The sequence below is a fragment of the Scatophagus argus genome, chromosome 11 (genome assembly GCF_020382885.2).
Source record: "Scatophagus argus isolate fScaArg1 chromosome 11, fScaArg1.pri, whole genome shotgun sequence".
Lineage (NCBI taxonomy): Eukaryota > Metazoa > Chordata > Actinopteri > Scatophagidae > Scatophagus > Scatophagus argus.
The window spans coordinates 17998735-18070823 of record NC_058503.1 but is presented as its reverse complement, the minus strand read 5'-3'; the positions used below and the strand labels follow the sequence as shown (position 1 = coordinate 18070823).

Here is a 72089-nt window from a genome sequence, read left to right as displayed (position 1 = left end):
TTTATTTTACACATGTCAGTATCCGACCCACCTGCCCCGCCATGAAAAATCAGTTTAGGTGTAAATGAAAATCCACCCTGAATTTCAACTCTTTAACAACAACGCGATCTGTTTGAGTGTCTTAACAAAGGTTTCATTCCATCAAGGGTCTAATCTGTCCATAAATTACTGTAAATGCAAACAAATTATGACAGTGTCAGTGAATAGGAAACTGGCTTAGCGGCTCATTTGATATTCAAGCTTTTCTACACAAATGTAATCTCATTTTTGTTTAGTACTAAATATTGATGTAATATGGCTCAATGCAAGTAAAAGCATCACTATAAACGGGACATAATTATCCACAAAGACCCTTTCTCACTCATTTTCCTTTGATGACATAGTACAGCAGAGTCTTGTGTAAACTTTAACAGGCCAAATACCTGTAATTAAAAGCTGCTCCTTTGGCTTACTGTTATTGATGATATCTAAAAAGCTTATTCTTTCCACCCAGCCCTTAAAACTTTAATTGCGTTACAATTATTTAGACTAGCTGAGTCAAAGTGGACTCCACCACCACCTGAAGTCAAGCCATCATACATCAGCTGCTCCTCTGCAGTGACGTCTCAGTGTATTAAAACCGAATTCATTTTAGCTGGCAGCTGCACAAGGACTGCTATAAAAGACTAGGTGTCTGATGTATATCCCACCTGTGCATAAAATCTATTTTAGGGTGGAATTTCCCTTTAGGCGGGAGCTATCAGTCATGTGCTGTTGAGGTATCCCCCTTGATCCTCTGTTGTGGTTTCTCTGGGTGAGATGAAGGCTATTGCTGTGACACTGGGAGGTAGGCGAACTCTTAAATTCTCCCTCTCTGTGTCTGATCTCTTGGTACCCCACGCACTGACTCGCGTGCACATGAATGGAAATACACCAGTGAGTAAATGCAAGTACCTGCAAGCACACACACACACACACACACACAGTGTCAACCACACACTCATGAACACACACACTGTTTGTTGATCCCTGTAAGAGTATACCCTTTATGTCATAACCCCAATAAAAGCACAGCCCTCCAGATGTCTGGTGTGTGTATCATTGTATTGGGCAGATCATGTCAGATGAATGCCCACTCACTACATCAGACAGAATCAGTTGCCTCTCTCCCTCCCTCTCTCTCTCTCTCTCACACACACACACACACACACACACACACACACCATCCAGCCAGAAGGTGTGATCATCATTGGTAGAGAGGTGGTGATGTACTTGCAGTGGTTGCCTCATACAAGAAGGAATGCTGTTCATAAGACATCTGGTGCAGGTAAGGATGTAACGTGGTCAAATATTATGTCATCATGCGCAGGTGTTGGCGATGAACACTCCTCGTGCTTCACACTCAATGCACAATGACATAGATTGTGTCATCGCCTTTGATATACAAACACAAGCATTACATGGATTGTTTTTACGCATGATATTTCAATAATACGATTCCAAAAAATAATCTAAAATCCATTATGATGAGTCAAAAAAAATGTACTACCAGAACATCTGAGACATGTCCATCAAGTCCGTCAGTTTTATTAATAGAGCTCAAAATCACAAATTACAGTGCCTCAGTGGGCTTTACAGTCAGTGTATGATACCTTCTGTCCACAGAATACAAAATCTCCAGATAAGAATACCGTCAATTCATTATTATCAATACAAATGTATAATTCTTGTGAATGTTATGATCATTTGTCATCCATACCTTGTTTACATTATGGCCATAGATAAGTAATTTTACACTTTATATTCAATATCTTAACAACTACCAAGTTCTGGACAGATGTTCATGCTTCCCAGATGATTTATCTAAATGACTGCATTGATCACCAGACTTTAGTCTAGCATGACCATCAGGTTAAAATTCAACACTTTAGTTAATGACTAAATACTTCAGAAACTAGTAACATTCCCATCAGCCTCAGCTGTGCTTGCTAACATGCTAAACTAAGACACCGAACATGATCCACACTATACCTGCCTATGCTTTGTTAAGTCAAGCGTGTTAGCATGCTGATGTGCTCTCCAAGCACCTCTGTGCATAAATAAAGCCTCACAGAACAGCATAGCTGTAAACTCCAACCAACTTATGTTGGTATATAGCCCCTGGAGCTATACTGCCATTTAAAGTGAGGAGTCACAGTTTGGGTCCACAATAAGATTAGTATTTCTTCTTCACGGCACCCTTTTTGTGAATATATTAAGTCTTCATCTTCAAAAAGCTTTGTTTTTCCTCTCCCCACTACAGTCTGACACAAACTGGAAATAAAATTGGTTTAGTGGGTATGTAAGGTCCACGTTAGTCATATTACCGACCATCATTAATTCCCACTCCAATCAAGACAAAGACTTTGGTTTTGGAAGTCGCTACTTGTTGCTCAGGTGTCATCCGCTGGGAGGTCCCTGGTCTGCAGAGATACATTCTTGAAAAAGACTGTATATGCGTGTACATGCACATATACTATACGTGTACACTCACACGCCCTCCTTCAGCATGGGGCAGGTTTGAACACTTTGGTAGAAGTGAAGCTTTGGCACTCCCCATCTGACATGTTCAAATCTGTCCTCATCACTGATTTTCCATTTCATCTGCACCTGATCACCTCTCTCTCTGTCACATCAAAAGGAGAAAGGAGGAGTGGCATCCTGTGTGTCCTGCATAGAGGTCAATAAACCTTTGAGTTCAGCTTGAAGAGCAGGGAACTGCATCTGAAAGTTTAAATGGAGGTGGTGGTGGTGGGTGTGTTGTTGTGGTGGGGACATATTGTGGGCTCCAGTCACACCTGTACGAAGCAGAAGGTGAAAGTTTGAAGCTACATTCCTTACACTCTTCCCTTTAGTTAAACATGTGGAATGTAATGTATATGTTGAATGTATGCAAAAGAGAAACTGTGTGTGTGTGTGTGTGTGTGTGTGTGTGCGCATGTTTTTCAGAGGTAGCAATTAGGGGCACAGAGGAATACAGTGCAGCCAACAGAACATGTCTGTTTCTGTTGGAAAAAACAAAAGTGATAGCAAAAAGTGCACTATACATAAAGTTCTGTATAAGTAGAACTGATGCATGTTTGTTTGTGTGGGAGAGCTGGAGGGTTTAAGAATATAGCAAGTAACATAAGGCAGGTGATCCAGCTTGTTCCCGACATATCTGCCCACGTTGTACCACAGTCTGCAGACAGGGTTGCCCTGCGGGATCATGGGAGAGAAAAACGAGGGATGGACAGGAGGGAACTGAGGAGGGAAGAATGTGAGGAATGAAGGGTGAGCTCAGTCTGGCAGGTCTGTGCAGAGATGGCATGCGCAGTGAACTTTGTGTAAGGTGCTAGTAATGGCCTAAGGACACATCTTTGCTGCTGTCTCTGAACAAAGAAATTGCTACTGATTAACCTACATCTAATCAGCTCCTCCACCCAGTCGTCAACACTGTCTTCCTCCATTGCTCTCTGATTTTAACTGATGGGGTACATTAATGTGCACCCCATTTAAAGCATCAGCTGCACCGGGTCGTCTAGCACTGGCCATGAAACGGGCTTGAAGATTATCCAAATAGACTGTATGAAGTGTTGAATATTCATTAAGTTTATTTACTGTTTGATTGAAAACCCTACTGAAGAACAGATATTCCACGTTATCTGCACAACAAAATAAAGATTTTCCAACAGAAAAGTAGTGGAGAGCTGTTAACCTTGATCTTCAGTGTTACTGATCTGTTTCACTTTTTTGGTGAAGTGAGTGCTGAAGGCAGACGCAGCACAGAGATTTGGATCCAAATGTAAGACTCAAAACATGGGTCTCAATTACAGGCAAGGGTTCAGTACACAGGTGAGCAGTCCGATAAGGCTAACAAATCCAGAGGAGCAGGCAACAGTTCAAAAGACCAGGAGATCAAAACGAGAAGAAATGCTGGTACAAACGACACTAGGTTTCATTACAAACTGGTGACATACACTGGGAAAGCAGAGGTACATATACAAGGGAGGTGACAAGGCGCAGGTGAAACAAATCAGGGCGGGCCAAGCAATCACAGTGGTGGGAAACAGACAAAGACATTAAAATTTGAGGATAATAGAACAATAACACTTGAATCACAGGATAAAGCAAACTTGAGTGTGTGTCAAGTGCACAGTTCCACAACCTCCAAAAAGAACCTTACAGTCAAGCCAATACTGCTTATTATCATTTAATTTTTATCATATTTTTCCAGAACACTGACATGACCGGGAGTGTTACTGTGGCCCACCTCTAACTTCTCACACACAGAAGAGCCAATTTTAGTGTTAAAAAGCTTCTAGAACTGGAGAACAAAGATGTATTGTAGCTTAACTCAAGACTGACATGCCCATTAATTCTTAAGGATTTTAGTGAATACAAGCCCTGATGTTTACCAACCATCCAGCCTCTAGCCACATACACACACAATCGAACACCCAATGCATACCACAGACTGGCACTAAGTGCACTTTACTTACTTTACTTTGTGTTTTATATTTTCTTATATTTTTCTTAAGTGTTCATTTACATTTTATTTGTGCTATTTATACATGTGCCTTTAAGCTGAGAGTCTAAATTTCGTTATGCTCGCATAATGACAATAAAGACTCTTGATTCTTGATTCTATGAGGAAAGAAAACTCAAAACTTCTTTTAAGCTCAGATCAAGGCTACGTCTACAGCTGAGAACAGTTTTGGTAATGACCATGATTAAAGTGAAGGCCATGAAGTCGATGATAACGATTTTGACCTCTGACTGGAATTCCTCTGCTGTGTTGAATCTCCAGAAAAACTGCACCCGAATGTCTATATGACATGTCTGTTCTAAAAATGATCATTTGGTGACTTGCTGAACAATACCTGTATCCTAATGGGGATATGAATTTGTAAAAATTAAGGGTTTCAGTGTACTACAGTGGAATGAAAGTCTGCATAAACACCTATATGTATTGTCTATTTGCATTGTTTATGATAGGATGATGAAGGCTACACACATGTAACAGCCATGAGCACAGGCAACTCACTAACTCAAGCTAAACAGTGTAAACTTTGCAATTTTCCCTATCAGCCAATCAGTCCAGACCACCAACTGTGCAGACACCATTCCACCGAATGACTCCAACTCCTCTGTTGATCCTCAGAGTTCATTATAATCCTTTGATGCTCTACAGGTCACAAGAGAATATCTAAGGCATTACAAGACTACAAATGAGTAATTACGCACAAAAGCATTCATTTGGCTAACCGCTAGTTTCAGATCTGTCTATAGAACCATACACACCCTCTCTCTGAGGCTTAAAGTCTGGTGTGGTGGAAGACCGTGGGTTGCAGTCTAGCATGGGTCACAAGAAGTAAAGAAGAAGGTAGGAGGTGGAAAGAAGAAGGGACATAAAACAACCCTCTGAAAAGTTTAAGATTAAAGGCTACCACTGCTTGTCCCTCATTGCAGTATTAATGCCGAAATTACTAATGCTTCAGATGTTTTAAAGACTTGGTTGATGATATAGCAATTTCACTTGCTTGGAACAGATAACCAATCAAAGCGGGATACCAGCCTGGGTTGAAAAGGGGAAGGCTGAGGTCCAAACAACTATAAGCAGAGAAATAGAGAGAAGAAGCTAGAAGAGAGAAGAAAGATGGTCTCCTGTAAAGTTTTTTGCTCTGTATGAGATGGTTAAAGCGGGGTAAAGCTGCTGATATTTCAGTTGATTATACAAGATTTAACTGCCTCGTTTATGCCTCGTTGTCTGCAGGAAACTGAATATAAAAGCTCAATCAAGTTTTTTTAAGCCACATAAATGAAACACTACTGTCTTTGGAGCTACATCTAAAGAAAAATCGGTGAAAGTTAATTTTAACTGTGGCAGATGTGCCTAGCTGGAAGGAGATTCCAATATGTCACAACCTGAAAATTAACTGTGGCCATTCTGACTAATGGATCACGCTACCTTTGTACTCATCAAAACAACATGCACGAAAGCAAGCAGCAAAACCCACTTAAAGCTTTCCAAAGAATTTCAGCTTGACACAAGTTATCACAAAATTTGATTGGATAAGCTTTTGTAGCTAACTGCATTGGAATCTACCTTCAGGGCAACTTGCAGGCTAGTCAAGCGAGCTGCGCATTCATCTGCAGTAATAGCAAAGACTTGCTACTCATTATTTCACATGCTATTTCAAGAGAGAAAACATTACAAAAAGCCCTGAAAGGAATTACCAGCATTTATATAGTGTGGTTGACTCATTGACTCATTGTCAGAATGGCCATGCTTGTGGGATTAAGAACTAAGTTTAAAAATATTTTGATTTAATTTAACTGGCTAAGTTTAGATGTAATTCTATAGATGTAATTGTGCTGTATGATATATCTGTCTATCTGTCAGCAGTGTGGGTAGATAGAGGGTGACTTTACCTGCTGAGTCACAATTTCTAAAACATCCAACCTTCATGATGGGCATAGAATGAATAGTATAAGAGTAGTACAGCTATGTCAGTTCCACGTAACTTAAATAATATCAAAAAACACTGCAGATACATAAAAACAGTAGATGGATGTTGATGAGGACTTTGATGATGGCTGGATAGGGTTCCCAGCAATTCAAGAGAACACATGACAGATGAGGAAAGAATGCAGGGTTACAAGAGCCAACATTAATGACCAAACATTAAGTACATTCCTTTGTTTGTGGGCAGTAATGAAGATATCAGCCATCATATGAGATACAATCATCGGCACTGGACAAGGAGACGCAGGATTTGGCTCAACAGCAGCAGTTTTTTTTGGGTAGATCACCACCCACAGAACATTTCGTTCAACCAGACCAGCCAGCCAGACCAACTTCTCGCCCTGGGAGGATAGGAAAGCTATTCAGGATTGGAGCAATGCTAGCCCCGCTTTGAGTTACAACTGCTCCTGGCTAATGTCCGGTTGCACTAAAATGAAATGGATGAAGAGGAACTCAGGCTGGGCAAGAGGCAGAAAATCAGAGACTGTCGTGCCCACATCTTTATAGATACCTCAAATGAATTACCTCAATCCTTTATCCTTGAACTGTCTTGCCTTAATTAGATGTATCAAACATGGCCCATTTATATCTTAGCTGCTCCTGTAGGTCTGCTTTTGCTTGTAAAAGGGGTTGACAGTGAGAAACTTTGTAGTGGAACTGGCTCTCATAGCTGGACTAGGCAGAAATATGCTTTTCTAAAACTGCATTCTTGTCTGTCCTTTTGTTCTGGGATACATATGAAACATCATCAGTCACTGCCTAAGCATTGTTGTGATTTGGAGTCTGCATTTTGCTGAGAACAGCCAGGTTTTGCTGTCTTCAACTTTGAAGTGCAATATATCAGTTCTAGGTGAACTGGGGGAGCTAAGGGTTTCTCCTGGGGAAAACCACTGGACCAGAGAGGCAAGCGCTCTTCCATATATAGCAGTTCTTATGAGGAAATGTTTGACCCTCGCTGATCAATATTTTAGGAAATTGCTCCTTGTGTCAGTCCCCATCTCCCACGCTGACAAGGACATATTGCAGTATGTGTGTTTGTGTGTGTGTATGAGGCTTGAGTTAAAGTGAATCCGTCAGCAGGGCCATAGCATTTCTCTCCACCATCTCATTCCTTGTCAGGCTTCAAGAAAGTGGAACTGAAATCCAGTTGAGCAAGTGTCAGCTTAGGTCGAGTGGAACATGTTGCAAATGGTGTTAAAAGCATGTACTCGTTGGCCTCAGTTCTCAATAATTAATGAGAGAAGGCCCTCAAAAAATGATCCCTGTTTCCTCTTCGATACTTCCCTGGTGAAAGAGTGCATGAATTAGTAATACAGATCAAACTGAAGTGTTAGCGCAGATCAAGTATTTGTAAAGAAGCTGAAAGGACTTTATACAAGAGGGGTCCTATGAGACAATGTGGATGTGCTTTGCCTGTTCCCTGTTCCTGTCACATTGAATTTTAATTTGAATGGAGCAATTCTACTAGGTATAAGAATGATAAATTAATTATTAAAAAGACAAGACCTATCTTTATCTCTTGAAAAAGTCTTTTCTAAGACTGTTTTCCTGAAGTTCAAACTAAAATCTTTGCAACCAGAAAACAGAAAGAAATTGGTTTTCTGGAGAATGCAGATTAATTTTTATAGTCCATGAAGAAATCCCTCAATAGCAGACAACTTCGACTTATTTAACCTCTGAGCATTGGGCTGTTTCAGCTAACTGGATTAAACTATGCACTTCAGTGGTCATCTCTGGTCTCGCCTCAAAAAGGCCATCAGTGCTGGTGTGGTATGTCCAAAATGACAGCCAGGAACTGCAGTGCTTCCAAACTTTACCATAACATGCATTTTGAGCAGTCCCTACTGAATTTGGAGTGACTGGTCACAAGCAATCTATTATGTCATGCAACAGACAGCTAATATTGCGCTGCTTCGTCCCTCCATCTTTTGATAGCTCTCTGGGCGGCTTGACTAGTTTTCTTGAAAGCATTTGATGATTCAGCTGACGGCCTTAGGAAAAAGTGACAGAATTTACAGATAAAAACATCATTGTTGCTCTCTGGGCAAAAACAGGCATTTATTTGTGGTTTAAAGTGAATAGAAAGGTTTCAAATTCCAATCCAGCATAACATTCACAGAGCTGTATGCTGCATTTCATTTATCTCAAAGGCTGGAAGTCAGAGCTGGGAATAACGTCAGACCCAGTATCACTGCATTGCAGTACAAGGGAGTCCATAACATTTCTAGCTTGATCTGTAGATGTTATGTCATGGACTCAAAGTGAGCACTCACTTTTGATTTTTCTTGGGCAAATACAATTGCTCCAATTTCTTCTGTGTTCAGTTAGTAGAAAATTCTGGCATATGCCCTCATTGATTTGCTCAGCGTGCTTGCTCAGGAAATATAACACACTGTGGTCATATGGTGACACTGTTAGGCAGAGTTGTATGTCATCTGCAGGATGCTGAAGTCATTCATTCCATCAATGGTCAGCTGACCTTAGGCTGATCAGTCACACATGATGTCATCTGAAGCTCATACTGCTGATCATCAAAACATCTGCAGTTGTTGCATGACTTTCTGTTTGCTGCACATGGCATGCGCCTACAGCATGTGTGGATTACTGTTATAATGCAGTATTCAGTGTTCTTTCTTCTGAGTTTACTTGTAGGGACTGGTCCCTCACATTTGTTCTTTTCAATCCACCCTTGAGGGAAAAAGCAAAGAGAACATTTATGCCCCATCAAGCTTGTAGCAGCTAGCTGCCAGCCTGTCTCCTTATCTTCAGCTTCCTACATGTCTTTCTTTCCACCTTCACATTTTTCTGCTCAGACTGCAGCTGCCTGACCATCTCTCCTGTCTCTGCACCTTGGACTTAGGACAGCTAGACTTCTTACCAAAAAGAGCTTAGCCTTACTTCGCCACACTAATGCACCCACTTAGTTTTTTGGGTGGTTTCTGGCTAAACTAACATTATAGCCTGTGATTGGGTATCCAGCGGCACAGCTCGGGGTCTTGTGGTTTAAAAAGGACAGATAACAGGCACTACATCTGAAAATACTATTTGCGAAAAGGCACGCACAGACTCAAACAAATGCACACATGCCTATAAATGATGTATAAACACTTTCATGCACAAATGCTCATACACAAGCACACAATATGCTAGAAAGACAAAGGTATGCTCTTTCCTGCTATCTCTTGCACACATATTTTATGCACACACACACACATGCATACACACACACACACACACACACGCCAAGCAGTTGCAAAAACACTTATTACAGTTTGCATGCTGTGGTCTTGTTGCTTGTAGGAATATGCAAAATTTATGCCTTTAATTAGTTTGTTTACTGTGAGGATAATTAAATAATTAAATGTTTTTAATAGTTCTCACAGAAAACAACAATAACAATTAAGTAATTAAGGTTAGGATTAGTGAATATACTTGTTGACAGTTTGGTATGCAGTGCCAGAGGACCAAACAAGTCAGTGTCCTGGGAAAACCTTTTGTTATCAGAACTGAGGGAAAGTGTGTCTATTTCTTTTGTCAGATTTATAAATTTCAACTGATATTACAAAGCAGTGGTTTTACATTCGCTCATCACAGTGAAGACACACACATCGCCACATGTTATTTACATGCATGGTGAGTGTCCAATTAGGCATCATAGCAAAACAACCCAACCTTGTCCTTGAAAACATTAAAGATTGTTTAACAAGTGACGAAGACCTGCTAGTTCATGCCAAGGGATCATAACATAATAAATCTCACTCAGCAGCATAATGTTGTTTCAGCCCAAATCTGCAGTCACTTTGAGACCTGCTCTCTATCAAAATAACAGCCACTGTTTAAATAAACTCAACACACAAGCCCAGGCCTGGCGTTTCTTCACAGGCAAAACCTATTCTCATGAAGAATAATGTTTGTTTTTTTTCTTTCAAGTAATCTGATATTAAAGAAGTATTTATCAAGGATTATAATATCTGTTCAGGCTCTGAATAGTTGTGTGATCATTTTGTATTTTTTTCCACGCAAGATGAAATCATTACAGCAGAAAAAAAGGCAACAATGAGCTTTTTGATTAATTTTTGTACAATTATTTATTATTAACAATAGAGGATGAGGTGAACTTTGATTTGACTGCATTTGAAGCTGACTGGTGGAAGAACCCAGCAGGGATCTCAGCAGTCTCCTCCGTGTTTGCATCAGGTCGTCGTCAACGCACACACACACACACACACACACACACACACACACACACACACACACAGCGTGCCACTCGAAAGCATTCATTCTGCAAAAAAAAAAACAAAAAAAAAAAACACACACACACAAAAAACACCCATGGTTGCATAAACAAACACACACATGCAATTTGCACATGGTGTTGTCACCACAAGAACACATCCACACATAAACTATTTATACGTGTGGAGAGGGAGATGAAGAGTGTATTCACTTAAATCAGTGCGCTAAAAGATTCACTATCCTGGCTAAAGTCAACATACAGATGGTGCACCAGGGACGAGAGAGAGAGAGAGAGAGAGAGAGAGAGAGAGAGAGAGAGAGAGAGAGAGAGAGAGAGAGAGAGAGAGAGAGAGAGAGGGAGGCAGGAGCGGCAAAGGAAGCTTTCTTTTTTCATCCTGAATGTGAGCAGCATGTTTGGATAAGAATAGAACCACAGAACTCTGAAATAGCACCTTTCCAGTGCACATCTGTTTACTTTGAAAGTGTATCTCTTGTATTCTTACACTTGACTTGGTGACTTCATCACTTCCCTCGGGGCACAGAATATATAGATGAGTCAGATGCTCAACAGGATTTCTCTCTGCACGCAAGCAGCAACTGGTAAGGGAGGATCTACACTTGACCACAGGCTTGTGGTCTTATCTAGTCTGGCTATGTCTTGCTAACAATACATTCAGCCTATGTACAGTCAAATGTAATCACTGTAATTACAATATGGATGTCAACTATCCCAGTGATGGATCTTTTCTATAGGTTTTCTCAGTCAGCGTGAAAGAATAAAAACTTCTGGACATATTCTCCACAACACATTTGTCATTTATTAGCTTAGGTTTCAGTGAAAGATCTTTTGAAAGTATGAGAAACACTAAGATCCAGCCTATGAATAGTATATCCTCCCAAAGGGTGTAAGTCACTTCTAAACTCGTGTCAAGATTTAGATTATAATCATAAATCATCAATCATAAATATGGAAAATAAGGAAGGAAATGAAAAGATCTACTTTTTACAGACAAAATTAAAAAAAAAATACATAAGATAATAAGCACATAGTGTATGCAGTTTAGCCTTAAAGGGACTATTTTTCACATCAAGTTTAGTTTACTTGCCACAGAGCGTTATTCAGTCCAGGAAAACAGGTCTATAATGTCTTCTTTGGCTCGAAATTGGCTCCCAAATGTCTAAATAAACTGTAACTCTGTTGATGTCATAAGGGCTGTCTCAGCTTGGGCTTGGAAACTACAAAGAGAGACAGAAAGACTGTATTAAAAAGTAAAAGTGTGGAGTTTCAGATTATGAACATTTACTTGGTAGGTACGGTCTAACAACACTGTATTGTGGGAAATGTAAGCCCCAGTGTTCTGGGGGCTTCAGGCATAGAGAGACAAAGTTCAGCCAGAACTTCTAACTTCTAAGAAATATGAAAACTCACATGCTGTCTTCTCAGCTCGTCTCATACCACAGCTTTGTCACACCCTTGTGATTCTCATCCAGATGCACAAGGTGCCCTTTGGTGTCTGTGGCCGGCAAGAAACACGAAACGGCACTTTGGTTAAATTTAGGCCCAAGGACTAAGTGGTCAGGTTCAGGAAAACATCGATGATGCGTGTTCGCTCTCACATGGGAATCGAACTCTGGTCTCCTGAGTGAAAGTCGTGTGTGTGTGACTGTGTAAATGTCATGGCTCAACATAAGTCCGTGAGTAAGATGAGGACTCGTGGCTCTGCTCTGACAGAGAAGATCAGATAATTTTTTTTTAGACAGCAGAACTTTCTTCAACAAAAAAGTTGAAAAGATGACCTGAGAAGGGATTGTTGGTGGGTTTAAACCAAGTGATGATGACATAATATGTGCTTTGCCCCACTTGTAGGGTTTCGTTGAAGCTACAGTTTTTTTTCTGCATTCACAAAGTATTTCTTGTTTAGTGTTTTTGAAGTTATGAAGTTTTCATTTTCCAGTACCAACTGCTGTAGAGGATGGCAGTTTGCCTTTGTAAATTGCAATGAGATGCAGAAGCTTGCAGAAAGGAGGCTGGCCCAGATATGACGTCACGCTTTCAGCTTTCTGAAAGGCAGGATAAAATCTCACACTCAGCTGCTGCAAATCTGACAATTCATTGTTTATCTTGTGAGTTTGATAAATTTATCCAAATCCAGAACTAAAATCTCCAAAGTGGACCTTCTAAACACATGAGAAAGAAGCAAGAAAGTCATTTTTTTAAGGACTTAGCCCAGTAACCAGTGCAGCAGATGTGATGTTTCTGATTCCTTTGTGACTAAAAGATCAGCTAATGAATGTACATCCTGCAATGGCAAAACTGTGAGAAAGCTGTTGTTCTTCTCTCCATACAAACTAGTCTTGATACATAATACTAAGTGATAATAATAATAACTGAAATATGTGTTCTCCCATGCGATGGAAACGAATGACCTCTGGAATAACCAAACCATCTTCTTGTCATCATCGTTAGCATGCTGTTGTGACAAAATAAACATCAAACTGTTCTCTTACCAAATACACTGCTTTCATGTATTTTATTATTCATCACATTAAAGCCCCTACTTTATGGAAATATCGTGGCCTTTCCTTATTGTCTTACAAATATTAAGTTATCCACAAAAATAAAAAATAACTTAGATAACAAGCATATTAAAACATAAAAATACATACATACATTACATTTATGACATGAAAAATAATGCATATTGCTGATATCTCCCAGAGTTTTCCTGGACACAGTTCTGTATGTGCAAACCACTTATCAGACTCAAAAAAATCAAAAAGCGCTTTAAACACATACAACATATTTGCTTGAAATAAATTACACTGTCTGATAAGGAGCCTCACTCATACAAGTTTTTTGAGACCAGATATGATCTTCAAAATGTGCGCAGGCAGAAATCCATATCAACCTTGTTATTTATATATTTTGAAGTTGACATTGGATTATCCCCATTTGCACCTATGGAAGAAGTGTGAAGATGGTGAGCACAGATATATCACAAGAAACCTACAGTGTTGCACACAGTACATTTCATCACAAAACAGGAGGACTGATGACAGCTTGGGATGGTTGTAGTGCAAGGAACTGAGTTTCCCCATGTGCACTCAGTTTCCTGAGGCTCTTTAGATTTAGTGATGGTATTTGTGCAGCATTATGCAGTTTCTTTCTTTTTTTTCTAACAGTGCTGTTGAGGTCATGCTGAAGATGAAAGCTGTACTTAAATAAAGGTCTACCATGCACCGCACCTCCGACAGTCCTCTTACATTACATACCACACACAACAGAGACGGCACATGGGATATTTTGGACAACGTAGCTCAGGACAATCTACTGCATCTGTGCTGTGTTTTAGAGAAGAAGAAAAACATCTCTACAAGCTCTACATTTCAAACAGCGATTTTCATATGGATTCAGATATCAACTTCATAGTGTAAGGAGCAACGTGTCTGGGGCTGCTTTGTTGGAAATTCATTTGTGTGTATTTTATTTCAACATCCTCTATTGGAAGCAAGGAAATGGACTAATGTGAGGAATTCCAGGAAGCCGCACCAACAATTAGACCTTTCCATCAGTCGTTGATTGACTTCTTCTGCTTGAACTTCTGAGTCATCATTGCCGTAATCTCCTCATCTGCAGTGGCAGCCATTTATTACTTACAATTACTATTTATCTACACATTTCAATTTACACAGCCCAGCTTTCTTTTCCTCAACATGAGTGAATGTATTAATGGAGGGGTGTCATCAACTATAAGCAGGATTACACACGATGGAGTGTCAGCTGAGCCACACAGTCCTCTGATGTATATTTAAGTGTAACATGATAGCTGCTACAAACACGGAAACTTCTGAACTGCCCTTGCAGGAGGCACTAAATCCTTAAGTACTCCAGGTGTATTGTGCCGTGTCAAATCCTGTGCATTGTGAAACCTGATGTGTGAAAACAGTTATAATTTGTCCCTGTATGTAGTACATAGAAGAAAAGATCATCAGAACCCCCCCACCCCGCCCTTCTTTTAAGTTTCATGGGATGCAGAGCTCACCCTTTCCACCTTATATATTGCTGGTGCTATAAAGCAATGTTATTTTCTTTCTGCATGCAATCTACTGTTTATTCTCAACATCCTCCTCTTTAAATCTCATGGAGCTGTAGGTCAGTCAACACGCTGACGAAATGACAAGAATTTGTTGCTTTCAGAGCTCACATTTCAAATTTGGAGCTTTCAGATTTTACTGTCCATTTACCTCAAAAGGAAAGCAGTGAACGTCCATGCTTTCTGAGTTGTGACAGCTTTAAACAAATGCTGCATGCGCACACTCTTTACACAACATGCACACGGATCTTCTTGCTGGCTCAACTGCTTCACACTTGGTCCTTGCTCTTCTTGAAAACAGCAGTCCACAGCAAAAAAAAGGTATGGGGCGCATATATTACAGTCATACTGCCCTTTCAGATGAATAGTCCTGATTTTCAAATTGTCTCTTTTTCTTTGTTTTCTTAATTGTGTACAGTCTTTAGTGCGTTTCTTCATTTACAGACACTGACCCACTCTGTTATTCTGCACTCTTCACACACCACGTAGCAGCACCAGTGAAACTTGCAGTTGCAGCGTTCGCTCCGAGTCTGCTGCAGGATGTTGTGGCCTCTCCCGCAGCACAGACTCTCACAGTTGTCCATGCCAGGGCTGGTCTTGTTGCAGATCCGGCCCTGCGTGCCCGCTGAGTCCGACCCCAAGTCGCGCTCACAGAAATCTGGAGACTTTTCAAAATAGACCAGCTCGTTGATGCTTGGCCGTCGCCGATGTGTGTGGTGGTGATTGTGGTGGTTGTTTTGATGATGGTGATGGTGGTTGTGATGGTTATGGTGGTTGTGGTGGTTGTTGTGGTGGGAGTGGTCGAGCTGCCCAGTGTTTCGGTTGTGAGCCTTGATAAGCGTGGCGATGTGGAAGCGTTCTTTGAGGATTGAACCCACCAGCCGGAACTCTGGGGTGACCTGCCAGCAGGTCTTCAGCTGGCAGCTCCCCGACGTCCCATGGCACTTACATTTCCTTCTCATGTGGTCGAGCACCACCTGTGAAAAACGCAGATGCAGACAGACAAAAAGAGAGAGTGGGATGGAGTGAGGAAGTGAGGGGAGGGGACGTTGGGAGAAAATGAGAAGGATTAATGACTTTCTTGATCACTGGTTACTTTTGAAGTTTAATATATACAGTTACAGGATGTTCCAGACTGCAAGTCATATTTCATACTGCAGCTTTGCTTCTATTTGTTTGTTCTTCTAAGCAAGCCACCATTTCACTGTACAGCGAATGACACATATTGCCCTGGAGGAATACTGGCCCCGCATTTAAAAAGCCAGGTGGTCTGACCCTGCTGTCAAACATTCTGATATCAAATTTCACACATGGATGCAGGCATTACCCAAACAGTAGAGTCATTATTCATCTTTTGGTATCAAGTAATGACTCCAAGCATGACACACATGTAGCGGCACATAAAGTATTTACATACTTTCACTTTAATGGTTTAATACCAATGGGAGCACATGGATATCAGCAACCGCCGTTCATAGCCCATGATATAGCAATGTGCAACATAAAGCTCATGGAGGACATTCTTGATGTCTATATGTACGTATGCATAAATAAGCAAAACACAAAACAGTACCTACTGCAAGACCCACTCATTCAGCCCACACACACACACACAGAGGTACATCCCACATGGCATAAACCATGTCCATCTCAGTAATATTTCCTCGAGGCTGCGTGTATGCATGTGTGTGTGTATTTACATATGCGTGTGTGCATGTGTTTATCAGTCATCACCTGGTCTAAACTTTAAGATCTAATTACCAACTGGAACACCAGGCCACCCAGAGTACTGACAGATGCTGCTGCTGTTGCCGCCCCTATCTACACACACACACAGACACATGCTGGACACTTGCACATTTACACATTCCACACATGTGCTAGCATAAATGCTGATCTCTACACACACACACAGGCAGTCTGTCACCCACACACTCTGTGTTATTCACACAAAATAAGACAGAAATGGCAAACTACGGCTATCAGGTTATGTGTATGTTTGTTTGTGTACATAAGCACGTGTGCTATATATTCATGCTTGTGAGTCAATGGTGGCACTGTGGCTGTGGATGGACGTCTGTGTGTTTCTGCATAGGAATGATCTTGCTTTGCTTCAGAACATGAAGTGCTGGATGGATTATTGGATTATTTTTTTAAGAAATTACAGACTCAAACCTCCTCCATTATAAACAGAAGGATAGACGGAAAAAACAGAGATGGAAGAGCACTACACTATACAGTTAGCCACGTCTCCAAAATCAAGGCCGACTTGGACCAATGCCAACAATCAGGTGGTTCACTCTTCCTATTTCATAGTTTGATCATAATTTTCTCAGAGGGAATGAGAACAAGTTGCTGAAGTACGTACAGTAAAGGATTTAATTTGCATGTTGTAAGGTCTCTTTTCATGCAGTTGGAGTTTCCCAGCTAAGCAAACCATGCAGCGAGTAAAGAAGGAAAGAACAACAACACACGTTTCCTTGTTCTGAATCATGAATGAGCAGAGAGTGAAATAATGATGAATGGAGATACTTGACTCATCTGTTTGGAATGAAGAAGTGAAAAAGAGTATAATAAAACACCACGGGGCCAAAGTCAATAGTGATCAGTCACAGTCTAAAAAAAGCAGCAAAATCAAATACAAGCATCAGGTGACTTTTGCACAACCTGCAGAGCAGAGGAGGTTATGGTGTTTCCATCTAGAGCTGCAACAGATTCCCAAAGTTGACACTGTTTTGGTCAAACTTAAAGGCAATGTAAATGTGTTCATAGAGTTAGGGTTAGATTATGTAAATACTGGTGTCTCACTTATTTAGACAAATGTATACAATCTTTGTAAGTATGGGTTTGCAAAGATATTATGTTACTACCACTCATCAAACCCGTCAAATGTTAGGAACAGTGATGCTGCAGCTTCAAATCATCTGATGCTGTATTATAACAAATACACCAAACAGTGTAAAATATTTTCAATCCTTGAATCAGTGCATGTTTTGCATAACAGAAAGTGACAAAGAAGTATGGGTTTTGGATAAACATGGTTCCACTGTTGTTGAGAGTGTTGAAAACAAAGTTGAAAGAAGCTGTGATCAGTGGTGAGGAGATGCTAGAGGCTGTAAGACTTTATAGTAAACAACATTATAATAGCTCAAACAGCACTTGCACTGAGTTAAGATTGCAGTGTTTGGTTCAGTTTGTAGGGGCAGAGGCAACCCCAGAATCACAAACGTGCTGGCCTTAAACTCACAGCGGAGTCTGTAATCATAAAACTCTCCAACCCACTTAAACCTTAAAGAGACAAACTGGCCTGGGAGTTGTAATTGCATCCACATTGCTACTGTTTGAAGGTACATTCACAGCAGGACAGAGGCTTCAAAGGACAGTAAAACAGTAGAAAAGTGTTATTTCTGATGATATTTAGGCATATTTATTGAGGGGGGAAAAATCCAGAGGCAAACTCTTCTGGGAGACTTTGAACCGCAGTGTGTCCCAAACTCTTTTTAAGTGTATCACAGTAGTGTAGTTTACATAAGATTTTCCCGAGGCAGGAGCAGCATATGGAGATGATCTCACAAAAACCGTCAGGCCTTAAAAAAATGATTTCCAGTAGTACAGCATGTCTGGCATCCATACCTAAAGTTCAGAAAGCGGCAAAAAGCAATTGACCATTTGGGGATCCGAACCCCCCAACAGCGATTGCCCAATAATAGCTTGGCAACTGTGCATGGCAGGCTTCTCAAGCTATGGATTTTTCCACAAATACCAAAGCAGTGTGTCATACAGGACTGCAGTGAGGTTAAACCTCTTCATTTAAAGAATTTATAAGGTGCCGTTTTTGTTTTAACTTTTCCAAAACCCAAAATGCATGAGCAAAAGTGTAAGGAAAGGATACAGCAGCCTCAAGTGCATATTTAAAAAACCTTTTATAAGATTCTCAGTTTGAAAAGACTCCGCCCCGACTCTGTGCTAATGTTAGCTTAGTTAGCTAGCCATCTAAAGCTGCGAAGTTTGCCAATCCAAACAGCAAAATGCACCTGCTTTTATCTGAAACCAGAGATGCCCTGTTTCAATAGGAATAAAGAATTTTAAGTGGTAGGTGTACTATGCAAGAACAGAAAGTTTGATAGGTGTAACTGTAAGAGGTTACAGTTACTGTAAGAGGTTACAGTTACAGCAGTCAGGAATTTGGTGAAAAGCCGCAGAAATCTTTCCCATTCCCCTGTTTTTACAGTTACAGAGGTAAGCAAAACTTTGGTTTCTAACGCATTGATTTATGTGTCACCACAAATGGAAATGCAGTCTTCTATGCATTTGATTTATTTTGTCAGACACAGCTTGTTGCTAGACTCAGTTCAACCTGACCAAAAAACAGAGGGACCTGCAACGGCTTTTTATATTCAAATAAGAGTACACCGTTCTGAAAAAATTAACACGTGTGCCTAGTGAACATCAGAGGAATCACATCTGTGAGGTTGTTACCAGAGTTGATTTATCCAGACGTCCTAAACAGACGAGGCTGCTACACACCCTCCGCTCTAACTGGGCAGAGCTTAAAAGAAGTTTGCAGGCTCCCAAAACCTCAACAAAAGACCATAACTCCAGCTGATGCGTACTTTGTGTCTGGGGGAAATGTCAAATAATCTTTTGACGTGCAGTTGAAAGGCAAACAGATAAAATGCGGTCCTTGGGCAGGTAATAGGAAATAGGGAATCTGTCTGCTCTTGCCGTGTGAGTGTCAATCCAAATGACAAAGCAGCTGGGGGAAACGTTAGATGAGTACATTCTGTACAGAGTCAATGAAAAAAAAATGTACAAATGAGCACATGGTTTGCACTTAATTTAAATAAAATTAAAAATATGTTTTCTTGTTAATGTTCCCAAGCAAGGTGGATTTAGATAAAGTAAAGTAAAAAAAGCGAAAAAAAGTAAAAAGATTTTAGTCTTTAAGCTTTTTAATCATCACTGCTTAAACATAATGCACTTCGATTTTCTCTTTAGAACATGTTGACTCTATTTTTCCAGATCCAGACTGATTAATTGATAATTAGATGAAAGGTTGGGATTTTCTTGTTTCTTCCTGTTCTTTTTAATCAGTACCTGGGGCTATGGCTGCTGTATGTACCAAAGTCAAGAGAGAAAGAGAGAGAGGGCGGGAGAGAGACAACACCAAAAAATGTTGTGTGTCTGTCTGTGTGTATTATATCTGACATGACTACTGTGGAAAGAGAGAAGAAAACTGATGCAGTGATTTATTTTTGCCTTATTGTGGATCTTAACCCCTAAGGACAAGCAGGGCCAATAACTGCAGCTGTGAGAGGAGAGAAAAGGAGCGAGGAAAAGAGGATGACAGGAGGTGCAGATGATCTTTGGGTTATCTCTTTGCTGTCCCTACACCGCTTGATACACAAAGGCTGTTTGTGGACATGTGTGGGTGTTAATACAAATCACCTGTCCATCTAACCGATATTCTATCTAGGCTCAGCTATCATGTCCCGCTGCTATTAGGCATATCGCAGAGGAGACTGTAATTAGAAATCCTATCAAACCTGTCATCAGCTGTGATATTTGACAATGTGAGTCGGGTGATATACAAATGTTGTGCATCTCACACAACTTGAGTCACTTCAGGCAAGCTATAAAAAGCTTGCTTGAAAAGAACAATTTGCATAACAAGCTTACTGTCAGCTACAGTGGTGCATGTGAATGTGTCTCAGAGTTTCAGCAGTCCGGCCTTGAGAAGAGAAAAATGGGATAAAAGAGATAAAAGATGGAAACTTGCTAATATATGATACTCCATTGCTTACACATTGGCTTATTTTGCGCAGACACATGAGAGATGTAATTGCTTCAAAGTCAATGGTGGACCACAGATAGAAACAAACATCTGGCAAGTTTTAATTGGTTTTGAGAGCAAGACAGAGGCGTCTGTAAAACAACCCCAGACAGAGATCAAATACAACATGTTGGTGACAGATTAGGACTGCAGGCTACATAATAGAGTAGACTGGGAAAAGTACAGCATACTGAAGTGCAGCAAAACAGACTACTGTAATGAAGAGACATGGATGGGGTAAACTAAAGATCAGAGCTGGTGCCTGGCCTTGTTAAAACCATGTCATGTTGAACATGGGTCAGAGAGTGTAGTAATTAGGTGCAGGTAAAAGAGTATTTTGCCTTCACTGGAGAACAAACAGCACACAGAAATCAAAAAACCGCCAGTGAAGAAAGGTTGACGACATGTGACCCAGTTCTCCCAGTAGAAGTGCAGAAATTGCTATTATGTATGTGTGTTCATGCACGTTTGTTGTTTATCGTATGACCTGATGAAGTCAGTGGTTGACAGGTTGTTAAGGATTTAACACCTTGTCGTCAGCTGTTTTGTCTTCTTTATAGCAACAGCCAATAAACATGATAATCGTGATCATTTTCTAGAACATATAAACTTAAACAGGGAGTTTTTTATTCACAGCATGCAACTGCCTGTTGCAGCCTCGTCATAAAATAATCTTTAAAGTGGTGAAGTTTAGCGGGAGGGATGGCTGCAGCATCCGCAAAAGCATTTTAACTGGCAGTGGAAATCGAATATCACTAATCTACATTCAACTGTTATGATACTTATGACTTGTTGCTGGGTATGGCAAACAAGTCGTTCAGTACAGGTTTTTTTTTTTTCCCAAAGCTGTAGCCAAACTTTCAACTGTTGATGTTTAAAGTCCTTAATAAAACCTACACTCCATAATTCCAGTATGCCAAAGCTTAAGTGTTAGCACACTCCTGTTAACTGTTGTCATCTGAACTGAACGTCAAGATTGGGCTAATTTAACAATTTGGAGTTGATACTGACTCAGTAATAATTATGGATTTGATGATGACCTATGGCATATCTTTTTTGTCCTCAGGCATGATACCACCAATCTGTGACGGAGAGAAGCAACAGCCAGTGAAGAATCGAATTTTTAGCTGCACTTGAAATGACATTAATGAGGAATCCAATGGCAGAAATATTAGGCATTACATTGTGCTCCTTGTTGTCAAATATGTGGTCCTGGCTGTGTACATGTACACAAGCAAGATGTCTTGAAGTCTGTACTAATTTGTTATTTGCCGTTAAATGGTTTCGATGCCAATCCACATTAATAATCAACACCTTGCAATATGAGACTAATACAGGAAATGTTCCCCGTGTGGTGGTACGGTCGCTGAATCATAACCAGCTACACCGTACCAGTACATGTATAATTTATGCCTTACTCACTGCACACAGACAAACGTCAGACTCATTGAATTTAATCATTTAATCACCAGCTCCTTTGTCATCACCACTAACCACATTTGGGAAAATCCTAATCTGAATGTCTCTACGCCCCACAATCGACCCTTCTTGTTGATAGACAGCAGACAAGTCTGCTTGCTGCCTTGAGTTTGTCAGTTCAAAGGAAATCTACTAAAGGTCCTTTAAAGCCAAGCAGAAAGCCAAGGCAATATCAAAGCACACAAACAAATCCCACAGCAGCACATTAAGCCCAGACATCACTTTAAACAAATCAAACGCCTTGCTTCAAAAGAACAGTTAAGCGCACACAGACAAATACACTACGCACACAATACACACACATGCAAACACAATGACATGCAATTACTGAGCAAATCTACAGCATGCAGTGAAAACTGCATTATAATGGATGTTTGTTTGTTTGTGTGTGTGTCTGTGTACTATTCACTCACTGTAAATTGCACACAGTGTCCACAGCTTTCATTTAGAGACTCTAATAAAATGTTATTACCAGCATAAGCACTTCCACCTGCTGAGCTTTTACTATGAAACATTTGCCTCTGTGTCTGTAAAAGAGAATGTACGAGTCTATGTCTGTGCACATAATGCACACGCATGTGTGCGTGTACAGTATGCGGTGGGTCAAATCAAATGCTCTGCCTCTGTACTGTCAGGACTGTGGAATGGCCTCTGGGGAGCGCAGGACTCACCACGCACTAATGTTGCTATTTTTGATCAAACACACTTTGCTTTTTGAGTGAGTTCTGAGTCAATTAAGTTACTTGAATGGCCTCTCCAGAGCATTTTACCATCGCTGAAGGGTTAAATTAGGCATAAAAGGGTCCCAGGAGTCCCACTAATGCTGGTTTGGATCAAACTAAAGGAGGTGCTGCTCTAGATGCATTTTGGTAATCACTGGTGAAGCAATGTCACGCCTTAACACACACACACACACAAAATAGGCCTTCAGTTGCCTGAAAACATCAGCTTTACAAGAGTTTTTCAGTTCGTGGCATCCCACTTCACTTCACGGTTGAGCTAATTTCACTTTTGCATCAATCACATCACCAGTCCTTTCCTTTGCCACTGAGTGTTACATACAGTTCATTATCAGTTGGTGCAGTAGGGGCTGGCATCAGGTACGAAAGAATCCACTTTTTACCAAGAGGAGGCTGATGATCTTGTGCAATACGTGCAGAATAACCACGAATTAAGATCAAAATCAAGATCAAAATTCTGGGACAGTGTTCTGGCAGAGCAACGTCATAGTTCTCATCTCTATATCTCTAATCTATCTCTGCTACATCTATATCTCTTTCAGTGACAATCAGAGTTCAAAGATTTTATTTAAATTCCTCATGTTACCACACTCTGGTCAAATAGCCCAAAATGGTCAAAAATACATTACAAGTCATAAAGATGCTTTAACTAATGTACTGTTGGGTCATCACAGGCAAAATCCCTGCTGCACTTCCTCTCCCACTTATGCACTGTGAAGAGTTAACAAGATGCCAAAGACACAAGTGCCATCGTGAACACAGCCTTCGAAAATGACTGGGAGTCAGGGCAAAGGTCTCAGATGTTCAAAATCAGTTACCAGAACTTAACAGGGAACTATGAAATCTATATTCTCCTTCCTGAAAAGGGGGATACCATCTCTCCTTACTATCCTTGAGTCATACCCTGATGGTAAAGTGTAATTTCTAGAAGATGCCTGCCAGTAACATGGAAGTCTGTTGCAGAGCCAGCACTGTCACCACCTGCCTAATGAACAGACAGGATTCAACAGAACCTCGGCATGGCTCTAAGCTCTGCAACATGAACACAGGAAGGAGAGCCAAGCATTTGTTTTGAAGTGTGATCTAAATGATTGAGAGGAACGCTCAAAAAAAAAAAAAAAAAAAAAAAAAAATCACTCTGCAGCAAAGCAGCTTTCACATAATAAAGCTATTAGGCTATGAAAATTATTGGGAGAGTACTTGTCACAATATCAAGGCTTGAAATTAGTATTTTTTAAAACTTAATTATCAGTTAATTCTTTTCAAAACAAGCAGCAGGTACAGCTTTAACTTCACCTTCGGCATAAGTGATATGCTAACATCATATGTAAATAAACCTGGCCTCCCGTGCAGAGTATTATTTATGTAATCAGTCCTGCTGGAGAGAAGTTGGAGGAGGCAGACCAGGAGAGGGGTAAGAAGGGAGGGAAGGAAGGGCGAATCTCTTTCTACTTTCCGCCCCGGTGTTTGAAGTCTAAAATCTTTTGCAGGGTTTTAAACATCTGTTTCCAAACTGCCAGCAGCCACTAATTAGGGCTAAAAACAAGACGGGACGTCGTGAGAACCCTGGGGTGGGCATGAGGCGACATGCACACCCGCTAAAAAACCACCGCATTCCTCTGCTTAAAGACTACTTCTCTGAAGGAGCTGGGGGGGGGGGGGTTTAGGGGGGCAGGGGGTGGAGGGGAGGAGCAGGGCGAAGGGAGGTGAGATGGTAGTAGGTGGGAGGAAAGAGATATGGGAGGGGTAGGCATTATTTTGAGGCCCCACCTGTCAGTGTTTTCTGTTTGATTCTCGGGGTCGGGGCTGTGTGTGTGTGTGTGTGTGTGTGTGTGTGTGTATGTGTGTGTGTGTCTTTCAAGGTCTTAAAGGGGGTTTGTTGTGGCTTTCTATACCATTTGAAGTCATTAAGATGCGTGGTTTTTTACAGTATAACAACTCTGCAATGACCGACACAAAGTTTGTCGTCTGTCTCTCCATTCACTGCCTCGTCTCTGTTTCCTTTACTCTCTTTCTCTCTGTCTGTTTCTCTTTTTCTGTATTCCCTATTTCTCTCCAGCCAGGAACTGCCTCTGTACGTTACAATTCAAACTCTGCTCTTCCTTCTGTGGTGAGCTGTAACAAGTCAGCCAGACCCCTCTAAGCATCACCATGTAAATAATGGTTTAGTATTTTAGTGAAAGCTCACACAGCTCCTTTTTTTTTTTACTTTTCTTTTTTAATTTTGATTTTGTATAAACAGTTTAATCAGATAAACAAATGGCTTCAAACCCTATCAAGGTCACCAGGGGTAATCAAACTAGAAATACAAGAGCTAGAAGCCAGGAGCAGTGGATGTCATTTAGTCATCGCAGGTTGCAAATGAAACCTTTTCCCAAAGCGAGGTAACATGTCTTTGATGCTGATGACTTTGAGTCGAAGTTTCTCTTGTTTGATTCATGCTTCAGCGTGCTTGGCTGGACATTTGCAGCCTGGCACACTGAAAACAGAATTTATTGTGAGGATTCTGAGAGTCAATATTTAGCCTTTCTGAATATCCTTCTGGAAAGATCAAACTGTAAATTAAAATAAAGCTGAGTTGTGATGGTTTTGGTTTGTTTTCTTTGAGCTACTGTTGTTCTTCTAAAGGTCTACAGCATGTTATTACATATTGGGATTTTGAAAGATTTTCTTCAGGGCGCATCACCTGCCAAGTGATAGAACTGGACCGAGTTGATAAGCTTGTTTGTAATACATATAATCTGTAAAATCATATAATTTGTTAACATTATTTACTTTATACAGTTTGCCTTTGAAATTTAGCCTCCCATGCAACACACCCTCATAAACTTGTTCTGGCAGTTGTGTCTGGTCACATGTGAAGTTGGTTTCCAAAATCTTGCCCAGCAAATTCATAGCACATTCCACTGTCTATTGTATTTTTTTATCACACACATCAAGCAATTATACTGCAAGAGCCAAAACAGAAGAGAAGCATGAGCTTGATTAACGATTTGTCAGTTACGTGAGCAGCGACGCCTTTCTTTGCCAACGTTTTGCCAACCCGATCTCTGTCTAAGAGATTAGGCCGATAGTATAATAAACGCGATACTTAAATATGATGCTAATAGGCTAATCAAAGCACAGCAAAGGCGTATTATGTCAGTTGTCAAAATGCCATTGTTAAATTAAGGTTGCATGTTCTGAGGGAAGAATAAGCAGCAAGTCCAAGTTGGTAATTATTTCAACAGCTATTTATTCTTTACTGTACGTTTACACGTTTCCCTTCCTGTTTCTACTTTTCATTACATATTGTTTAGCTTTTGTTGTGCATTAGAGACTCCACACCTACTCATACATAGAAATGTATCAGTGTCTTGTCAGTGTCCAAACTACCAATTAAAGACAAAACTGGACTGAACCTGGTGTGTATTGGATGCATGACAATATGTATGTCATTCGTTATTATTATTCTGAAAGACGTAGCCTCTAGAGGCTACAGTACTGTGACCCTGCTATCTTGACCATTTCTCATAAGCTTACTACATCCAGACAAAAAGAGAAGGAGCCAAGAGACAAATTATTCTCTTCCCTAGGCTCATGAACTCATTACTAGTTCTGTCACATCGGCTCCCACCCAAAGTTTATAAGTCCACAGCACTGATTGGAATTTATGTCACCAGTTCTACATCTGTGACTACTGCTACTATTACAGCTACTGCAAGGCCAGCTGTTGTTGAGTTTAGCTGACGTGCTCCACATTTGTGTTTTGTCTGCATAATCAAGGAAACCAGAAGTAAACTGATGGAAAGATAAAGGCCCAAATTGCTTAGGAGGAAACAGGGAACAATGAGCAATTTATGGTCGCTTCTTGTCTCTGTTCCACCACAGCACTGGATATCTCCAAAGGCTTATCACTGTCATTTGCATCTTTCTCTCTCATTGCCCAAGGCAGAAACCTCTTTATTAACATATTAGCCAAAGAAAATAACGCTATGATCTTAAATTAAATCATTGGCTCAAATGATTAATTGTTACAGTAACATACAATTTAGATTCAGATTAGTGGTTGATCCCAAAATACTTCATTTGACCCTATACCTAAACCAAATAAATAAATGAATAAATAATAAGGCTTCGATGATGGCTATTTATAATCTCATAAGTTTCTTGGAAATGTCAGTGTACCTATGTGGGAGCTAAGCTTCCGAGTATTCAGTACATCTACTTGAGCATCATCACTGATCTGACACTCCAGTGACTGACAGATCACAGAGGGCACACGACCACCATCATAACAGAGACGAGTTCATCCAAACTGCTGACTTCCTCAGTCTGTCAATCAGAGACGGAGTGTTTTATAAATGTTTTAAATCCGGAGACTTGGATAAATGAATGGATTTCCCTGAAGAAACAACAAAACCATACAGCCTATTAAAGTGATGTCAACAGAGCCAAGCCATAAAAATATGCAACCCAGTGTTACTAAATGAAAAGTCATTCACTGCAGCTTCTGAAAAAGCCAGTTAATAACGCTTGAATTTATATCAAACTTCTTTTGCCTATGAAAAGAAGCAACCAGTGGAGCAACCTCACACTCTGTCTCTACCCCATTAATCCAACTGTTTTTCAACTATTTCCTCTTTCAGAAACACAACTTCAGCCACAAACAGTGTGCGATGGAACCTCCACAGCATCGGGACATAATAAAACCATTGCTGTGATAACTTATTCACATTTTAAACCCATTTCAATTGATTTTTTTAGATAAATATCCTATCTTATCAAATAAATTTCTTTTTTGCTAGCATCTGTGTGTACCTGTCCAGGGACTGAACATGAAAATCTGGTACATCTGCCCTTGTGTTAGATGTTTTGGTACAAATAAATGTAATAAAGTAACTAAACTAATATTTTTTGGAACCAATACTGTGAGTGCAGCTCAGGAAAACCCCTACACACACTCACACACACACACACACACAGAGTCTCCGCCAGCAGAAATAAACAGCAGTTTAACAATAACAGGTCACTGCTGACCTATCAAATAAAACCAGATTGTGTTGCGGACTGTAGCGTTATTATTGGCCCAGTAGCACTTGACCCACCCATTCTCCACCTGTTGTATTGTACAATGTTTTCTTGTAGAAATTATGTGAAAGATAATGTAATAATAGCAGAGGAAGATAATGTACTGAATTAAGCTCAGTCAGTTCCAAGTGTATGTAGAAACTACACTGATATATGGTAATATAGTAGTAATAGCAGAGTACTGTTTTTGCACAAAGAAATTGTTTTAATTTCGAAGGGGCACCTCAGTTTATGGTTCACCTTTAATAAAGAAGCAGCAGAAGCCTGACCTTTAGTGCCATTTACGGGTCAAGCACCAAGACTTGTGTTTAGTGTGAGTAGTACTCCAAAATCTTTCTCTCAGAGAAAATGTTGTAATGCTTCATGTTGAAAGTTGATAGAAACTTAAAGAACCATGCACTGAAACCATGTCACCTCCAATCCCTTCTCCACTCACCTGTCTCCCAACTCTGTTATTATGCAGCCTCATACGGGCGTGGATATCTTTGTAGGTTTCGCGGGCGTCCAAGAAGTCCCTTGAGAACTTCTCTCCGAATTCCACATCGGGACTGCAGCCGCCCCACTCCCAGGAGTCCTGGGGTCCCGGCAGGTCAGCGGGGAAATGCTCCATGACTCCGTGTACCATACCCTTCCCCCGGTGGATGGCCTCCAGTTGCAAACGGTGCAGTTTGATGCGAAAGGCTTCCTCGTCCCCACGCCGTTTCTCGTCACAGCTGCACGCCTTCAGTTTGCCCATGGAGCAGGCATTGGCAACTGCATGCACTACACCTGCTGCTGCAATGGCATAGGCAAAGGCACTCTCTCTGAAACCTGTGGGGGAAAAGGAAGGAGAGTGGTGTTGTTCTGTTGCCTAGTGCGCAAGCGGAAGGTTTTAAGAAGTATGACAATCAGGAAACAGTTTGGAGTTTGGAATGTAAAGTCTCTAAAGTGTCACTGTGCTTCTGTGCCACTGTGAAATTGGAGGATTACTGGGTGGATGGATAGACGGAGGATAGAAGATAACATCTGCAAGATTCAAATTACTGTCACTAAGCTGCTGTTTATAAAGTGTTTTCCTGGTTGTGATGCATTTTTTTTTTTCAAAAAAATGAAATAGTATCAGAAATAGCACAAAACTATTTATTTATCTCATTAAAGTTCTGTTGTAAAACTGTTGGACACAACTTTAAGTCATGTGATTTTTCGTAGCCTTAAAAGTTTAACAACATCAATAACCAAGCAAGTGAAAGAAATCTTTTAACCTCTATGGTAGCAACACGTGCCATAATGCTTAGTGAGCTTGGACTTTACATGCTCTGTTTTACACAAACCAGTAATGCTGTAGTACAAGAGCTTCCTATATTTAGATAAAGATACACATAAGGGTTTATTCACACTTTTATACACACATGCCAAGACTCATATAACAAGGGGAAACATCTGGGACAATAGCAATTAAGTGTTCCAAACACTTACGTACTCCGTCTCTGTGGGCCAGCTGAACATGAACAGACCCCCACCACTCCCATTACAAGACTCACTAAGGACTCAAACACTCAACAATGCTGTGTTTCCTTCTGTCCGTCCTACTGCTTCTAAGCGTCTTGTTCATGTGGCTGTGCATATCGGTGCATTCTAACTTCACGTACTATTAATGTTAGTGAGTCAAATGGTGCTAGATCCTAAATTCGGGCTGCAGTGCTGTGCTAAACATGTTCTCTTGAGCACCACGTTTCTCCACAAGTGTTCCTCATACCCTTTCAAGAGATCTTCCATCTAGCCTGTAACCATTACTTTAACTGTTGCAAGGTGACTGGCATTTCGTCTTCTTGACTTACTTCTGACTGAGTAACAGGTGACGGGAGCTTGACCCTTTTATCTGTTTTAGTCATATCATATCATCCAGTGAAAGTTTAGGAGATAAATATGTGTTACAGAGAGAGCATGTTTTAAGGTTGGACAGGCTGATTGTGTCATACCACAGTTTCTGCCTTGTAATCACTTGAAATTGACTCAGACAGAGTACTGCACATGGACAGGATGGTTAAATGACTGAGCATGTAATCTCTCCATATGATGTGAGCCTGCTTTTGCCTTTACAGCTAAACACATCCCTTTCTCCTCGACAGTGAGTCTAACTTGCATGTGGCACATGTAATGAGTACAACCCTACCACAACTGATCTGTAATTCAGGGGACTAATGTTACAGTAGTCTTCTCTTACGCACACACACGTACTGGCAACACAAACATAGATACACATTCGCTCTGCCCATGTTGATGTATTTTTGAGACAAAAAAAAAAAAAAGAAGAACATCTATGTCCAATTGTGGAAACCGTGAATACTGAAGGATGAAGTGCGACAGCAGCACTTGCACTCCTACCCTCTACAATGTTTGTTGTTAGATCTCGGCTTACTGCCTGTGAGCATGGTGCCCTCAGGTTCCATAAAAGCAGCCTCACTGGCAGTCACTTACTGGTGTAGAAAACAGTGAAGATTATAATGGAAACTTGTAAAGAAAACATGAAAAGAAACCACTTAGGAGTTTATAGCACACTGCTCGAAGGGGAAATGATTCAGGCTGCTTGTTGGAGTCAAAGAAAAAGCTATTAACTAGAGCTGCCCCTTTTAGCGTTGTTTGATGTTCCTTCTTTATTTATATTCTCAAATAAACTTGATATTATTGTGTTTATTGTGAGATATGATGTGAACTTTCACACATTTGCTGCATTGCTCGATTGATTTGGTTTTGTTTTTTTAAACTGGATGCAAAAAGTTGTATGCAACGCAATCTCAGTGAGTAAAACAATCTGTAGCTCTCTCATATGAGACTGTACCCTGTTGGCCAGTTATAGTAACAGTCTTGTCAGTGTAGCACGACTGTACAGGCATGCATTCAAATAAAATAATATAATAATAATCAAATAAAATTGGCTCCAGATCCCCCGCAACCCTGATGGATGAGCAGTATAGAAGATGAATGAACGAATGAATAAATAAAATAAAATAAAAAAATTCAAAAAGTTTTGTATCTCCATCAGACTGTTGTCTTGCTATTTAAAGCCTTAAAAAACAAACTCATCATTCAAATCCTCCTGCTTGGATGGAAACATGCAGATAAAGATGAACTTTTAGTATATTATTATATAATATCGTCCTTGTATTCAATCTGTGAGAGAGACAAGATGAACGGTGTTCACTGGCAGTGTCATACTCTACTTCTTGTTAACCCGTGTTCAGTCCACCTTGAGCCCAGTGAAAAAAACAAACAAACCCAGTCTTCTTTTTGAAAGACCAGTCTGTGTCGACACAGGGGTCCCAAAACAACACAGGGTCATCAAACAAAAAAGTTAAACCAAGCTAAGCACTTTCTGCAACCTAATGTCACCTAGAAAGACACCAGGTTAATCGTAAACAGGTCTTAAAGAACAAGGGTCCACCAAGGCAGGCCCCTGTAATGCAGGGCTGTTTTCGGTCTGAATCCCTGCCTAGGATCGTGTAACTTGCACAAATGCAGTGAGTGAGAGAGAAAGGCTGCTGGTCCTCAATTCAACAAGCTGGTAGCATTACCCAATGTCTGTACTGGCACACAATCTGGCCCATCAAACTGCAATAACTGATTTAAAAACTTCATTTTCTGAAAACAGCTTCATCTGGAAACGCGAGAGCAATAAAGCTGCTTTGGCCGTAAATGCAAACAATGTGGATAAAGACGCTAAAATGCTCTGTTAAACTGAGGGAAACTGCAAAGCTGGACGATATTCCTCTGTGGGTTTGTCACTATGAGCGGCCCTTTAACATAACAGCATAGAAGTCGTCATTTTATCCGTTGTTAAATATTGTTTATTAGAGCAATTATGAATTTGGTTTTATACCAGCAAAACAAGAGACTTATTTAGACAAACTCAGAAATTTGTGTGACTTTATATATAATTGACTCACTAACTCACAATCTGCACCCCTCCACCCCCCACCCACCCAACCACCTCGACCACACAAGGTGGGGGAAGTGAGAGGGATGGCACTTAGGCACATCCTTATATGTAGAAAACTTGTTTTAGATCTTGCCCTGCTCTGAGCTGGGCTCTGCGACGCAGGCCCCTGGAAGACTGGGAACAAATCAATCTAACAAATAATTCACCGGCTGCGGCACGCCCGGCTGAACTGATGGCAGAGGAAGTGACAAAATGAATTAAAGATTGAAAGGAAACTGTCACTTTGTGTTACAGAAACCAACTAAACAGGTTTATGCTTTTGCCGCCGAGAGTTGGGAAAGTGCTGAGAGCAAATTCACAAGCACTTGCACTGGCAAGGGAAGTAAAAGCATTAGGAGCAGCCCAGCAAGGGACGACACAGACTCAGTGACGGAGGGAGAAGAGAGGGAGAAAGAAAGATAGAAAGAAAGTGAGAGAGATTCTCCCATTTCTGTCTGTCCGTGTTTTGCCTGATGTCCTCTTTAGCCTAGTTTTTAATGCAATGGGAATGAGCATGGGCCCATAAAAGTTATCAGAATCCATCAGCGAAGAGATATGTGGCAGAGCCAGAGCAGCATCTGATATAGTAAAATTAGACACCAAAACAAACATTGAGATGAAGAGGCCCTGTCAGGCGTTCAGAAACTTCGTAGAAGATCAGAGGAACAGAGAAAGCTCTGCAAGAATTTAACACGTGAAGTCCCAATGTCCAAAACGTATCAGTTTTACTAGAGAGGAAGTAAACTTTGCTTCACAGGCTTTTAAAAACATGTAAACTTGTTGTTCAAGTACATTAATTTTAAAGGAAAAATACCAGTTTAGTATACACAAGCTTTGTGTGACACTGGGTCATTTATTTTTCTGTGGGCAGTTAACTTGTGTTAATCTCCACAATTCCATCTAATCCATGCCTGCAAATCTCTCTCAATGAAAGCACTGCCCTTTTGCAGTAGCTGCACGCAATGATGGCTGCAACACATTAACTTGTATCAATTTTTTAGCTTCTGTGGAGCGGAACGTATCAACATGTAACAGATGAATCATCCGATTTAAAAAGGTTGTTTATGTCAGTGGTTTGGAGTTTCTGCACCCGAGGCAAACCAGGGATGCCAGACAACCAGCAACTGCCGCTACTAATAATGACAAACAGCCTTTCAATGAGTCAGTGAGGAGTGAAAGTAAGACCAGAGGTGTGTAAGCATACACTGTAGTTAAGAAGGCTTTAAGTACCACAGAAGTAACAGGATATAAAGTCCTCAATGAGGGTTACAAAATTTAAGTTTAATGATTGTATTGGATACAGATTAAGAAGATCATAAATTATGGCAGCACCCTCTAGGAACTATCTGTCGCATTTAATTACTTTGTGTCTTTACGGTGGGGAATTCCATCAACAATTCAGTGCATCTGTGTTAGGGATTTGTGGAAGCCTGGTACAAAGTTATCTTTCCGCCAAACTTTGTGCTTCTTTGATACATTGAAAACTCAAAACCTGAATCAACAGATGGGTGTCACTGTGCCAAAACCAGTGCATTACAAGGGGAGTGTCATTAGTGCATTATGATTGATCTGATGACATTAAAAATGTTTGTACATACCCACAGCATGGAATATGTTCTATTATTTATACCATTTATCCTACTAAATCAGACATTAGATTTATGTGCCGAACGGGATTCGCAAGGAGGTGGTTGGTGTGGATGGTGGGTGTGCAAAGTACAGGACTCCAACACCAGAAGCCATGATTCAAGTCCAAACCCCGGACTGTGGTTAGCTTTAGGCAACCAAGGCACTTTGGTTAAGGTTAGGAAAAGATTGTATTTTTGGTTACTTTTAGCCAACAAAAGCACTTTGGCTATGGTTAGGGAACCATCAATTTTTTTTGGTTGAATGTTCCAGAAAACAGATGAAATATGCTGTCAGTGAACATTTTAGTGATATGTCGTGTTTCAAAATTTGTGCGATTTTAATTAATTTCCTCATTATTTTAAGAGAAAACGGAAATGGCTACGTTTCCCTTACGAACATTTTTTCTGTTGTAAATTAGTTCTAGACAGAAGTCACTTCTAGGAGACAGGGATGCATTCAAACATGTCAGGTTCCTTTCAGTTGAAATAAGTTTTCTATAAACATTTTAGAGCCTTGTTGTTCAGGTCATTGTTAAGCATTTGGATGTAAGTTTTGACTACTATGCATTTCTTTATCTGTGGATTTGAAAGCCAACTCAGCTCAAGACTCAAACTACCAACCACACTGTGCCATGTTCATCCATCCAGGAACTCTGGCTACTAAGAAACTAATGCCTTTTCCAGTCAATAACCTGGGATGAGTCCATCTGAAGACTTCCCAACTCTGAAGATCTTCTTTCATCCTTTGTGGCTGACTTGTAAAGCTCCAAGCACTACAAAGCGTGAGAGAAAACTGATCTGCATGAGGTTTGGTAATCTTGAGGTGACTAACTGCTTTTGAAGTTACCTGCGCTTTTGTACAGACTATTGGGAAGATACAGTAAAATGGTCAGAAAGTGGATACCAGTCTGCTAGTCACCAGAGGTAATCCAACCATTCAGAGGACTTCATTACCACAAGATAACATTCAAGAACCCACGGTGGAAAATGATCCCTTTTCATAATCTTTCGACTGTGTTTGGAGAATAATATTGCTTGTTTAGGATGTGTATCTTTGTGGCAACTAATCTTTCTAAGCCTGTCCTTTCAAGATATTCTATCAAAGTGTGTTTGAAGATGAAACCACAGCATATGTGAAGACCAAAGTTTTGAACTACATGCCTGTACTCCATTGTTCTCTTCAGCAGGTAGTCTGTGGTGACATCTTACCACTGAAGCCTACACCTCCGTAAAGGTGTCTTGTGCACTTTTTCTAATTGGCTTTCTGCAGTTTGTAACTTTTAAAATCTAATTTTGCTTCTCTCAGTGCTGTAACTCACTTTAATAATTGACGAGATGGAAATGGTCTCAAGAAAGACAGATGTGAATTCAGCTGAAATTGTACAGCAGGCCCATTTCTGCAGTACATTGTAGTGTGGCTATAAAAACTGACCTCTTTTAAAGACTATGCTGTCGTAGGGTATTTTGTTCCTAGTCTCCAGGCTGGAGCAGTTCCAGCGGTGCCCTCTGAACTGGTGCTGGCACTCGTGGATGGCAATCTGGATTCCCTGGATTGCTGAAGCCGTCACGTCTGGGTTACGCATGCACACCTCCAGCTGGCGCCTCGTCAAACCAGGCAGTGTCAGACACACCGTGTTGGCATTCAGGATTGGGTCGATGTTGGGAAGCTTCAGGCCCAAGATTTCATTGGAGTCTACCCTGCAAGCAGCACACAAGTCAACTTATTAACTATACGAACATAAAAATCATGCATTTTATTTCTGTCTGTTCTAATTACTTGTGCTGTCCATGTTCCTTACGTATGACGCCAATTCCCATTTTTCCACAGCATCAAACAGATGCCCTGACCTGATGGTCGCCGGTGAGGCTGATTCTTGCAAAACCATCTCCATGTACTGGTTCTTATAAGGGATTCTCACTTTCACTCTCATCTCTTCATCCTTTGTTTCTCAGATAAATTTACTTTATGATCATGCCAAGTTGTCACCAACATACGTAAAAAAAAAAGAAGTAACACTGTTGACTGTTAAATATTAGGTAAGGAAAAATAGCTAATGCTTATTGACACAAAATAAAAAGCAAATGTCAGGAACTGACTTTGTGTACTGATCTTCACCTTGATGTTTACTTGATGACAAGGTGAAGATGAGCTGAAGTGGAGGTTGACGGAACAGCATCCACTTTGTTGGCATGAACAGCTCTAGTAACCATTTCAGATTCACGGCAAGGGTAAAACAACTTCCCTCCCTCTGCAAAATCACCTCAGGAAATCAGTTAACATGTAAATTCAGTGACTTTTAAGGTGTGTCTCTGTACTCGACTGTCTGCTGCTACCTGCTACTGTTGCGGATCAATCGTGTGAACAGCAGCAATTCAGCTGACAGCGGTCAAAGCTCTTTTCAACTTCACAGAGTAGTAGTAACAGCAGTAACAAGGAAAACACAGGCTGTACTGATGATGGCTTAAGAGCCTAAAGGTGCCCAGCTTTTCTTTTCATTATCCTCACACCTAAAACACAGGCTGTGTGCCTCTGTGTTTGTATGAGTGACACACAAGCGAGGAGCGAGTAAGGCTGTGAAGACACACACAAACACACTTTACACACAGGTTCAAGCACACCCTGACATGCACATACAAATACCAGGTGCAGGGAGGAGTGTACAGTAACCCCCCCCCTCACACACACACACACACACACGCAGACACTCACGCTGCTACAGAAACTTTGTATATTATTTCTTCCCACAGCTTCATTTACATGTATAACTTCTGCATGTACCCCTTGAGTGAGTCTAAAAGACCAAGAAGTTCCCAAACCACCTTGTGCTCTTTCTGAAAAAGCGACTAGCAGCTTTGGATCTCAGTTGCAATCAGATTTACGACTCGTGATCGCGAATGTTGTTCACTTGCACGGCAGTGGCTTCCTTTCTAGGTGACACTGCGTGAGCCGCGTGTGCGTCTGTGATTCCAGTTAGACTTCTGTTGCTACCTGTTGTGTTTCCAGCTTTGAGAGCAAACCTGTTTCAACAAATGTCTCTTCAAAGGGCAACTTGTTATTGGGAACACGTGGAGTGCATGGGAAGCAGATTATTGGCAATATGTCTATATGTTAGCAAAATTGTAAGAAAAAAAATGCTTAATTCTTCATTGACCAGCTTTAACTAGAAGAGCATATTATGGATTGTTTAACTTTGCATTCCATGAACAAAAGCTAGACCTTTATATTGCTAAAGTAGACAATTACTTAATTCTTTGCATCTTTGCATTGATTACTAATAATTTAGGCTGTGATAGTTTTAGAAAAAAATAAAGTTGTTGAACAGTTTTATAAAATAAAGAACCAGAGAAGTGCTTTCAGGGTATTGAATCAACACAGAGATTAACTTCTTTTAGTTTGAATTCAGAAATTGTTAAACTTAGCTCACCTTTTATCCAAGAGACAGATAACCACCAAGACGCATGTTATTCTGAGAACCGAGTGCTCCATTTTGTGCCTTGTAATTATGAAAAAAAAGAGGAAAAAGTTTTTCAAAACTAACAATAACAGACAAGTGCTTAAAGTCCCATATTCCGCCTTAAAGTTCAGGGAAGACAAAACGGGGTCAGGGCAGGTCCGGCTGAACGTTGGCGCTGGACTTGACAGCTCCGAGGACCCCGAGTCCAGATGTGCCAGCCAGCGGCGGGATACTCATTCAAAAGAAAAGTTTCACAATCTCTCTGCTTACTGAATGGAGGAGCCTGCTACAAGTTTGAGGAAGCCTGAGTTTTGTCTTTCTCACACACATCCGTACACATCCCGGTTATCTCCGCCAAGGTGTTTGCATTTGTATAACATCCGAGTGGAAGAGCTGAACCAAAGATAGGCGCTCTAAATGAAGTCTGCTTGACTAGTGATGTTTCGTTGCGCACCGATAGTCCTCTAACTGCTGCACTTAGCGCTTCGCCAGCCCACTTTTTTGCGTCAGCCAGGGAATGAAAGCGCGGAGGGAGGTCAAGTGCCTCGTTAGAACAGGATAGAGATCCTTTCAGATAAGGAAAGCACTTCACTTAGCCTGCGCCCCCTGTGAGGGAGAACATTTATATTCACTGCGGAGCGATGCTGAGGATGAAGATGATGAGGTGGACTGCAGAGAGAGCCTCGCAAAAGTTTGTACGGATTTCAGCGATTGGAGATTTGACTAAAAAGATGATGAGGATAAGAATGATGATGAAGATTTTTGTGAGTTATGTAAAATGAAGCCCGTATAATAGGGAGGACAGACTTTTTATTTTAAAGATTGGTGATTTGGGATAGTTAGAAGATGAAGGTGAAAGATCATAAGACTTATCCTCCGTTCAGAGGATGATTTTCAACTACTGTGTTTGTCTGCATCGGTGAACCCTTGACGTGCAGTTGTATCCTGCAATGAAATGAAATGAGGGAAATCGATTCTTTCTTTCAAACCGAAATGCTTAATTTCAGACCAGCCAGTTATCTTCAACCTGCAGTGAGGCTTGTTCATCATCTGCTGTGACCTGAATTAAAGGGTCACCGTTTAATTTATTTTTGACTTCCATAAAAGACATTATGTCGAACTGTAGAGGCTGAAGTATCCCAACTTTACGTTCCTCGAGACTGGATCTTTCACTTCTTATAATCCATCAGCATCTTTTCGTTACATCAGTCCAGTCTGGTAACCCCTTCACACCTCATCCACAGCTGACATTATAACTGTTTTCTCAGGCTGAGTATCGCTCACCATGACTGATGTTGGTGTAAGAAACCCTTTAGTACATTTTACACATTTTAAACTCTTGTGTTTAGTGATCGAGCATGTATTTTGAAACGATGAAACGATACATATGTTGGAGGTGGGTTTATAAACTCTGAATTCTGTCAGTGTGAAGATTCTCTTGTGCTTTGTGAGAAGGAAAAAACCTAATGAAAAAAAAAAGAGCGCTTGTTAAAATCGTCGGCTGAAGTTCCCATTGCTCCCTAACCTTGACTGTGTGTCACAGCCTTTAATCTTTCCATTTAGATGACTATAAAGTATAACAAAAAGCTCCCTTGTTGATGAAGACCACATGATATCACTCATCTCGGTGCTTTATGAGTAGCCTAGAATAAAGATTCAGAAACCACAAATAAAAAGGTTTTCCCCCACCAGTGGAGGGAAGCAAGCATTCTGCCAGCATGGAGTCACCAGAGTAGTAAAACACTACACGAGCTTAGCATTCATATGCAATTATGTCGCCATACACAAATTTAGAAGATCAGGGAAACAATCCCACACCAAATTTTCTCCCACAGAGATTTATCACAGCACCCTGATCTGGAAGATTTGGCAGAGACGGCAACTTTGTGCTTAATTATTTCAAGGCATGTGAGGAAAGCAGACTTGTGAGTACACTTAGTGGTTTTGTGACTTTGACTTTGGTTCTACAGCAGGATGTGTTGAATGCTGTCAGCCCAATCTTTCTGTCTCTCTCGCTGTCATGATGACAGATGACATTGCTTTCTGAATCACAGTTCCTTATAAACATGACTCATATATTAACCCTGTCTCCGCTTGGAGAATCAAAAACAGCAGCAGAGAGGACTTCTATCGTGAGACAATTCTAGAAACCACATCATCAAAAGGTGTTAAAGATCTTTTTTTCTTTCTTTTTCATCTACAGTAAAAGAGTCTGGAAGTTATGGAAGCCCATGACTTCCAGAAAATGAAATTACCATAGATGAAAAATATAGTCATCAGAAATATAAAAATACTCATGAAGTCAAAATGTAACCTTACTAAGTCAAAACTATGAGGAAAATAAAAATGTAATTGAACTGAAAGAGAAAACTCACTTGTCTTGAAGTGACTTGTTTCATGTACTTATTTAAAGCAGATATGTATACGGTAACATTTGCTGCCACTGTGGTGATTTATGAGTGTAGACTAATTGCATTATAATTCACTATGAACGTTGCCATTAGCACACTACTGATGTGGTGTTACAGGAATGTGTTATTTCTTAAAAAAATGACCAAACTTACAACATAGTAAGTAAAAGTTCTGACATTAAAAGTAAAAAAATTGCATTTTTATTTATTAATTTCTGTTTAAAAAGCGTGGCCATTAAGTCAGAAATTCAAGTTTGTGCCTTATCTACCCAGCACTGAGTCAATGCAGTTTAAGCAAATATCATTAGGAATCCCCACCTGTTGTAATTTAAGCACGACTGCTTGCAAAATGTGTCGCGGGTGATAACTTCGGGGCCTAATTTTTTACATTTGCATGTCAAGTGAAGGTCCCAGCAGGCAACAGCACTTTTCTACACACACATTACCTATTCATGCTATGGACCTACTGCACATTATTCATGAGAAAAAAAGACATTGTGCACGCACACACACACACACACATGCAGATATATAATACACACAACTTCCACATCTGGTATGGAGTTCTCTGCTTAAGGAGTTGGGTCTGCTGCCTCTCTTTCTCTCTCTCTCCCTCTCTCTCTCTCTCTCTCACACACACACACACACACACACACACACACACACACACAAAAACACATTTAATTGTTTCCCATTCTTCATCGGAGAATATGTTCCTGTTCAGTTAAATTTATTAAAAATGATGTGGGAAACATTTCAGTGCTAGTCTCAGTTCAACTTGAATCCTGTGAGACATAAAGACTTTATTTTTGTCAAATGCTCAAGCCAGGTTCATTTCATAGCTCACTATTTTGTGCCTGAACCTTTTTTTTTTTGTTTTAACATGATTTTCCTGTAGCCCTTGAAAACATTTATTATTCTTATCTTGCACAGCTCACTCTCACTCACTTTTCTACATGAAATATGAACCTGCTGAACATTTAATTCAATAATAAACTAAAACACTGAGATTTCCCAACAGTGCTGGTATTTTTGTCCAGTTGCAGTGTCTGGTTCAAGTGAAACTTTATTGTCCTGCAGGGAGAGACATGGCTGAGCTAAGCTTTCACAGTCTGGTGGCGAGTGCCATGTAAACACATTAGGTCATACAAAATTTATGAATATATATAGTTTCTTGTCTTGTGCAATCAGACTGTTAACTTTTAGTGAAGCAGAATAATGAGAAAGCAGCGGTTCATGACTGAAATACATGTAAATATAAGATTTAGTCTTTAAGCTTCTTCATGTTTGTCTTTTGTCTGACAAATACAGATTAAAAATTTTCATGTTGAGCTTACAAAAGTAAAGCAAGTTGTTATACATTTGCAATACGAGAAAATAATGTAAACTTGTAAACTTTTGTTATACAAAACAATTGTTACTATTTCCTGAACTTACATGATGATCAAGTAATGATTTTTTTCCTCCAAGACACTTAATGTTTTGCATTCACTTTACAGAAACAACTTACAAGGAAAGACAGAGCTTCCCTGATTTTTTAGGGACACACTGACAGTAATGTCAACCTATGAGATTAAGAAGTAAACACAGGAAAGTTACAATGACTTTCAATCAAACGTCAATGCTGCTGCAGTTTGTCGTTAACCGGAAAAGGATGAATTTGCTGCTACATGGCCAAGAGGAAATTAGAAAAATAATTTAACATTTGAAAAAGTTTTGATTGAAATAACGCTTAAGCTATTCACCCTGTTGCATTAGATAAGGAGATTGATTTCACTTTCATGTCTTAATGCTAAATATGACGCTACCAGCAGTAGCCTATTAGTTCAAGTTAGCACAGGCAGAAACTGGCTAGCTGCTTGTATGGCCTCAGTTTTTTCTTACAGATTGAACAAACAGAGATACAACATGTTAGTGTTAGTGACTTTTGCTGGCCATCCAATTTGGTCATCAGTCTTTGTGCTAACCTAAGCTAATTAGCTTAGCTATTAGTGAAACTTTTGGCAAGAAAACAAATAAGTTTGATTACGCAAAATGTTGACCTTGAATTAGATCAAAACATTTTTGTTGCTTGTTTTTAATCTCCTCTTGGTTATACATACAGCCGCCAGATCATTTCCTTGCTGTTCATTACAAAGTTCAGCTGCATGCTTTGGTGAAAACCGTGGTAACTTGTGATTAGCTCTGTCACACTTCTAAACTCAAAGGTGATGTAGTGTGTCTGCCTTTCACACTGTAAAAGGCTCTGTTATGTCTTGAATGTTACACAGTACAGTAATGAGCTTTCATGCCCTCTTTACTGCCTTGAACATTTTAAGATTGACTTCATTGTTGCAGAAATACCAGCGCTGGTGTCATGGTTACTTTCACCATTTAATGCACTATCATGAACCCAAACGACTGTTACAACCACCCTGGGACCTCAAGCATCCCAAATTAAGTAGAAGGTAGTTTACCCTGACATGATTTATGATCAAGATCTGAAATAATTACAACATATAGTAATTTAAAGATAGCTTATGACCATTATGCAATCCCACATCTTCTTTCTCTCAGTGTGTATCTTGCTAGTCTTCACCTTTCTTTGCCTCACTATTTCTCAGCACATAGTCCAATAACAGTGTGACAGTCCAGTGTGCAGTATATTAACTGACAGAAGTTTTGCTTGTCACACCCTCACTCTCTGTGTCTCTCTGAGAAGGGAGTTCAGGCAAAGTTCATGTTTCTTGGAGAGTTTTGGAGTGAACTGACGAAAATGAGCAAAACAGAGGAGAGCGCGGCAGAGCAGAGGTTAGTCAATTACAAGGCTCTACTCTAGTAACAAACTTCTAACAAGCAAATTCTTGGCTCTTTCTTTGTGTGTGTGTGTGTGTTTGTGTGCAGGAGACAGAAAGACAGGAGAAAATAGCGTGGGTGCTCAATAAGCATGCGTTTGTATGTTTATGCATGCAGGGACACATATTTTGTGAGTGATTTTTGTGTGAAATATTAAGAACAGACAGAGCAGGACAGACACTGCAGCAGAAGGGACAGCTGTGCAATTACACTATCGGGAGCTGGGACAAATGACAGGGCTGCCTGTTAAGGCCGTCGGTATTTGAGATCGATGGCAGCTGCGATTGAAGTTTTGAAAGGGACAGAGTGAAAACAAAAAGTTCTCATATGAAAGCACTTCTGCTCTCCTTTTCCCCCCACGCTGCAATCTGAGTACTTTAGCCTGGGACGCTTTTACTGAAGGGACAAAACGACACAAGAGGGATAAGTTTGTAAATGATAAAGACTCTGAAAATCTTCACTATGACTGATGAGTAATATTCTTTCAGTTGTTGTGTTACTTTGTCCCAGTTTATATTAATTATCTCAAATCATACCACCACATATGCTATGCTGTGCTGTATATCTATTGTTTGTTGTATCGTCCGGTGCCAGCAACATATGCAGGTTATTAGTCCCAAAGACATTGCTTACTGTAATGTATTGTATCTGTGTTGCAATCCCCATGCTGAGACCTCAATGTGGTTCTAATCAATTAACCCGTGATTGTGGGGAATGAAAATATCCTGGGGTTGTGAGAACTTGCTGTATTTTGGATGAGCCTCCTAATTCACAGAATGTACAGAGGTAAAACTTTCCTGAGGATCCTTTAACAAAACAGGCACCAAAGTCGGATAAAACTTCTGTGATTTTCTTTTCACATTTTTTCCCCTCCAGTAAATGGAAAAGAAAATATGTTGGTCTTGTATTTTTTGGGAGAGGGAGAAAGTGGAAGATGCGTCCTTTAGAATCTTTGTTCATCTCATACATGTACAACAGTAATTGTTTAACTTTCAGCAACAGCTTTTTTTGTAGGGTTCTAATAGTGCATTGCTTAGAATTAGCTTATTTCTGTCATCCCATTTGTTTTGTTCTTCAAACTTCAAAAAATTAATAAAACAAAAGCCAAAGTTTTATCAAAAGTTTGCATCAAAAAGAAAACACAAAACTTTCCCAGAGTTATGAATTATGTAGTTGTGCGTGAAGCCACCCATACAAATGTTTCACTCATTACATTTTTGCTCCCTGGAAGCAAGTGTGCTTTCAATATCTCGCTCACATACTCAATCTTACTATCTAACTCTCCTGTATGAGGTGTCCTGACGGTCTAAGGTGAACGCATGACAGCAAAAGAGGAGACTTTCACAGCCTCTGAGTGAAAAAAAGAATCCCCACTCAACAAGCTTTCTTGACACTCAACAGAATGTCAGACCAAAGGCCAAAAGGGGATGGATAGGACAGGCTAATCAAAATGTAAATATGTGTAGGGATTTGTCATTTGTGCATACACTCACATGCACGTGCGCGCACACACATACACACACACACATCGAGAATCATCCAGGCTTTCTATTAAGAGAGATCAGAAATGCTTGTCCTCCTTGCTGCCTCACTTCTTTCTGATTATCCCTAATTGGGGATCATTACAACATATTTTCATGCTACTGTTGTCTCAAAGCGTTGTTTGTGTGTTTGTGTCTGTGTGTGAGTGTGCATGCTTCTGGAATACGTGTTTTTGTGTGCATATGCATGTAACTGAAGTCGGGACGTATGCAAAGCAGCAGACACAGCCGATCCAGGATTGTGTTTGCAAACACTTAACGTAGTTTCAGATGAAGAACAGCAGATAATTATATGGGTGTCTGCACTAAAAATGCTAATAAAAAATCTGTCTTTATCTTTCTGGCACATATATAACCAAAGTACTCTCATACCAGCACACATAAGCATGAGTGGTTACATTGACTGAAAAGTTGAGTTAAACCCAAGAAAATGAAGGACAGCTGAAGCAGCTTAAAGTGCTTTGCAAGTGTAAGTAATTTATGCTGTATTCACTTTTAATCCTTTCTTGTTATTTTATTATACAGGATTTCACTTGATTTTATTGAACTTTATTATATTTGAGTAGTCTTTTTCTGTCTTTCTTTCTAATTTTTTGATCATAATTATCACGACCATCAATCCTCTCAGTGTGGTCTGTAGGATGTAAGTGTGGTATTCCAGTAGATCGACTTTCTGCTCCAATGATGCCATCTAGTGTTCAGGACCCAAAGTGAACAGAACATTTTTTTTGTTCACTGTACAGTATTATCCTGCAGAACAGAGATAGCATAGTCATTACTTTGGGTATTACACGGAACGTTAAAGCAATGGGAATCTTGTACACTGCAGGAGCTCATGTGTTGCTGAGGTTGAAGGTCTTATACAAGGATGTCTCCATGTCTGTCTATGTGTGTGTTGTGTATATTCATCATTCACTCAATGTACAGTGATCACAAGTTGGCCACGCACATGTGCACACACTTAAGCAATCTGGTTGTCGGTCTCCCATTGAGGCTTTCCATGACTGTTGTTGTACAAACAACCATGTTTATTGTCTCTGTTCTAAAGAGAAAGAGACCCTGTCTTCACACAGGATCAGATACTGAGCCAAAGAAGCCACAATAGACAGTAGACCCCCCTCTCTCCCACCAACCTCTGGCGGCCATGTTTTCACAACCAAAGATAACAGAGAGAAGTGTGGGGGGGGGGGGGGGGGGGGGCAGACAGTTAAGTAGTTTGATCAATGACACAAACGCGAGTAAGATATGACGGAGGAAAAGAACAAGATGTGGGACAGATGTGGGGAGATTTAGAGGAGTGGGCGTGAAAGAGATGAGTTAAAGGTACATTGCTAGGTCATCTCAATGTTTATCCACCCACGACAATGATGTGGGTCACTGAGTGTTTCTCAAGGCAGCAAGTGTTGTTTCAGGATGTTGCAATGATGACAGGTTCCTCGAGAAAAGCACTCATATTACTCACACAGTATATCTCTCTCAACGAGGAGGGTCATTTTGCGAAAATACATTTTAAAATCAGATTGCTAAAGGGTTTTCTGTACGGTAATTTATCTGGCTCAACACTCGTCTTACATCATTCAGAAACCCTTTGCATCATAACTCCAGTCAAACACTCCTGATATGTTTTGTTTTACAGGAAATGTCATTTAAGGGACCTGAGGCAAGCTGTGTCTAAAATGCAAAGGTGCAAAGTTGTGCACAAAATGGCCTATTAAATCTCTTAGCGCCATAGCAGCCGAGTTGGGTGGGCTGTGGAACTTAGGCAGCAGCTAAGCCATCACCTCCAGGGCCTGCATTAACTCATAAAGATCACTGTCTCTTCCATACACACTGAGCCAAAGTAGAGGTCGTGTGTGTGTGTGCGTGTGTGTGTGAGTGTGCTCATGCGTATATGTGCAAATGTAAGCATGTGTGGGTCTTGATCTTGAAAGCATGATAAATAATACTTTTAGTGCATATTTAATCTGTTAAAGAAGTAAGACAGCTTCATTCCATGGATTGTGTCTGTCTCTCCCACTCCTATAATTATAGTCATTGGTATCAGATGAAACCCCACACACAGTTGATCTCTAGATGTGCCCTTTGTGTAAGCAACGTTTCACTGCTAGATTGATAGAGGACTGGAAGAAAGTTCACACAAATGGAAGAGCATTATGGTGTCAGGTTACCTCAAAGTTCTCTTCCTGTGTGTGTCTCACCCTCGTTATCTTTCTCTGAGTCCTTTCCCTTTTTCCTCTATTCATTAATAATTCTCCCTCCCTTGTCGCTCATTTCTCTGTAGTGGCCCTCTTGTTCATCCCTCCTACAGCATGTTCTGCTCTCTCCTTGTTTTTCTGAAACACACACATAAATGTACAGGAAATGCATGACAAATAAAAGCGGCAGACCACCAACGTTCAAATTGCAAGGGATAAGAAATAGCAAGACTATTTATCTGTCTGATCTACGGAAATGACTGCCTGCAACGTAACTCTATAGATCCATTTACAGTGGCAACCCTTCATTAATGCTTTGTGTGAGGTTTGTGCACTTAACAGTCATTGTAGGTGGAGACAAAACTCATCTCCAGCAGGGACGATGTTGCATTCCTCAGGCACTATTTCTCTCTCAGAGGGACACATGGAAAAATACACCCATTCTAACCTGGCCATGCACTCCCACGTACTGACACACGCATATGGATACAAGCATGCACACACACACACACACACACACACTGAATGACAAAGACAGACACATGCAGCCACATGCACACAGATGTCGACAGGCAACTATATTTATACCAATGCTCCAATAAATCTATCTGCTCACTTGTCTATTTTATCTGGCTTTGCCCATGCATCACTCAGTGCATGCACTATTAAAGAAGGAGATAGAGGAGAGGATAGGAGTGGAGAGGAGAGGAGAGGAGCGTTACATTAGGGGAGAAAGGAGGAGACGAGTGCCCCGTGGCATTTGGCTCCTCTTTGGCCTCTCCATGTCTTAAACACGACTGCTAGTCTGACTCTGCTGCACACCACCGTGCAACAAATTCCTGGAAAATATGAACTTGTGTCAACTTGTACAGCTCAAAGTAATACAGGCTCGCTTTTCTTTTTTTCCCCCCTCGTCTTTTCATTTCTGCAGCATAAATACCTCAAAGTGACACCTCTTTTTGCTCAGTGGCAAAAAGAATTTAATCGAGGAAGAGGTGTAGAAGTCAGCCCTGCACCTGTATAGAAATTATTAACACTCATGTAACATCTGGAAGATCTCCAGAAAATAAAAATTATATAAAATGTTATTACATTTGTCTGTAAATTTCTCACGTTTATTTTAATTTTGGCAGGTTGAAATCTCTATTTGTGTTGCTTGAAATCAGCTAATTTCATGAGCACCAACATGAGTATATCAACATGGTTCGCATCATGACTTTGTCCAAATATTTTTGCAAAATGCTGCATTATTAAAAGATAAAAAAAGAGCATCTCAGGACCTAAAGTCCTACACTGCGGATTTAAAGGAGATTAAATAACAACATGAAGGTTTTACTTTTTTATTTGAATAGTGTTTTGAATGTGAGTCACAAACAGTATTTTTATGCTAAATGAAAATGCAACACAACATCCAGATATGAAATCTTCTGAAAGATACACAAATGAACAGCACAACAAAATGTGAAGCAAACATGAGAAATGTATTTAAATAGATGACAGATCAATGAATTTTGACACTAATACAATCTTTATGGCCAAAGATTGGTTGCTTTTTGAAATTTATTAATTTAAGTATTTATTTTTTCTTTCCATTCTGGTAAAAATGTGACTCTCTTCCTACTACAATGTGTTGTTTTCTGCCAAATCTGATTGGAATAATGCCCAGAGATTTAAATAGAGTATATGGAATGCTGTTGAATGTAGATGCCAGCCTCACTTGACAGGTCAGACACAGATATCCATAAAACCAAACAGCACTGTGGCTTTGTCTTGAGTCGTTGTTAAGAGTTACGGAATTTAGATCTACGTCAGCCCACAACATTCATCTTTTTCGCTAATTATTACCATCATGAGACCTTACATTAACACGAAATTACAGCAACAATGAAAAGCAAGTGAAAAGCATGTCGTAATGATCATCATGTACACTGATTTATTTTTGTGCCAGAAAAAAAAAAAAGTCTGATTTGTCCTGCCAACAGGACCACTGATAAGATATGGCCCATTCATAATCTCATTCGAATATTAAATACATGTTCATAGAAATACTCTCAGTTACTTTATTGCTGCAATAGTATTCATGCATAATAATAATAACCCGGTATGTCGTACTGGGCCACTGGGCACTGTGTTGGTGAAGTAATGCAACTGCACAGTCACTGTAACATATGCAACATTGGGGCTTAGTTCATATAAATGGATTCAGGGTTTTGTCTTTGAATAGTTGAATGATTTCTTTCCAGAATGAACATATGAACACTTTGAAACTAGTCTACTGAATGCAAGGATAACATCCACTGTTACTCAAAACGTACTGTCTACTAGTGTTATACGAGTGATTGATATCTCACTTTGGAATTAAAATTGTGCAGGTCCAGTTGAAAAGTTCCCGAACAAAGCTGCACACAGATATTTTACTTAAAGGGCTTGGGAGACATCTTATTGTGTCTTACACTTGATAAATAACTTACGAGATGGTGATTAATTAGATAAAAATTTCCAGTTGATGTCTAGGAGGTGACTACAACTTGTCACAAATCAACGTGGTCCTTTGATCTGGGCCTGGCAGAAAGCTTTCATACAGCAGATACTGAAAGTAACTAGCTATGTGACTTTGGGTAGAACCACATCTGAATCAGTACTGTCTTAATAAACATAAACAATACCAACTGCATGATCAAAACGATGATTCTGGATCGTTCAGGCTAAGATAAGATACCTTAGCACTCACTCAAAGACAAACAGTCTCGACAGAACAAGTGAAAGCAATGTAGTGGTATAGTTCAATAAAGCAATAAAACTTAGATGAGATGACATGATTTATGGTTTATGGGAAACATACTTCCTCAAAAGGCGAACAACAAATAAAATATCTTGTCTGCCTCACACAAAGACAGAACGTCAAAGAGCCGTGTGCTTTTAATAACCAACATGATGCAGTTTAACGTCAGGCAGCAACTTAAGGATATATAACAGGTACTGTCAACTGAAGGATATGGTGATAACTGGCCAACCTGCACACACACACACACACACACACACACACACACACACACGTTGTCTCTCACACACATCCAAAGTGCATTATTACATTAGCCCTGTATATCATGACAGATAAACAAAATACATTATATACATTTTCTTGTTACCAAACAATGTCTTGTAAATAAAGGTTTCTCTTTTGGTTTAACAGATCACCCCCCAAAGGTTTTGTTGCGAAGCTACTGAAGTCCACGGCAGCCATCTAATCCAAAGTGCCTCTGAGAGAGATGGAAGTGAGTAGTCTTGTCATCGTATCTTTATATAAATAACTTTGCTGGCAGGCTGGGTCGCTGCGGCAAAATGTGGTGTTGACAGTATTCTTCAAATGTTATAATGTGATACTATTTCCCTTTTTTTTGTCTATTCATAATGTAGTAGCAGGAAGAAAAGTCAAAATTGGCATATTTTTGTATTTGGAATGCCTGTTAAACAACAAGGTGTGGTCTGATTAGAGTTGTTGTTAATAATTGATTGTTGTGAAGAGTTATTGTTGCATTGTCTTTCTATATGAACACGCAGGTCAAAGTAAAATGAAAGTACTGTTGAGTTGGGGGCCATAGAGAGTTTTTTAATCTTCCTGTGATCCTACAGCATGTTGTTGATAGAAAGCAATATCTTTGAAAGACTTAAAACAATAGACAGTCCATGATAGTCAGTGTGGTCATTCTAGATGAGTAGCCACTTAATACACTTGAACTGTGTCTGAAATAAAGGACCTGCTGTTTAAAAAGCTACTAAGAATTTGGAATGGTAATTGATATTGGGGGATGGGCTTAGCAAATGGTCAATTAAGGAAATTTCATAACCAAATTAGGTGTATTAGTACAAGCTGAAGCCTGAAACTCCTCAGGAGAACACCTATGTGTCCAGGGTCTTTGGTTCCCAAAGTCCTATGTCCCCAGGGCAGGACTCCTGATTTTAGATAGCAGTCAACATCACACAGCTCTGTATGACCTGGAGGTGAAACTAAGAAACTGTGCCACACGTAGGTCCTCTTTGCATAGGTCCTCCTCTTTCACTGAGATGGAAAAGTTCACATTCTTTGGTCCTTTTTCATGTACAAGAAAAAGAAAATTAGGTAGGCTGGGAAGAACTTCTTTTAGCACCCCTTGCCATTGTTCCCATGATGGTTGCTTTCTGTACCTTTTAAACTTTTAAGCCTGTTATGTCTGTCAAAATTCCTGGGAACCAAACATCCAGAACTGGGATCAAATAATGAAATGAACAACTTGCGGCATTACGCGACTGTGTGTGGTGAAAAAACATCAACAAAAGGATCACCATGAAAGTCCAACTGCTATCTTTCTCTCACACTAGCCAAACTAAAGCAAAAACCTCAAAAAGTAACAGAAGTAATTAAAATTAACCAAATCGTAGTGGCAGCTCTCAACCTCAGTTCTTCAGTTCATCAGTGACAGAGACTAAGCTCTTTTCGAACCAAGCATTTTTTGCACTGGACCACACAACACCAGTGGAAACGACACAGGCAGTTCTCCTCGAACACCACTGTTTCCTCCCGGTAGCCGCGCTCGCAGCACAGCAGATCGCAGCCACTGATGTCCATGGCTGTGCTGTTGCATATGCGCCCCCGTGTCCCCAGTGAACCAGTTTTCCGATTTGCGAGGCAGAAATCTGGCGATTCGTCGGAGTAGATTAGATCCTGCTTATCTGGCGGCTTTATGTTCTGGCCAACAGGGATCAGGGTCTTGCCGTCATTGCCTCCCATCACCTTGGAAGCGCCATTGAAACGCTCAAGCAGTCGGTCGCCTACCTCACGGAAATGAGGCATCTTTTTCCAGCATGTGCGCAAGGTGCACGAGCCCGACAGTCCGTGGCACTTGCACTCTGTCCGCATGTAGAGCTTCACCGCCTGGGAGGGGAAAGTGTGGAGGGGTTGGGAGGGTTTAGGGTTTTAGATGGCGGGGGAAAGGAGAAAGGTGAAGGAGGGCAAAGAGGAGGTAAAAGTAGAGACAGAGAGAAGGTTTATCAATCGCACAAGTGACGGAGAACTGCTTTTGACAATGACAAGTTCTCTAAAGAAGTAATTTATTATTGTGTTTTCTTGAAACATGGTCACTGCATCACACATCTCACACATACCCACACACACACACGCATGCATGCACGCACACACACTGATAGATAAAGATAAAAGCAGACGCTATTCAGAAGGAATTTAACTCCACAACCCCCCTCTTTCTCCATGTTGCCTCTGGCCTTCCTACATCTAACAAGCCTTGACAACAGATCATTTACTTATACTGCACATAATTAACCCATCACACACACACTTGCAAAATGTGTATACAAGATACACACACATGCATGCACACACACAGGTTTACACACATCATCATGCGTTTATTTCTCAACGTCTGGGCATTTGTGTGCAAGTCTTGTCTTTAGTTGAAACGGTTTGTTCACTAATGCTGCAATTGGACTACATCCCAAAACCCTCCTCTCCTTTCTACCTGCTTTTGACCCCAACTAAAGTGAACTTTGTAACTCTGCGTTTTCTTGTGTCAACATCTTGCAAGTGGGTGTAACAAAGTGAGACCAACAAAAGATCTGCAGTATTAACCAAGCTATATTAGATATTCAATTAAGTACTTTCTGCTGTCGCTACTTTATCTCCGCTTTAGTTGACTGATCGAGGCCATACATCATATGAACAACAAAGAAGAACTTTAAACCTCTAGAGGGGCTGTAGAAAAGTTAGAAGCTACCTGCCTCGAAGGCTTGAAAACAAAATGTGTGGCACACTCTTGTTTTTGTGTTTCAGAAACCTGATTCTTGTAAGAATATCAGCTTACGCTGCTACACAAATATGGCTGGGGGCGACGTCTTTCTCTTTTGCATGTTCATGGAATGATGGAACATTCCTCAGAACAAGGAGCACTTTTGCTGCTAAAACCTTTGGGAGTATCGGGAAATATCAGAAGGTGTTTAGTGCAGCTCAGTAGCAGTTAAGTTAAATTTGTTTTGCAACGCGCACTGCAGTTGTGTTCGATCTTCACTACATGGACAAAAGAATTAGGACACCTGATCATTAAACCAACAGACCTTGACATTGCATTTTTTGCAACAATAACAGCTTCCACTTGTCTGGGAAGGCTTTCCGCAAGATGCTGGAGTGTTTCTGTGGGAAGTTTTTTTCATGCAGTAGAGCATTTGTGAGGTCAGGCACTGATGTCACAATCTCCGTTCCAGTTCATCCCAAAGGTGTTGGATGGAGTTGAGGTCAGGGCTCTGTGTGGGCCAGTCAAGTTCTTCCACACCAAACTCATCCAACCATGTCTTTATGGAGCTTTGCTTTGTGCACTGTTGCACAGTCATGCTGGAATAGAAAAGGGCCTTCCCTAAACTGTTGGCACAAAGTTGGAAGCATAGCATTGTCCAAAATGTCTTGGTATGCTGAAGCATTAAGATTTCCTTTCACTGGAAGTAAGGGGCCAAGCCCAACCCCTGAAAAACAGCCACATACCACACCTGAATTCAATAATAAAAAGGTTTGCCCGTTGCCCGGTTTTGTCCGTATGGTGTATTTCTAACTCTACACATTCAAAATGTAATATAAAGTGTGCAGACATAATGAGGCACTAATTCTGAAACTGTCTCTTACCAGCCGCCCAGCCTCGTTGTTGTGCAAGTCAACGAGTGTCCTGATGTCACTCTTGCCCCTTCTCCTCTTGGCATCCATAAACTGCTTTGACTTTTCATAACCAAACTCTACATCATCTCCGCAGCCCCCCCACTCCCACTTCACTCCATCCCCAGAGGAGGGTGGTTTTGGCGGTGCCCTGTTCCTGGTCGCCTCACATCCACACTGCAGGAGGTCTCCCATGCTGCAGGCCTGGGTCACAGCGTGGGTCACACCGGCTGCAGTGATGGCATAAACAAACGCCGTCTCCCGGATATCTACGGTACAAGGGACAAAAGAGGGGCTTAAGTTTACTGTTTGATTCTCAGGTTTGGGTTTGCAAACAAGTTACGAGTTAAATACATGGGCATTTAAGTGATTTACTAATATGTGAATTTTAGAATTTTAACATAGCTTAAAGCAGTAGTTCATATTCCAAATGTAATCAGGCAAACCATAAAAATTCAGAACAGAAGTGTGGAACTTGCGTTCACGTCCACACTGAGGTAGGAGGTAGGCCAAAATGCTGAACTATTAAGCAATAGTTCAGCATTTTGGGAAATATTCCTATTTGCTTTTTCAGGAGTTAGTTGAGAAGACTCATACCAATATCATGTCTGTAGCCTAGACTGAAAACGAGGGGAATCTGCCAACCAGCATCTCTAAAGACAGAACAGAGCCAAGCTAGGTGTATCTGCTTTTTAGGTTTACTAAACTTCCACATGATTCCATTATGACCCTGACACAACACGATAAATACCTGCAGCACACATTGCATCCCACCACATTCAGACATCTGTTGATCTTTTTATTTGCATATTCTTTCATGGAGCTCTTTTTATTTGATCATTCCCATGTCCTCCACAATCAATCGCAGGACAACAACTGGGAAAAACTGAGTGCACTACAAGTGAAAGAAGCTGGTTTCCATCCGTCCAATCATTCAGGCATCTTTCCATCCATCCAGTCAGTCAATATTGCAGCTACATGGAACAGGATAAAAGCATCTTGCTCTCAATCCTTGTCCATTACTACGATCTCAAGAGTCATTGGATTTGTGGTGCTGAGAGGTTGGCTATTTCTCCCTCTCACATGCACACTCATACACATTCTCATACATTCATCCGCACCACAGCTGCTGCTTTATTTCTGGTGCAGAGCTTAACCTTCTTGGCTAAAGGCACGTCCAACCACAACTGCAAATTGATCATCTGTCCTCGCCCGTGGCTTCAGCATCATTCTCAGCCTCGGCTCAACACGTCTTTATCCTCAGTTATTGCAGCTATTGTCATTCACTCAACAACAAAGGAGCAGCTTTGAAAGAGTCTCAGCAGACCTACTGGGCTGAAATAAGAGATGGTCCTTTGAAAATATATTATTCATTTTTTCCCTGTTTTCACTTGTGTACTACTGACAGTGATCATAGATTAGTCTATTTTGCTGTTACTGTTAAGCTAAGATAATCCTTTATTAGTCCCATTACTGGGAAATTACTGTTGAAACACTGATTGAATCCAGATTTATTTAACTTATAAATTTTTGGCTGAATTAAGTTTTTTTCACAGGATTTGTGGACACTGTGTGTAAATTTTGCCTAGAAACAAGCAAGCTGTGGGAATGGTTGGTGACACTGATGACTAAAACGACCGACCTCTGCCTAGGTAGATGAGACACGAGGGACCGAGCAAAGAAAAAGAATAGCCACTTAGCGAGCCATTGTATGTGTGTCGAGACTAAGCAAAGAACTTTTATTCCAGAGAGCTGGAAGGCGGCGAGCGTGCAGTCACCACCGCTGATGCTGCCAACTCCATATCGCATGATTCAGTGAATGGGATTCATTAGGAATGGTAACACACACACACACAGAATGGGTGGCGTGCGACGAGAACTGCACACCCTAGCACGCCGTGATATCAATACCAGCTGTACACCCCAACACCCAGAGATGTCTCCAGTGCAGGCAGGTTTTAGTGCCAATGTGTACATGTGTGAAAAGTATCGTTTTATGTAGATTTAAAGCATGTAGTCAGACAGACAGTCAGATTTTGCGTCTTATTTTGATACCTAAAATGAACATAAAAAGGATTTTTTTTTTTTTTAATCCAATGGTTTAAATTTGTTTGGGATTGGCTGTGGTTGATGCCAGACTGAATTGAACCACTTAAATGTGAGAGCTTACATGTGCACAATGATACACGTAGTGCATTTCTGCAACTGTGCATGCATATAAGTGTGTTTATACCACAGCCTCTCACGCTTTAAGTGTGTGTGTGTGTGCAAGCGTATGTGTGCATGCATGAGTGTGTGTGTGTTCTTGCTGTTCCTACAGTGCAACAGAACAGTGCTGATATTTTCAGGAGCAACAACATACTCAAGTCAAGATGTGTCATCTCCAAAACATCCCTGCATCCATTTAGAAACACGTGTGTGGAACATCAGCACACAACTCATTATTAGTACAATATGGTGATAGCAACACAGGCTGTGTCCAAACAAGATGGGAGCCTCTCCAGATGTCCTCAAATGCTCTGGTGAAATGGTGCATTTAGTACAGGAAAGCTGCATGTGGGAAATGTCATGTTTCGATACGTTTAATTAAAAGCGAGGAAGTATTATATTACCTTATTATCAATAAAATTGTTATTTGGGCTTATTTTCATCTAGTGGTTGGTGACTTGGAGCAAAATGTACAGAGAAAGCCAAAAAACAGAGTATAAAGAAGAAATAAAAAAAAATAGAGAGCAGGAGGAAACAGAGAAAGAACACAGAGACAAGGGTATTGTTATGTGTGAAAGAGGCTATCAAAAATCTGATGATTTGGGGCACCCTGTTTCATATTTTCCTCTGAGACATGAATTCCAAACAAATTCTCTGCCACGGTGGGTGTCTGGGCCTGTCTACGTCTGCTTCTAATTCCAGAAGGGCTTTCTGCAGGAATTAGCACATATTCTTTTAATACTCTGACTTTGAGGCAATGATACAAGCCCATCTGGGATGTTAAAACTGAAAAACAGTTCTATGTAAAATTACCTCACAATCCACATAACCATAGTTCAATAAAAATCTATTTATTTTCTCAAAGGTTGAGGAGTTAAGGAGGATCCTCTGTTTTGGTGGGTTAGGTGGCAATGAGTGGTGGTCACATCAGGTGCTCTTTCAGTTACACAAAGATTAGGGCATGCAGTGAGGACTGAAGGAGACCAGTAGAGAGACTAATAGTCAGCCAGAAAGTCAGTGGAAGAAGCTGTCTGCAGGTGGACTGCAATTAAAAATGTTGTGGTATTCTGTATTCTGTAAATGTGGTTGAACTGTGAACTAAGTAAAGTATTCGATGAGAAAAGGTACAACAAGTGGAATTAAATGCAAAGTAAATAGAGAGAAATGAACAAAAGTCTTGGGACCCCTGAAATGCTGGAATAGAAAAGGGCCTTCCCTAAACTGTTGTCACAAACTTGAAAGCATAGCATTGTCCAAAATGTCTTGGTATGCTGAAGCATTAAGATTTCCCTTCACTGGAAGTAAGGGGTCGAGCCAAACCCAACCCCAAAATCAGCCCCATAACACACCTGAATACAATAATACAAAGGTATGCTGCCAATACTTTTGTCTATATAGTGTATTTCTAACCCTACACATTCAAAATGTAAACAGAACGTGTTCAGACATAATGAGGCACTAAATCTGAAACTGTCTCTTGTCTCTCTTGTCTTGTGTACATATCAAGAAAAACAATGTGATACACAAGAGGAAGAAGACGAAGATAAAACAGATGTGAACGTACTGAAATAAGAATGACTTAACAGTAATCTGGGAACCACAGAGCTGCAATACATGAAACATTTCTGTCTGTCAAGAATCACTCCATCGATTCATCCATCTGTTTTGAGGCTGCCATCCAAGAAAAACAACAGGTTCCACCACAATGTATTTTGAGGTCCAACTATATTGCTACAGATGTCTGTACTGTGTGATGATGTGTCTTACACCTGAGCAGGTCTGAGCATAACTCACCATCAGCTGTGATCAGGTAGTGAGTCATGTTTTCAAGGTGCGATGGAGAGCGTGAATCGTGAAGCACAGGGAAAAAACATATTTTTTGCTGCTGGTTTTGACGACTTAATTTATTCATTATCTGTGCGTGTGCCTTTTTTTCCCCCTAAAAACCATACAATATGAACATAAATCAAACCTTGAAGGGTGACAGGTCAGGGAGAATTGCTGAACACGCATTGTCTGGCAAACATACTCTTACAGTAGTCCAACTCAATTACTTTAAATGCCAATTAAAGAGAGGAAACACACAGTATGCAAAAGTACAAACATGTGTATACCTGTCTCTGTACCTCTCTCCACCTGTGTGGATCATTAGTGACCAAATATTTGACACAGTTGATGACTGGTTTAATTATTTTGCAACCACTGAACAGCCCAAAGTCCTTGTTAATTCTACAGCAGGGTAATCCTCCGTACACAACACCCCCCATGTGATCACTAGCATCACTGCATGCTGGCTGGCTCGTGATACAAGTCATAACCGCTCCAGGCTCTGTATGTTATTTAAACACAGCGAAGATCGTGGAAAGGAGGATAATAACCACCAATTAATGACGAGAACGCTGAAATTTGACCTCGTTTTGAAGCCGACTGTATGTGAACGTTCAATTCCATGGGAGAGAACATTTCAGTTCAGATGCAAAATGAGTTGTCATTCTTGTGTCAACATGTTCATTCATTCGCACTTCTTGCAATAAAGGTGCGAAATGGCAGTGTTTCAGTAATGTTGTGAAATCAACTAAAGCCCCTATTACATGAACGCACACATTTCCACACCTTTATCCCTCAGGATTTCTTTCTCCTCTCATGGCTTCATGCAAAACTCTTCAAGTGAAAAAGTAAATGTGCGCCGAGCCACGTGAATGTCTGCATGTGTGTTATTTCAGTCGTTAGGCCATGAATGCAACTTATCTTTTTGCTCCATTGACAAGATTTACAGGCACATACAGCAGCCATGCCGTGCCCCTTAACATGTCGCTAAACAATGCGGTGCTGCAACGCTTATGTTTGAATAGTGGGTGAAGATAGCCTGGAGATGTTTTTGTCAAGGGAGTCCAAAAAAAAAAAAGAAAAAAGACGGTTTAGCAGGCTTAGTTGTGCTCCAGACCCAAACACCCTGTGGCATTGTTTTCACTGTACAGTTGTAACCCTAACATAACCACACAATGAACTTTTCTTTGTCCAGAATCGCAATTTACTAAATCTATGAAACAAGCCAGGCTGCACACAGACAGTCATCATCACCATGGGCACTTAGACTATATGGTAATCAGACGAAAGTATTTACTAAAGCACGTTTTCCAACATGCATGCAAATACAGAAAAGAAATATGTTCTGGCAGCAGATGAAGGGAAATGGAAACGTGTAGCTTGCATAAGGGACTGATGCATCCACATGAAACTTGTTTCAGTCAAAATATTTCAGTCATAGTTTGTTGTGACAAAGAAGTGTCTCTGCCCATTGAAAACCCCATCTAATATTAACCAAAAAGAGGGGCAATTCAGTGAATATAAACAGTGGCTCATACCAAATACCAAAGCAAATCCACTAACAGTCTGCTAGGTGTTTCTTATCCAGCTGTTGCCTTAATACAACTTCAAGAATAAAGTCTGAGAACAAGTGAGGCATGCCTCCACCTTCAAAGCCTCTGTGTGTAGTAGCTAAATCTATTTTAAATGTTAAAAAAAGAAAGAAAACAAATAAGCATAGGAAATTCCCACGGGCACAGGGATGGTCAGATCTCTCTACTAAGAAAACTTATGTCATTCTAATAATTTGAAAGCGTCTGTTATCAGATAAAACTCTAAAAGGAGGTCAATGAGGTTAAGTAAACCACTTAGTAAGAATGAGCAGTAAATACAAAGGCACTTTTATTTTGACATTTACTGGTACCAGTTCATGACACACAGCCATTAAGAGCAGAGCCAGGTAATTGAGGACGGAGGCTTCAAAACAAAGGAGCACTCTGGCCTCCCTTATAGACAGGCAGGAATTTATGATTAATTACTAATCTGTCTTCTACTGGTAGATTCTTGTCCCTGTATCCCTCTGTCTTCCTCTCTATCTCAATCTATTTTCATGTCATGTTGTTTTCCCTCTGACTCTGACGGAGGCACTTGCAACACGGGCAGTATCATATATTCAAATGAGATAAGAGCGGAAAAAAACATGCTTTTTCATCATTAGCTGCATGAGTTACTGACCGAGTGATAACAAGGACAAGAAAATAAATCTGACACATCTAATATTGTATGTTTTGTATATATGATTAAAAAATTAAATTTATATCTCATATCTATGTCTCAGCAGAGAGTAACAAGATTACAACCTTACAATTAAATGATTTCTCAGCAGCTGCTCTACACCAAATTGTTTAAGTCAAACGTACCTTCTGGCTGTCAATGTTAAAAGTTTACATCATAGTCAAAGAGCATTTTTAGGATTTTGTACTTCATGACATGAAGTTTTCACGTAGGCCTTTAAGTAATCACAAGTTTTCCAAGATATTATGCACCTTTGATGCAAAAAGTCCCTCTGATTGAAAATAACAAATCAGGACTGACTATTTTATCACGGCATGGAAAATGAATATGATTAAAATGTCATGCGCCACCTCCTTGTGACATTAATGACAGATAAGGACGAAACTTCAGCATACACATCTTCTAGCAATGAGATCCCAAAATGGGTTTAATAACATGCTTGACACATTTTATTTTGAAATATCAACCATTACCTGTTTGTTGACTCAACACAGAGAGATAAAGGCTCTCTGTAGTACCAGTCAAAGACGAGACAGGCAGCTCTCTATGAATCTAATCATACAAGAGAAAAACCAACACAGTAATTGGAGAAGACCCAGCCGTGACCCAACATCAGTTATATTACAGACTTCAAAGAGCTGGAGGAAGATGTTAAGAGATCTTAAGAGAGATGTCCAGAAAAAAGCGCAATTTTAGCTGATCATTTCAAGCGTGCCCAATCTGATGAGGAGGAGAGTCAGTCAAGTGTGAATAGGTCTGGTCTGAAATACAACAGCTGCCCTTGTTTGTTGGAGTGCCATCAGACAGGGATCTGACCTCAAACTGATGTAAGGCCATCAACTGTGGTCATGAGGTCATGGGTTCAGAGCCTAAGGTACTCACGGCTGAAAAATGGGACATGACAGGATTTTTAATCTGTTTTTTCAACTACATGAAAAGCTTTTGAAAGGACTGATCCTGATTCCATAACCTGTACGACTAGGTTAGGAAGGATCAAGAAACAAATCAAGTAACAAATAAATTTTAATTTTTTAACAAGTGTCTGACCAAATACAGCCTACTGGTACGACCTGTTTAAGGCAGTTTAGTTGATTTTAATGCTTAGCTCAATATTTTGGGAAAACTCTGCTTTCGGAGAAGGTTGGTCCAAAATTTGCTCACCAAAGGACACATAGCCTATTGTTTGACCCCAGTGACCCCAGAGAACCACTGTGGCTTACCCTGTATTTAAAAACAGAAACTGACATTTTTTTGGCACAGAGAAAATAAATTTGGACAGATCCAGGCTAGCTGATTCCCTTTGCTTCTAGTCTATGCTAAACTGAGATAATCTGCTGCTGGCTGTAGCTTCTTACTTAACCAGTACAAGAGTGGTGTCAATTTTTACATCAAACTCTCGATGAGGCGAAGAAGCGTGTTTTCTAAAGTGTCAAACTATTACTTTACATACTCCATGGTAGATAATAGGGGTAAAATACAAGAAAACAGGAACAGGTAGGTGAGTTATTGACAAGCAAAACACATCCCGCTGTTCCCTTACTCACCTTGCTGTAGTATTTTGCCAAAGTATTTGTTGTGGCTAGTGCAGTTCCACCGGCGGTACCTGAACTGGTACTGGCACTCCCTGACGCCCAGCCTGGCCCCTTTGGCCACCTCACTGACAATCTCTGGCTGAGTCTGGCACAGCTCAGCCTGCTTCCCCGCAAGACGCTTTGCCTTCCTGCAAATGCTGTTGGGGTCCATCACCAGTGGGCTTCCCACCGCCCTGGAAAGTTTAAACAATGTCAGAGACATGATATCAACTCAGTAACATGATAACAATAGAAAGATCCCACTTTTCTTTTTGTTGAGCAACACCTGCTAACTTAATCACACAGTAAACAGTGTGGCTGCACTCATCGGCAGCCACAAACCAAATGCAAAATGTTTTTTTCTGCAGCTACTAAGCCTGCCAACTCTGCCCACCACTTCTCAGCTGTGGCGACAATGTGCTCCTTGAACAGGCACGTGGGAGACAACAGAGCCGCGTTTCCCAGAGGCATCTTAGCTCTGACGTTAGCTTCACAAGTCTGTATTCTGCTGTTGGACTGCACTGGAAGAACTGTGTGGTCCCCTCAGAGTTGGAAGTGAAATAGTTGGAAGTCTCTTAACAGACAGGCAGTTTACAGTTGCTCTTAATGCTAAGTTGATTTTGGTAAACCAGAAGGCAGACTCTTTAGATTTCCTGATGATACAGCCTCTTTGAATATTTTGGAACAGTTAGAAACTTCACCGCTTAAACCACACATATCCCTCGAATCAGCCCTGCTCAAAAACACTCCCAGATTAAACTCATCCAAATGAAAACTGTACGTATTATATTACAATTATAAAACCAAAAAAAGTGACAAAATCAATCAAGCCTGCCTCATGTATTTGAAATATTTAAAACATACATACATCTTGCATTTGATGAATATGGACCCCTGGACCTCCTCAACAGCTTTGACAGATGGCTGTATATAATAAAGATAAATAGTTTATTCTAACTCTTAATGGGAAAGAGGGACTTTGGCTCTGCCACTCAGAAGCACTGCCAGCATTTTTGGTCTCTTCAGTGGCATACGAGCAACATGGCTTCATAAGATGATTTTATTTCCACTCTTTTCTTCCTCTCCATGTCTGACCTGTCCTTCACTCATCCCCTCTGTGCTGTTAAAATGATGTAAATTCAATTTTCTTCCATCCCTCCCTTTACTCCATGTCTCCCTCTTGACTCCTCTCCACAGTTGACTTTTCAGTTCCTGAATCTCAGCAGATGTGGTTACCATGAAATAAAGTAAAAAGGGTGTGCTTGACAGCGAGAAGGAGAGGTAAAGAGCGAGAGTGAGAGAAAGACTACCTCACAGGTTTTCATTCAGCCTTGTCCCTGTTAATCGCACCGCCTGATATCACTCATCTGCTTCGAGAGTTTGTTTTAAGAAGCAGAACAAACACTCTCGCCAATCCCCTCTCCTGGCGGTCTGATACTGCACACACACACACACACACACACACACACACACATGCAGGCATGCACATTCATCCTTTCACACTCCCTGTGTTTCTGACATTTTTGAAAACCTATCTATTTTTATTTTAGTAAAGCAGTTTATATGACAGACTAACATGTCAACACGGGATCAAATGAAAACCCTGTTCATAGTGAATCTTGTGTCAGCCTCTCAACCAAAAACGCCATGGAAAAGAAGATCCAGAGGCAAACTGCCCAAAAACTGTTATCTATAAGAACTTGTGACATGACACGTGACAATGATAGATGGTACGGTTGGTTTATGGTTTCCTCGTACTCCATTCTAATAATTCAATTTGTGAAGACTGAGGGGAGTACATCTATCTGATCCTAAAGCATGAGGCATGATATCTGGCGTATGATGTGAAAATGTGTGAACTTATAGTAAGTAAAAAAAAACCACTTAAACTTGCATGCGTGTACTGTCTATACAGACACATACACACACAAATCCACACACACTCCAAGGACACCCACTGTTGCATTCCTTCTACGATTATTGACAATATCACTATGGAAACAATGCTCTATTTTCAATACAGGTGTTCTGTGTGTGTGTGTGTGTGTGTGTGTGTGGTAGTCACACAGATAATTAAATCATACAGACCGTCTGTGTGTTAATTAGCAGGTACGCCTACATTACTTATCAACACACAATCCCTCTAAACAAGCACTCATTATCTACCCACTGGGATCAAGCTGTGTGTGTGTGTTAATCTGTGTGTGAGAGAGGAAATAAAAACCGATGTGCACATATACAAGTGTATTTCTGTTCAGTATGTGTAGAGTTTTATGGATGTGAGAAAAAGTATGTGTATTTGCTTGTTTGTGCCTGTGTGTATGTCTTTGCATGTGTGTGTGTGCGTGTGTGTGTGTGTGTGTGTGTGCCAGGGGGAGTGATGGGAAGCCAGCTCTGTCAGCAGCTCACAATAGCCAGCCTGGTTTTTACAATGGGAGGTGTAGAGTTGTAAAACTAGTGAATGTACTGGATGAAGCTTGGATGGAGTCCTGGAAGAAAAAGACAGAGAGCTTAGACAATGAGAGAAAAGTTTCCTTATGATCTCTTTTTGCACAAAAGCAAATGCTGCAAAGCGGACTTGTGAAAGAGTTTAAGACTGATTGGTTCTGGTGGAAGATCAGATATGCAACAACAATTGTAAAACGCTAACCCTAGCAATTTTTGTGTGCTTTACTGTTTTGTGGTAATTTGCATCCACGCTTTTTAAAATGTTTTTAAATGAGCGCTGGGTCAATAACTGACTGACTGCATTTCAATGGAACATTACTTCACCATTTTGCTTTCTTTTTGTTCAGTTTCCACACTCAACACTGGCAGATGACATCAGAAATCGGACATTGCACGGATCCGGAACGTATCTTATATCTGCATAAGCAGTATCTTCTCTCTTCCCTCCCTAACAATTATTTATCTTAAGAAGTCACAACAAATGAAGACCACAAAGTCACATGCTGCCATAAGCCTGTGAATATTCTCATTCATCCAGGTCATGGTTATCTCAAGGAAATTCAATCGAAAGCAGCTGGACTTAGATATTTGTCTTTGAAGACGTTTCACCTCTCATCCAAGAGGCTTCATCAGTTCCTGCTCGCTTGACTAGGCTGGGACTAGTCCAACTAGCTGGTGTGGAGATCCAGGTATTTAACCTCTGTGGAGGCATTCACATGGGCAGTGGTGTCATAGGCTCGTTTAATGCCCCATTGTGCCAAACAACAGTCGTTGAGAGACATGCTGCCATGTGATTTTTCTTGAGTGCAGTATCACACAGTTAAGATAATTTCAACAGCACTGCGGTGCTCGGACTGTGCTGATCTTAACGAGTAGGTATATCAACATAAAATTGTGAAACTCAGTGGCAAATGGTAACACGGTAGCATGAAATCATCCCTTAAGTTTTGAAACAGGGCATGCTGAGAGGAGAATGGGCATGTAGTCTGAATCGTAAAGTGGAGTGAACTGAGCTGGAAAAGCGCTTTGCTGATGACATACCCAAAAATGGGGTGCACTGATTGGATAATAGGATGAATGTAAGTGCCCAGCATTCTTGCCCTTGTTTGGAGATCGCAACATAAAAGTGGGCATCCCTGCGAGGCTGAAGAGAACAAGGCAATATTTCAGACCGCAAAAAGGTTCGAAGAAAAGCAGAATTGTTTTTAATGCACTGATTAGCGATGATTAAGAAGATCTGTGTATCCAAACAGCGCACAGTGGACTTTGCTATAGACCTCAGAATATGTCACTAGTGCATGTTGCACCAACTTAAGCGCACAAAAAATGAATCAAAAACTAAAAAAGAGGTGCATTTTTGCAAATCGCCTGTTTGCTTGTCTCATGCTCTGATGCCTTCTGCAGCCTCAGTGCAGACAAGAATACTTGAATGAATGACTCTTCCGCAGCATACAAAAAGATGACACGACCCTCTTAAAGCTCATACTAAACGTATACTCACAATGGGATGGATCAAATGCAATTTGCACACAAAATCCCACACACGGAACACACATAAGCACATTTATCTGCTGACGGGTTTGCTACTGTGCAGGCATGCACAAAGATAAAAGCACGTATACACTTGAGGAAAGAACTACAAAGTCAGACAGTAATCAGATCCTCTTCATGCAAAGTGCCACTGTTCCTCTCCCGGATGGATAACACCAACGAGGACGTGCAGTCGTTGATATTATCAGGGGTCTCAAGGAAAGGCTGTCTCGCATGAACAGGTCTTCATGACGATAAAGTCCCAGATCAGAGGCAGCGGGTCATATAGTGAGAGACAAAAAAGAAAAAGGAACAAAAATAACCAAATCAAAAGCCTTGATAGCAGGACTATCAGTGCTGCTACCACCTGCAACAAGTTAACAGCTGGTCCAATCCAGAACCTTACCTTGCGGTTCAAAAATCGAAATAAGTTCATATCCGTGATATGTTGTTGCCTTTGTTTTAAGATAAAAGCTTGGGCTGTTTTTCATAATGCGCCTCTAAATTAGGGGAAAACATAGTTTCAAATGAAGATATTAGAAATGGGTGGCTTATTCAGAATTTTCTGGGCCCAGAGTTGGGTCATAAAGAGATTAAAGATTGGTGCTCAGAGCAACCTCAAGTTTCATTAAGGATCTCACGGCACCATAGATAAAGTGCTGTACTGTACGGGGCCCTTCTTTTTTTCCCCTCCACCCACGAATGAGTGAATTTCATCCCTCCTTAATCCCTCAAGTATGCTGGAGATGAAGACAGTCACGACAAGCGCTAGTCTGAGACGCTAGAGTGAGAGAGGAAAAGAAAAGAGGGTCAAAGAGCGACGCCGGCTAAAGAGAAGTTGTCTAACGATAGAAACTGATGATGAGGGCTTCGGTGTAAGATAAGGGGTAGGCAGAATGAGAAACAGATAAAGTGATTAGTATCAAAACCCATGAAATTTGCATGGCAGTCCTAACAAAGAAGATGGGAGTTGAATGGGCGCAAATTCAGTACGTTGCCACTGCATTTACACTATGAAAGGGTCTGTGTGGCCTCAACTCACACGGGGACATATCGATCACTTTCAGCCATGTTTGATCATGCTGTTCTTGCTGAAAGCAAAGCTGAGAACAGTGAAATTTGTCTCGATAAAAACTCTCAGCACCCTTAATTTGTAATGCGCCCAATTTAAATAGTAGCAATAAAGTGTGACCAAGAGGAAACCAACACCACCAAACCAAGAAAAACCTCCAAAAGTTTGTTCAGTTGGAACAACTTGGTACAGTGGCACACCCAGCAGCACTGACGGCCAAATACAAAGATTGTCCAAGAATGGATATATTCAGATGAAAAACAGGGGTTGGTGCATGGATGTTTGTGGAGCTCAGCTATAGCTTTGGGATATGGAGAGCAGACTTGTGAAGGCTGATGGAGAGGAGGACTGAGTGATGGTAAATTCAACCTGGAACCGCTCTGTTAGCTAAAGCAAGCAAACAGGGGCTCATTCTTTTAGTGATTTGTTTTGCTATTTTCAGTGTGAAACTCCTCTATTGAACTGTGGTGTGTAACAGAGATGCTAGCTGCAGCTCTCTTTGTCAGTAATGTCCCTCAAGCAGTCATAGCGACATATACTGACAAGGTGTATGTCATTGGTAAGGTGGTATCTCTGGTTTAAATTTCTTGCAAAAGATTTGGCACGCAAGTAAGCCATCAGCAGAGGCAAACAAACCCAGGGGGTGAAACATAGAGAAGAACAAAAAAGTAAGCAAGGGAAAACACAAGAGAAATATAAGGAATGGCTCAAATGAGTGATGCAACTGAAAGTGTCAAAATGGCAGTGTGAGGCAGAGCAGGGCTTATATGAGGAGGTAACAAGACTCAGGTGAAACTAATCAGGGGTGGAGCAAACAATCAACACTGGCGGGGAAAAGAACAAAGACAGGAAGTGAAACACAGAGAAATCAAGACAAGACAAGACAATTTTATTTGTATAGCCCATTTTTACAAGCAGTTTGTCTCAAAGGGCTTAACATAACATCATAAACATCCTCTGCCCTTCGACCCTCACATCGACTAAGGAAAAACTCCCAGAAAAACCTTTAATAACACAATGGGTGAGGTTGCTCTGAGCACCAAAATAGATAGATAGACATCAGGTAGAAATCTTGCTCGGTGACAAAATAACATTAACAGTAGCATGAACAATAAGAAACAAGAAGACTTTACCCCAAAATCCAAAAAGATTCAAAACCTGCAACACTTTTTATATTTCAAGCTGACTTCTGCCCACTCCAGAAACATGAGAACTATTTTGCCTTTCTTTGTTGACTTACAGAGACATTATCTTGACATTTCTTGGACCATTTTACCCCTTTCCCCAAATATTTCTGACACTGGAACAAAATTCATGGATGAATCCACACAAAAATGCATATACGCACAAAAAGCGCAGACACACACATAGTCAACCTACACACACATAAACATGTTTAATTTGGTTCTCTTCCTAATGCCAAACCCACATAGTCATTTAAACTTTATCTGTACCCATCTCCCTGGTCCTGATTACACATCTCGCTTTTCAGACATGGAGTGGAGTGGACAAGATAAGATCTTTTACAACAAAACTCTCCTCTTGTGATGATGGTGGTTCTTACTATAGTGTGTGTGAGCGTACATGTTCCCATAACTGTATGATTGAATGAGTGCATTTGTGCATCTCTGAGTGCATGTTAAACAGATTAACCGGGATGGTTGAAGAAATATTTGGACTGACAGACACACAAACGGGAGGAGAGGAATGAAACACACACACGCACACACAAATGCAGTGTGTGTGCACCTGTAGGCCTGTGGCACGCTCCGGCCGGGCTGTCAGCCAATCGAGGGGCTGTGACAGACGCACACACTCATACACATTGAGCAAAGTTGGCCCTGCTAAGCACTGCAGTCAAAACCAGCATAAGAGAGCAAAGACATTCCTCACCCCTCTGAGTCTGTGAGCTGTGCTCTCTGCTCTCAGGCCAAATGATTAGAGCGTTCTAATCAGCAGAGGCTCTGAAAGGACAGCTATCTCCCCGCATTTCATCTCTGTCACTCTCTGTCTATCACTGCAGCTCTCTCTTTTCCTTCAGCGACAACCTATCTGCGTGATAGGTATTTTCCTTCAAAAGACAAGCACGGCTGAAGACGTACAGAGACAGAGACACTGAAGAGGAATGAGCATGAGACAGAGAAAGAGAGTTGTATGATGGTATGTCCAGCAGCTTTCAACAGAGAGCATCATTGTCCTGGCAGACTGGAGAGCAACACACAGGTGTGGCTTCACCCTATCTTCATCACAGTTGGGTACTGTGTGTGTACGTGTGTGTGTGTGTGGATCTCTGTATGAATGTGTGTACTTGTGTGTCTGCGTGAGGGAGCCAGCAAACAAGTGAGTGAGTAAAAGAAGATGACAACGTATGTCAGTGGGGATAAAAAGGAAGTAGCTGATTCCTTTGTGTTGATTCCTCTTAATCCACTACGGCTTTATTCAAAACAAATGTCCTGAGTCCTGCAGAGTGAGACTCTGATGCGAACACTGCAGAGGTTTGACACGAGGAGCTAATTGGTTAAAAATAATGAACTATGCAGAATGATAATTGGTGTTCTTTCCTCTCTTCCCACTGACCATGTGACAGATTAGGAACAGAATTCATGCAACTGTTAAAACAAATGATGCTGTGGTTGGTATAACACATGTATTCATGAGTAAAGGTTTGATAAGTGTTGTATTTTAATGAGATACATATCTTCTTATGCCTGCATCTCTTTCTTTTTGTAATTCTGTGTGTAAATGTGTGTGAAGGCAATATAGCCTGATGACCCCTGCAGGGAGCTCTTTCGCTCCACAGCACAGTTAAGCTACAGACCAACTACGCTCGGGCTAAAAGTGACCATTAAATACTAAACAGGCTGAATATCAAATACATCTTTTCCTCTATCTTTCTCCATCCACACTGAGCCTGAGAAGGAAAACAGTCTCCAGTCAATCCACCATGAAAAATCCAGTGTGGCCTTTGCATGTGGACAGGAAAAACTGACAAAACCTTTTTCAGACACTGTTGAAAAACTCTTTCCCCTAACCCTCTCTGCCATCAGTCTATCAGGTCAGTTTTTATTTACATTTATATTCCAGTATCACAAATCACATTTTGCCTCAAGGGGCTTGACAACATATGACAACTTGAATTCAGATAAGGAAAAGCTCCTCCAAAATCCCTCTCAACAATGAAAAATGAAAGTAGCCTCGGGAAGAGGAACCGAGCAGACATCGCTCTGCCACGACTTACAGACATGCAATAGATGATATGTGACCAGAATAGGAAAGAAAATGACAATATTTATTACAAAAATACAGATATATGATATATGTAGAGTCATCAGTCATGTTAAACATCAGTACTGTCACTCAGTACACACACTGTTGCCTGACCTACAGCTGGTATTTTTGAGCAACAGTATAACCTTTTCCCAAAGACAGATAAATGTCGCATTTGTTTTTTGTAAGTTACATGAAAATTACGTGTCTTGGAATTTGCGAAATGCGAACTGACAGTTTCATAGTGAAAAGCCAGCTTAAAGGAGAACAAATAATGAGTTTAGCTTCATGAAAAACACACTATCAGCGATGATAGAGCGAACTGGGCGGACAGAGCGGAGGCTTAGCCAGCTGAGACTCAGCAGAGTAACTGGACTGTGTCTGTCCCTCTCCTTAACGTAATCCTTGTTGGACATTACGCACTCACACAGTTTGCCAAGCAAAAGAGGACAAAGAACAATACAAGCCAATTTTTAAACTGTTGAGGAATTTAAGTATATACCTTTATGAAAACATCCTGAAAACAGGAGTGTATTTTCAGTTTTAGCCATTCAGTCTTTTCCTATCGTCGAGTGACGCTTCAGAGGATAACGTGTTTTCTGATATCTTCACTCAGGTAACTTGTCACGTTCCATATCCATTCAATTCTGTAGATAATGACACACACTTTTATGTTTTCCCAAAATTAGTCAGTCTGAGTCATTTTAATAAATCCTCGCAAGTTACCTGCATTATAAACCAACACGTTCAGGGATTACACACGAAGTGAAAGAATAATGGAAAAGCTTGTTGCGGAGATTAAAGCTCCTCTAAAGCTGCTGGTCCATCTTCCAGTCACACAAGGACATTCAGCAGACTTATGCAGACTCTCTGACACTACAACCCACACTGACCTTGACTGTGCTGTGAATGAACAGTGGGAGGATTCACTGAAAGAAAAAAAAAATCACAAAGCTTCACATTCAAACATTGCCGCTTCGCAAAATAGTGTGTGTGCGCGCAAGTGTGTGTGTAAGAGTGTGTGGGGGGAGTATTGGATGTTGTCTGATGAAACACTGCACTCAAGACAACGATAGGACTACACAGACAGACAGACAGACAGACAGACAGACAGGGACCCACATGGATAGAAAATATGTTATCAGCAGATCTGCAGAGTCTGTCTGTCTGTCTGTCTGTCTGACTGTCACACACCTTGAGGAGCTGAGCCTATATGGATTGTTTTATGATGACATATCCCCTGCGCCTGGAGGGCCACCTGACATTCCTGACTCTGAACCCCCACCACACACACACACACACACACACACACACACACACATCACCTCCAGCAGCCTCCCTCTCCCCTCTCCCCTCCATGTATCACTGCAGGCAATGAAGAGCAGACACCCCTTTCACCACCCTGCTTCTCTGTCGCTTCGTACTTAACCCTGGGGACCTATATTTCCCATATTTTGAGTGGTTGGTTTTTTAAAAATTGTTTCCATATTATATATAAATACATTAACTATGTTTTCTAATTTAATATTATAGAAAACATACAAAGAATGAAGTGTGAATAGTTGCTTTAACAGATATATGTTTGACACCAATGCAACAGGCATTTTTATTCTTTATTCTGCTTTATTGGTCAGTTTTTATGGATTATCTATATTATGTTAGTTTCTTTTTAAATTCTTGCTATGCAGCCTTGAGTGTGGTGATCAGATTTGACCAGACTCCAAAAGAGACGCAGGCGGCTCCCGGGCTATCCTGAGCATTTAGGTGAAAAGCCGGTGAGCTAAAGCTGGTGCTGTGGGTAAATATAGAAAACACGATGCCTTGTGTTTGTGAGCAGAAATCAAATCACAACTAACAAGGGCCAGATCACTTTAACTCCGGGCTGACACAAGACAGAGACACATAAAACACGTGGTAAACACAGAGCACTTACCACCAGAGGCCGATGATATTGACCGGACAGAGCAAGATGAAGAACAGGGCCAGTTGGATCCGTGAGAGACGAACCGTCATGGTGAACGCAGCGAATCCTCCAGGAGATTCCTCAGCAAAGTTTAAAGTTCTGACGAGCACAGCCAACACCGAGTCGGATTATTTCTTAAATACATATGAGGTCCTCGTTTTGTGACGGCACGCTCAGCAGAAGCTCACTGGAAACTGTCTGTCAGCAAGAGCGCAAAAAGTTCATCATCCAACTCCTCTTCCGTCGGGCGCATCTTAATGCGCAAGAAAGTTGGTCAAGAGGCTACTGAAGAGATGTCCGCGTTCAAAGGTGTGGTTAACCTCTTCATTGTCGTTCTGCTCTATCTGTCGCAGCGCATTACATGTTTTCAAGGAGAAGTGACGCCAAGCACTCCTCTCTGACTGCGAACCAGCGCACGAAACAGCTCCGGTCGTGAGGACACTCGGAGGCTCGCCACGCTTTGGGAGATATTTAAATCAGTTATATTAAAGGGGAAGAAGAAGAGCAACGCGCTCTCTCTAACAAATACCAAAAAAAAAAAAAATCTTGGGATTTGTTTTGGTGCTGCTGGGTGTTGATGCGCTGTGAACTGACGCGCTGGTGAACTTGGTGAAGTAAGTTTCGTTGCGCACCGGCTGCTGCAGGTAGAGGCGTCTGTGTGCCACAGTCTGCCGATGTGTTTTCCTTGGATGATAATGGGAGGGGGAAAAACGCGCTCGTCTTCCTCCACCTCGGTGTGACGTCGCTCCGGGCGAAGCGAAATCCTCACTGTCACTCAGAGAGAGAGAGAGGGAGAGAGGGAGAGAGGAAGACTGCAGTTCGTTTTAGGAAGACCCGGCTGAGGACAGAAAAAGGGTAAACACACACAGAGATAGAGAGAGAGAGAGAGAGCTGACATACAGTGTGTTTAGGGTGGACCCGAAATCAGAGCTTATGGAATGAGGTGATGTCAGCACAGGTGTGATGGTACCTTTCTGATATTTGTGCCAACAGACTGGCATCTGGGCTGCCTGTCATGTTTTATTGTTGTCCTCAAGAGGAATTATCTTTTATGTTCTGCATAAACGCGTGTGTGAGTGTGTGTGTGTGTGTAGGCAAAGGGTAGGTATTATCGCCTATCTGGCCAAGGGCACATCCATTGAAATTCAACACCAGTGTACTGTTGTCGCCCATAAAAGCCCTGACACCCGACTTCGTTCCACTGCAGTGATGCAATCAATCACGAGTGTAACACAAGGCG

The 72089-nt window shown here is 40.8% G+C and overlaps 2 protein-coding genes across 2 annotated transcripts; both read right to left on the bottom strand.

Annotated features, from left to right (window-relative positions):
* Positions 1 to 13261: 13261 nt before the first annotated feature.
* Positions 13262 to 37619, bottom strand: wnt10a (wingless-type MMTV integration site family, member 10a). The gene is made up of 4 exons (XM_046404887.1): positions 36987 to 37619; positions 34994 to 35259; positions 28415 to 28788; positions 13262 to 15833 (listed from the first exon to the last, which is right to left on the bottom strand). The coding sequence occupies exons 1-4, from the start codon at positions 37046 to 37048 to the stop codon at positions 15291 to 15293; spliced, it is 1245 nt and encodes a 414-aa protein (XP_046260843.1). The 5' UTR covers positions 37049 to 37619; the 3' UTR covers positions 13262 to 15290.
* A 9705-nt stretch (positions 37620 to 47324) lies between these two features.
* On the bottom strand, positions 47325 to 71627 carry wnt6b (wingless-type MMTV integration site family, member 6b). Its single transcript, XM_046404735.1, has 4 exons — positions 70820 to 71627; positions 60543 to 60763; positions 52663 to 52958; positions 47325 to 50910 (listed from the first exon to the last, which is right to left on the bottom strand). Exons 1-4 carry the CDS (start codon positions 70897 to 70899, stop codon positions 50449 to 50451), a joined length of 1059 nt encoding a protein of 352 aa, XP_046260691.1. The 5' UTR covers positions 70900 to 71627; the 3' UTR covers positions 47325 to 50448.
* Between the last annotated feature and the right edge of the window lie 462 nt (positions 71628 to 72089).

Excerpts from the sequence above, each read along its gene's own strand:
- wnt10a (XM_046404887.1), bottom strand. The coding sequence starts at position 37,048 with ATGGAGCACTCGGTTCTCAGAATAACATGCGTCTTGGTGGTTATCTGT. Across the intron at positions 35,260-36,986 it reads ATCTGTCTCTTGGATAAAAG|GGTAGACTCCAATGAAATCT; the intron begins GTGAGCTAAGTT and ends TGCTGCTTGCAG. Across the intron at positions 28,789-34,993 it reads CAGCATAGTCTTTAAAAGAG|GTTTCAGAGAGAGTGCCTTT; the intron begins GTCAGTTTTTAT and ends TTTCCCCCACAG.
- wnt6b (XM_046404735.1), bottom strand. The coding sequence starts at position 70,899 with ATGACGGTTCGTCTCTCACGGATCCAACTGGCCCTGTTCTTCATCTTG. Across the intron at positions 60,764-70,819 it reads AATATCATCGGCCTCTGGTG|GGCGGTGGGAAGCCCACTGG; the intron begins GTAAGTGCTCTG and ends TAAACTTTCCAG. Across the intron at positions 52,959-60,542 it reads TGGCAAAATACTACAGCAAG|ATATCCGGGAGACGGCGTTT; the intron begins GTGAGTAAGGGA and ends CTTGTACCGTAG.